Source organism: Mixophyes fleayi, chromosome 6, assembly GCF_038048845.1.
Source record: "Mixophyes fleayi isolate aMixFle1 chromosome 6, aMixFle1.hap1, whole genome shotgun sequence".
NCBI lineage: Eukaryota > Metazoa > Chordata > Amphibia > Anura > Limnodynastidae > Mixophyes > Mixophyes fleayi.
The window spans coordinates 184244225-184316313 of record NC_134407.1 but is presented as its reverse complement, the minus strand read 5'-3'; the positions used below and the strand labels follow the sequence as shown (position 1 = coordinate 184316313).

Here is a 72089-nt window from a genome sequence, read left to right as displayed (position 1 = left end):
ATACGGATGTGTGTATCCCCGATCAAAGTGCGCTTTTAAAAAAAAATGCCCATTATGTTCATTTCACATTCCTTGATATATGAGGCCTATTATGTCATTTTTCTTTTGCACATATGTGTTAAAAATGGAAAATGGCAGGCATTTCAATTTGTGTCTTGGCAAAATGATGCGAATTGCCCCATCCCACCCCTTCCGCTCTCCCACCGCACCCCCTGCCCAGGATCAAAAGAAAGTTGCTAAGTAAAGCCAAAAAAAGGAATATACAACATTAACTTGTAGACACAAGTGTGCATTACAGCTGTGTAGTGCTTGATGAAATGAACCCCAAGCTATTTTGCATGTCTGTTTCACAGGGCAGTGACACAGAAAGCAGACAGCTCAGACTTGAGGAGTGAGGTGCCAGATGAGGGGGAAAGCGTAAGTGGTGCCAGAAGAGGAAGCTTTGAAGGATGAAGAAAAGGAGGAGGTCCAAGAAAAGGCAGGCCTAGTAGAGGGCCAGAAGAGGAGGTAATGGCCGTGGCGATATCTAGATTGCAAGGGTGGCACTTTTTCACATCCACAGATGCTGCTGATGAGGATATCCCTTCTTCAACATAAAGACAGAGGACCTAGGCATACCTGGATGGCCTGCAGAACCAAATACAGGATTGCCTGAGCCATATGATAGATTATAAAGATTTATTTAAAAATAAGAAAAAAACTTTAAGAGCTTATAAAAATATAAACATTTAATAATATATATATATTGTGACAAGGGTCCAGGAATCAAGCCGAGGGTCATAACAGAAGATCAAGCAATGGAGCAAACACAGGAACAGGGCAGCAGCAGCCAGTAATAAACAGATGAACTGCACAGAGCACAGCTTGAGGCAGGTATTTGAAGCAGTGCGACAGGTGCAGTTCTAATTAGGCATCAGACAAGGAGATTAAATCCTTCAGGCATGTTGCAGAGTTCAGGAGCAGAACAGCAGCACCTCTGGTGGATTATAGGTACTGCTGCCAGATACAAAGCATAGGCAGTCATAACACTTATGTGTTTTAGTACCCCAGGGAGATTGGTTGTGTGTGGGATGGAGCTTCCCAAAGAGTGTGTTCATCTACAGGAAAAGCCGGTATAAGGGTCCCTGGGGTATGACTAGAGACAGGAGGGTGGCCAATTCTGGGTTTTCCAAGCTATGAAGACACTCTGCTGGTAATCAGGTGTTGCACCTGCATGGTGCTGATAAAAGACTGCAAAGCAGCGCAATCAGTCTCTCAGCCTGGGGAGCAGGTCATATGTCTGCGGAGAGAGACCCTGCAATTTGGGACAAGTAAGTGTTGATGTTTTGTGTGTGGGACACAAGGTCCTTCACTTGAGAGAGGAGCTCCTGTGTATTAGTTAGAAGCTGGGTAGGCTAGGAATTTTGACACTGGACTGGTGTGATATATCTGGCTGAAGGTTATGAAGTGCAGCCGTCTAACCCAGAAGACAGTAACCCCAATACGATCGTACAACAATATATTTAACTAGATGAATATTTTATTTTTGTCCAAATCTTGCTGCTTCATTGAAGGTAATTTGGATGTTGTTATTCAAATGAAGTAAATGTATTTTTATTAACTAGTGTGATAAATGTGAGCTATTAGTTTTATAGTGACAGTACATTATACATATACCTAAGGAGATGTTAATATTGTAGGTGCAAATGTGTTTATTAGTTACAAAATGTCTACAAGCAATACATAGGCAATCAATACATTCATAATACAACAGTAATAACAATGATCCAAATAAACTCAAAGTATTCCTAATGGTGATGTGGCAGTACACCAGAAATACACAATGTTAAGGTCACATTACTGTATTCATGTACAATATGATGTAAGGGGTCCTTTATCAATTGTGAGTAGTGTTAATTCATAAATGCAGCATACGCTGCACTCTACATTAGCACACAAGCATGCTTTACGCTAGATACCTGTACATTCAGGTTTGATTGAGGTGTAAGTGTATCTAACATAAGCCTAACATTACCCTGGCGCATAAAATACTGATGCAAAGCTGGATGCATCTTGAGATGCATGAGTCTCAGCATATGCGTGCAAATACAACATTTTTACCTCAAATGTGCATCACCATCAGGTTCTTAAAGACTAAAGATTCTGCCTTGAAGACAAGTATTTATATCACAGCAACCGGGCCTCATTTACATACTAAAGCCACTAGAGAACATTGCAAGACAGTATCAGACCGGAATTTCACTTATTTAACTTATAGCTCAATTTCCTTTGTCATATAAGTGATCAGTAATGGACTTTCTGAGCCCTATGTATAGCTAAGTGCATATTACCACCCTGGGGCGGAACAGTGCATCACCTGACCCATAGCAAAATTTGGATAGTGGCCTGGTGATGTTGTTCTCACCACCCGGGACCCCCTCTCATGCCTTTTTTGAGCATGCATGGTTCAGCGCATGTGCCCAGTGCATATGTGCTGGACTGTTGCATTATCAGAAGGGTTTCCGCTCTACTCCACTGAGAGTGAGGGCATTATGGGAGGGTGGCTGAGTAGCCTCAGAGGTAAAATTGGCCTGCTAATGCTGGGCCCCCCACACCTCTTGGCCTTGTAGTCGACACACCCCTGCACCCAGGATAGTTACCAGGGCCGCCAAGAGGAATTTGAAGCACCTGTACAGTAACTTCTTGGGGCCCCCTCCATAGATTCATAGGACAGTTTGTGCGCCGCCGTAATACAACAAAGCCCACTGTACATACTCCCCTCCCCCCACCCTCACTGGATAAAAAACAAAGACAGCGCAAAACAATAAAGTACATCAGGTGACCTCCAGAGCATATCTGACCTCCCCCTTGCCTAGTCTACGGTACCTTATAAACCCCCTACTAATTCTGCAGCGCTGTACAGAGAACTCACATCAGTCCCTGCCCCATTGGAGATTACAGTTTAAATTTCCTAACACACTCACACAGACAGACTAATGTCAATTTTGAAAGCAGCCAATTAACCTACCAGTATGTTTTTGGAATGTGGGAGGAAACCGGAGCACCTGAAGGAAATCCACGAAAACACGGGGAGAACGTACAAACTCCACAAAGATTAGGCCACGGTCGGGAATCATGACCCCAGTGCTGTGAGGCAGAAGTGCTGACCACTAAGCCACATATGTTTTATTAATATATATATATATATATATATATATATATATATATATATATATATATATATATATATATATATATATATATTGCTGGGCATGCACAGCAACTCTGTTTCTCATATGAGAAACGTCTATCTTGAGAGAAGCGACCATGGTGTGGATGTTGTAAATGGACCGCTCCACCTTAATTTGGCTGTGCATTAGGGTGTGCCTGGCCATGTGTGTGCATCCTCCTGTTCATGTGAAAAGCTGCCAAACAGGCACATTCTTGCATAATAAAAAGCGTTGCAATGATCTGAATTCAGATTGGACATTAAGTAGACTAAACTAAATATTATTTGTCCCTGAAATTTGTCTAGTGATCAATTGTAGCCCACAAATCGGTGGTTTCTTAGCTTGGAGGGTCCAAAACAGACATACGAGATTAAAGGGACACATTGATCAATCTAGGCCTACTTACAACTTCTTTTTAACTTGTTTTTACTTTTCCCACCACGTCAAGAGCATCAGGTATATGAAAATTGTCAACCCACACAGTTCTCGCATTGTTATCATCACTTACCACTGAGTTCCATTCTGCTTTGAGACATGCACGACCTTAGAGCAGAATTACATATAGGAGCCACACAGAGAGAAAATTCAGATGCCTGTTGGTCTATAACAGCTACAAACAGAACAAAGGAAATAGAAAAAGACTGAAGAAATTATAGTGTTTTAATGAATTATAATACGTATAAGGGTATAAGTCTATAGTTGTCGCCCTAAGTTTGCACCAGCTAATGCAAAATATCCACTAAACCATAGCAAAAATCAGACACTTGCTATCATGTGTAGCTTTTGCTAAACATATAAAAGCTGATTGGTTGCTGTGGTTTTGTTAGTAGTGAAAGCTAAGTAGCATTAACACTAGAGTAGAAATATTGCTAAATAATATTTAAAAATGTTGAAGAAGGAATGGAACTGCCGTTTTTCCCTTCCTTACATGGCAGGTGACTCGGATTATATTGAGAATTAATCAGATGTTACTGATTGCATGCTGCAGAATGCTGTCATATTTCTGCAAAAATCTATTACAGACCCGTAGTCAGTGATTTTAATTAACAAATAAAGATCCTGATTAGTAACAGTTTATTTGGGGGGGGGGGTAAATTTCTTTTATCTGTATATGTGTCACACTTAAAAAAAACTGCTTAGGCTCACCCGAACTTAGAGGATCTGAGTAGGATCGCGAGCCGGCTCGTTACTTTTGCGCATCCTCAGATTTGAATCAAGGCAAAACATCATTGTTGCATTTTCGGATCTAGCAGGTTTTGGATTCCATAAGTACCTCCGTCCCCAGGAGATCCAGCACCATTGTTCACACAGAACCAGGGGTACCAATGTTCTTGTCACTCTCCAGTAACATTGCTCAGTGCCATTGCTTACACAGAAACAGGGGTAGCAGTGTTCTTGTCACTTGACAAAAATGATTGTAAATTATTTTTTATTGAGGTTAATAATAATGTAGGGATAAAAAAAAGAGCCAAATTATGTGACTTTAGCAAAAATAAATTGAGATTTTAGAAAAAAATTGGGAACCAAAACCAAAACACGAAGTTAATCCAGATCCAAAACCAAAACCAAAACACAGGGATCAGTGAACATCTCTAAATAAAACCTAATAATTGCATTTACATATATATATATCATTGCCATACTGCCACTTCTCCTACTGCCTTCATTATAAAACTATCAAATTTCATTCACTTATATTTTCCATCCACTTCTAATTTTCCATTCTCACTGACACTTCTAAATGTTAACTTCGACCACTGATTATTCTACAATTTTCTTTGCTCTCAGTGTCACTTTAAGATATATCATTATTAACGCTAACAAGGGTGAATTGGGAAGCTAAAGTGGCCTTGGAAAATATTGTAGAAGTGGCTTCATGTTGTATGCATGGCAAGATTTTTGGTAGGTTGCATGCACCTCCCAAATTTCCGGTGTGGGTCCAGCATGCAAGGGATGTGGCCATTTCTTTAGACAATGCTTGACCTCCTTCCAGATCCCCTCCCTTTCAAACATACCAGCAGTGCTGCGCACACTATTGTTAGGTGCACACAGGTCCCATTTCATCAGTAGGGCAGCGTGAAGAGGGATATACCTTCTAACTATCCCTGCAGTTGGGACAAAATCAGCGCTGCCCTATCAGAATCTAGATAGTTGACTGTGCTGCTCTCCCACCTGACTACCTGTTGCTATTGATATAAGCTCAGTTGCTGCTTACCTAGATACTGGCATGTTAGAGCCCTATTCACCTCCTGGAAAGCCGAGCAATAAGTGAACACTCTGGAAAACCCACCCCCTAAGCTTTTACATGAAATAAGTAGCACTCATGTTTAATAATTAGGCCTTCTTCCCCCCAACAAATCCAGCATTAATTTAATGGCATTTATGTTTAGTAAATAAGCCTCCTTCCCCCAATCAGACCCGATATTAAATTGATAGCATTCACATTCAATAAATAATCTTATTTCCCTCTAATCTGCTATAATATAAAATTAATAGCATTGAAATTTCCCCCAATGAGCAAGCAAAGTAATTAAACAAGGCTGCGAATTAACAAGCAGACAAATAGGTAACAGGGTCCGGGGACTTGGTCACAATCTTATAATCTATATATGTAGTTTTCTTTACAATTGGATTATTTGTCAGATCTTGTTATAAAACAATTAAAATAATTGATGGTACTGACAGAAAAAACAGTGATTGGACAGTCAGGTGTCAGCTTTAAGCTTCAGCATCAGGTCTCATTTGAAATTAAAAATTGAGTAAACGCTGACAAATAACAACAGAAGCATCATCATCCGTCATTAGTCTAAAAATGTGACGTGACTAATGTTATAAATAATATGTGATTATGTCCTAAAATAGAAACTTTATTGTATATAGAAACAATGCACTTTCACATGTAAAAGTAGACACCTCATATGCTGGATATTAATATAAATTATAGTCCACATGAACATTTGTTGGCAAATAAAATAATTTCCCTACAAATACAAAGTGGGATAAATTTTCTTTATATTAATTACTCAGGGTCCTGAGAGCAACACAGAAAAACCTTTTAGATGAGATAAGTGTAACTGTACAATAAACAGCCAATTATTATTAGAATCTATGTATACAAAGGATATATAAATGAACTCCTTATATTGGTTTGAGGTGAATTGACACCATATAAAATAGGTGTAGCTTGAGATAAACATTGTGCACGGCATAGAAGCAGAAGAATATACCCAAAAATTTCATTAGCAATTTATGAACCATATAATCACATAAGCAAGGTTTAGCAGTTTAAAATGGCAAATTTTAACTGCACAAATCACGCTATTTCACGCATATTGTTTTTAAATATTTTGTCACCAAAGATGACTCACTTCTTTCTAATGAATAATAATATAGTTGGGATCATATAGTGCCCCAAATTAGACATATTGTTCTTCACTTTTTTCTGTTTCTAAATTGTATCAAAACCTAAAATGTGTGGGTGCACTTCTCTGAAATGAACATGATATTGGGATAATCGTTACTATATATATTAAATAATAAGGGGGCAGTGATTTACTTGGGCTGGATAAGTTTACCAGACGGTATTTACACCGACAACGACAATACCTACAAAAAAAATGATAACTGTAAAAACACCAAGAATATAATACAGATTTACCAGTAAAACGACAAAGCAGATTTGCAAAGAGAGCGGCGTGCTGACAGCTACAAGTTCCGATGACAGAGCTGGCCGGCACTTCATGTTGACGTCAGTTAAAAGAGCGACATAGAGGAATGTGAATTTAAAGTGACAATGTGAACACCCCCCCCAACTACACACTTTAGTGTGTGTCACATTAAAGTGTGTAGTTGTGGGGTCCTCACATTCCTCTATGTCGCTCTTTTAACTGACGTCAACATGAAGCGCCAGCCAGCTCTGTCATTGGAACTTGTAGTTGTCAGCACGCAACTCTCTTCGCAAATCTGCTTTGTTGTTTTACTGGTAAATCTGTATTATATTCTTGTCATTTTTACAGTTATCATTTTTTTTTGTAGGTTTCGCCGTTGTCGGTATAAATACAAATCTGCTTTATTGTTGAGTAGTTTTTAGGTTCAAATTGTAAGTCAGTCAGTTAGATCTATTTATGTAGATGAAAAACATCTACAGTGACGTACAGACACAGGAAATCCAAGACAGCGCGTGCGTTCTACTGTGGAATGCATGCGATTCTCCTCATCCCTGCACGAGCGATACAGTGGACATATAATATACTGGGTACCCAGTCTCTAACTAGTACCAGGAGAAAACAGCAAGTATTATACATTTATTGAATCTTACTTTTATACTTCATTATTGGAACACAAATGGGGGAACCTGAATTGTGGAAGATCTAAGTTGGTTCAGGGGTTGACTAACCCAGGGGGGTCTATATGGCCACGATTACAGAATCATCATTTAATATTGAATAACCTGTGATTGCTGCTATTCCCCCTAAAGACTGGATTTCTAGGTCATTCTATCTGTGGACATTGTTGTTGCTTTTACTAAGTTTGGATACTTAGACCATTAATTTTTTTTTACATTTTTGCTGATAAACTTTTGGTATTTCTATTTATTTATTTATTTACCCTATTTATTAATGAATCTGTCTATGATCAATTGTTGATTTTAATAAAAGTTTTTTGAGATTTTGGAGTGTTTTTAGCCTATAAATATGGACCTGGGAAAGTGGTGACAATTATCAGGAACCTGTACAACTTTTGAGTTGATTTGTTTGGATTTATCTATATTCTAATTGAGCTTGTTTATTGATTTATTGTTTTTTAATGGATGGGTGATTAATAAAAAAATGTATTCTTAAGACATTGACATTAGTTAAACTACTGAAGGTGACCAGCTGCACGCATTAGATTGCTATCACAATATTACAGTGGATCATCAATACCTATACAGGTATTAGAATAACACAATCAGTTGCCTAGCTACAAAAAAACACCCACATATCTAATAAAAAAAAAGCGTTATATTCAATTATTTCAGCTGTCAAACCATTAACCATAAATTAAATAGATTACTATAGACTCATTGAGCACTGAGTCCATTACCATATTTTAATCTACATAAATAGATCCAACAGTGTGACTTGCAATTGGAACCTAAGAGTACTCTACAATAAGTCAATTGAGTGCACAAACTACTGCTACTTTTGGTATTTAATTTCTGGCTGCCTGGCCATAGTTACTGTAGACATTGGGTTCCAAATTTCTCCCAAATTGCAGCCCCTTTGTATGATCTAACAAAAGCAACAGTCCGTGAACCTCTTGTTCATACTGCTGAGACAAGGTCTGCATTTGAAACTTTGAAAAATCCATTGCTTAGTGCCCTAGCACTGGGAATACCAAACTATGAAATGCCTTTTGCATTGTTTTGTCATGAGTACAATGGCCATGCCACGGGTGTACTTAATCATAGACATGGAAATTATTCCGGACCTATAGTGTACAATAGTGCTCAGTTAGACCCAGATGAAAGGATTTCCCAATATGTTTGAGAGCAATCGCAGCCGCTGTCCAAATGGTTGAAATATCTGCAAACATTGTATAGCGGTGCCTCCTAAAAGTGCATGTACCTCATGCAGTAGCTGCACTCCTAAACTGTGAGAAAACGAGACGTGTCACCACTGTGTCACAAGGTGATGGTCAGAATCTTCCTGAGATCTGGCTTTTTGACCATATTTGATCTTGCTGACAACGCCTACTGTATGGATTCATACCTCTCATTGCAAGAAGGCAAATTCTCCAGTCACGGCTGCTGCAGAACATCTTTCAGTAGAACATTTATGAGAAGAAACTCATTTCATTTAAAAGAAGAAAGTGGAACTCAAAATTGAGGAAGCCTTCTCAGATAAATTCTGGGCATCTTACCAGTAAAGTCTGGGCATTCAGCCAGCATACTCGAAACAGGAACAATAAGTGAGTGGTATTTAACTACTTTTATCACTTGTCATAATAACGCAGCTCAACGACACGACACTCAACAACGTGCAAAGTTTCTTACTTGTGGTCTAAAGCTTAAAGAAAGGCTCTGTGAAGAAAAGGACATCAAGATGGGAAGGCAGCCACCGATGATGTGGGAGAGATCGGTTAGACCAGATCCAAAAGAAAGACTGTGGGCATGTATCGAGCTGGCACCGCTGGTAGCAGCCTTGATATTTCTCTGTATTGATATGTACATTGTGCATGCTATACTAGATGCAAATGATCATGAAAAGGTTTCTGACTTTACTGTAAAGACAGACAGAATTCCAGTTAGATTTCAAAGGGAACTGCAACAAGATATCAAGGAAATAGACATGTCAAACACACGGTTAGACATGCACAGTAAAGTTGCACAAAGACTGAATGCGAGTGATTGTTGGGTGTGTACTCATTTGACAACTAGTGCTGAATCAGGTATACCTTTAGTAGCACACTATGTAACAGAGAAGGATGCAGATGATATGGATTGGATATGTGCTGTGTATGGTGATAAGCCCAATAAGACAGTCAATGAATATGCGTATAAGATGTGCAGGAACAATCTAAGTGTCACACTCTAGGGTCTTGAGGAATCCGTATGGCCTGCTTGAGTTGATGCTACCCTCCAAGAGGCACGGAGTCTAATGGAGAGGGAGGTAGTCACCCGAGGCCCCCGCAAGGGAGTTTGGACTATGCGGCTTCCTAACTGCAGGTCGAGGTTCTCAAAGAAGGAGGAAAACCAAGTCACAGGAGTAAGATGGTTGCTGATAGGAGTAATAATAAGGAGTATATTCTGCAGGTAGATGAGGCACAGAGGTCCTGTGAAACTAGGAGACCCCTAGGGTCAGGATCATGAGGAAGTGCGATGGTCTGCAGGTAGTCTGTGAACAGAAGCACCAATGTGCAGGAGATGGAGACTGGTAGAAACAGCCTGCAGCAGGATGATGCTGTAACACTGGAGAGCTGAGAACAGGTATTGGTAGTAACGCTCTGTAGCAGGATGACACTGTAACACTGGAGAGCTGGAAGCAGGTATTGGTGATAGTACTCAGCAGTAGCAGGAGAACAGGAGTCAGACTGGAACACGTCTAGAAAGGAGAGGAGACTTGAAGATCTGGCACTCAGGTAAGGAGACAGGTGCTTTAAATAGACAGGGCTGACAGACAGTCAATCAATCAGGTGAATGGAAGGAGTTTTGAAAAGAGCTGATTTTGCACATGTGCAGTCCAGACAGACAAGATGATGCCCACCATTGCAAGCCATGGGAACCTGCTGAGAGAGGAGAGTGGCGATCAGAGGTAGGTGGGAGTGCCGGACCCCAACCAGGTGGTCAGCGGGTCCGGTGCCTGACACCAAGGATGCCAAAGGTAGAGGTAAAAATCCCATGGCCTGAAATAACAAAAGAAGGCTGGACAAAGTCCCAGTTCTTGTGGTAATGGCTACAAGTGGTACCCCTGATTTTTGTATAAGATTGAATGATACAAAAAGCATTGGGAGAGACATAAAGAAAAGAAATGGACAAGTGATAGCAGAATTACAGGCCCGCATATGGGAAATACATATTGTGTGGGATCAAAATTTGTGATTAAATACCCTTCACTGCCAGAACGTGCTGGGTAGAAATGGTTTAATGGGGCAGAGAATGGAGCTGTGATTAAAAATGAAACCTAAACTCTAAAATATACAGAAAGTTGCGGATATAGGGGCGAGGGATGTGAAAGCATGATAGAAGAGAACTCATTTCTTTATGACATATTTTGGACACTTATATGATTCGTTCAAAAGGTTACTTCTTATTGGGTTTGTGAAAAGAAGGCATATGAATTCCTATGGAGGCCACAGGACAGTGTGCATTGTCTTATGTGTTTCCTTTTGTCAGAATAACAAAGGAATTGAAACAAAATCCTAGGAATATTCCTAGAGATCGTGAGCTAGTCCTAAAAGGTATGACTTATTTGACTTTTGCAGAGATAAGAGAAATTTGGCCAAAGACGATAATAAGGTGTTTAGTGTTCAGTGGTGGAGAAAAAACTGTTGGTACTCTGTTCCATTTATCTACCATTTACTTAACGGAAACTGCATTGACGATAATAATAAATGGTTTGGATGAAATGATAGGAGAAATAATTGTGACCATAGATCAGACCATAAAAGAAGTTTCTCAGATCAGAAGCTTTGCAAAATAGAATTTGGATGAGACGTTGGCATCTGAAGGAGGGACATGTGCTTTATTGGGACAGGAATGTTGTACATACATAAAGGACAGTGAAAGTAATGTGCATGAGCATTTGACTAAAGTTTGAGAGTTATAGACTAAACTATTGGAGTTTGGAAATGAAGGTTGAGATCCTTTTGGATGGCATGGAAAAGGGTTTTAACAGATGGTAAATGGAATTCTTCAATATGCTGTTGTAGGACTAATGTTTTTGGTTGCGGCTTATATTAGCTTTAAATTTTTTTTCTCTATACTGTGTAGGTTTAATAAAATTTATGAAAAAGGAGATCAAATTTTGTGAAGAGGAAAATGTAGACTATACAGGGCTTCAGTTTCTAAGGGATGGGAATGCCCAAAGTTATAAGAGGATGGAAAGAATCTGTGAGGGTGAACTTACTTATGATGACGCAATTTGTCATGGTGTTACAGTCAGGCAGGAAGAGTAGGAGAGTGAATAAGGAGTTGAATATCCGTATGTTATAGTCCAAAATTTAAAGTGCACCAATGATCCATGTTAGGGCTTCCTAATATCTAGTACAGTGTGTATTGTTCATGATTCTAATCACAACTGCATCTACTTTTCCTCTGTTGCCTGTCTTCTGTTGTCTTCTTATGATTGAGAAAGGATCATATGATTTGTGCTAATTGACGTAGTATGTTGCTAGTAAGCAACAAAGAGAGGAATAATATGGATAAACAATGGATACAATGGAAGTTGAATAATACAAGTTATGTTATGTTTAAATGCTTAGGATGTAATTAGTTAACAATATATTAGCTGAAAATAAATATAATCTTTAGCAGAAGTAAAACACATGCTTATGAAGTAATGCATTAACCTGTGTCTAAAAACTAATCTAAGGAAACGTGCCCCCAGGATGTGAAAAATTGAAGTTGTGGCGAGGTCTACCCGGCAAAGAGCCCGTCTCTAAGGAAGGCTGAGTAGATCTAATAATGGGTGATATTATTGGTCTAGAATCTGCAACGATGCATTTTCTTACGTATTATCTTTTGGTTTCAATCTTTAAAAGAGAGGTGAAATTAATAAAAAAAATTGCCATTGCTCATTTTGATTCTAATGGTCTATACTGTACGTACATAATAAATCAGCATATAATGAAATGACTTCATTCTTGTATAAGTTTTATTTTTTTCATAACATTACCAACTGGCCCTTACCCCAAGGGCTGAAGGCTATCCAATGGTTTGTGGGATTCACTAACTATTATCAGCAGTTCATCAAGGGATTTTCCTCTATCATAGCTCCTATCAGTTCTCTTCCAGCCTAACCAGCAGGAACCCTTCTTCTTAGAGGTTGACACCTTCTCCATCGGAGTTGGAGCTGTGTTGTTCTAGAAATCCACTATGGGGATTCATCTTCCATGTGAGTTCTTCTCTAGAGGATTCTCTCACAGCGAAAGAAACAATGGAATTGCAATAAGGAGTTAAGACCCGGGTTCCAAGAATCTTCGGACTGATGCCTTGTCACGCTCCTTTGACAACACTGACTTACTTCTTATTCTCGAACCATGACCCATCATTGATCCTATTAGGATTCTGGCCTTGACCAAAACTTCCTTCAAGACACCTTCCCGGTTCCTGACTTGGCTATTCCTGACGCTGCTCCAGATCGTCCCTTGGGCTCTGTAACTCCTTCCTTGTATTTGATTGACCTGACCATTCTTTTGGATACTGCTTGTGTAACCTCACTGTCCATTCAGCTTGAGCTCGGCTTCCCTGACTATCCGTTTGCCTACTGTTATTTCGCTGGTAGCCCTCCTGGAGAACCGCGACCTGCGTGTCTCTTGCAGCTAAATCCAAACTCTAAATCGGGGGTTCCTTGCAAAGACCAGAGGCATGTTAGACTCAGCTCCTCCAGATTGGACTGTGACCGGCAAGTAGTCCTATGTTCCTGACAAAAGAAAGTGCAAACACACAAAAATGGTATGCTGTGGTGCAGTATTTTTGGTCACTTCTCAAAAGAGAAAGGGCACCTTTGTTCCCGATCCCCAAAACCATAAGGTCCCTTAGGGGCTAAATGTCTTCAGACCCCCCATCGCCACAAGTTTACGAGAAGTCCCTTTTGTCCTGGGTCCCACCAAAGCTTCCCCCAGGCCACTGAATCTTATGCCCCTAAGAGGTTTTCCCCCTAGATTATTGAGTATAAGGAGCAGAATGGATTGCAGCTCCCCATCAGTCCATGATAAAAAAAAGTGCAAGTTAAATACAGGTGAGAAAATAAATAAAATAAATTGTGGCCATGCAAGACAGCCTCAGCATTTCAGATGGAAGTATAAAAATGTTCCTGCCCATGCATAAAAGTGGGATTTGTGCACAGTGCCGTACTTTGAAGTGAGTGTCATCACTCCCCAAATGATTTCAGACACCTCTGGGAACTACATCCCAGTCATTCAAGCTACGGGCCTTCTAGCCAAAGATCTAAGTAGCTGTCCATTATTGGAGAGCCCAGCTATATACTATTAGGACTGTACTATGCTTGATCTTAGCCATCTTGGCTGGAATGCGATCATTTCAAACCTGATAGTGTTGGACATGTATCATGGTGGTGGACTGCATATGCCTGGATCCAAAGACTGAATCACTACAGGAGGGGTGTTAGATGCACTATGCTAGAGAGTATATTTAATGAATTGTTATGTAGCTATCTCTCGCTCAGGGTTTCTCCAGGCTAGCTCAGTCTCTTTTTCATATTCCTGGGCTCTATGGGTTACAGGATGAAAGGAGCATTTACACATGCACATTTGAACTAGGTTACATACTAGGTACACAGATGCCAGATGCAGTTCACATCACTTAGCAACTGCAGCCTGCACACAATATCGCAGGTTATTTTGCAATTCATCAACATTCCAATCAGGCACTGCAGAGTAATTGAGCCCCCACTGAGTGTGGACTAGATTTGGAACCACTAGTTTGGCTGTTATCTTATTACTCCTATTCCCCTTTTGCCTCTTGCTCCTCAGCACCTTCTCAACTGGTACCTGGATAACTTCCCTTGGCTGCTCCTCCCCTGGCTCCTCTCTATCGGCAGTCAGCAAGTTATCACTTCCCATGATCTTCTCCAATATCAAGTCCGCAAACTCGGTCACTGCTGTGGGTCCAGTTTTCTCCATTTTTGGGCTAGGACTGCTTGAGTTGTCCCTCTCCCTATTGGGTCTGGGTTGAGGTACAGAGTTCATTCACTCATTCAATGAACTCACCCCGTACCCTCCATTAACAAGGTTTTTAAGTGTAGCCATTACTGGACACTCAGGCTTTCAATCCTTGGAAGACGATGGCAGGTGGTAAGTAAAATGTTCCATAATAAGGGCACTTGACACAAAGGGCATTTCACATCAGCTACAAGGGTAACTTGTGACAGCCCCTGCAATGGATCCGCATTTATCTAAACCCATTGTGTAACACCTGCATAAGTCTTGTAGGTGGCTGGCTACATATCTAGCTCCAAAGCCATAGGTTTGCATGCAAGGTTTATTGGCAGTCGTGCACACACTCTGCTTCCTGGAGGCACAAGCATAGCAGCAGACTCTCTTTCAAACTCCTGCCCCTTGTCTTTCCTCATAAGGGGGAGGATCTTCGTGGATAAATTCTCTGTGTGTGCTTTTTCTCCTGGCTCTGCCCTGTTATTTAACAGGTTTTTGATTGTGTTCTCTCTGCTCCTTTTCCCTCAGCAGTAGGTATTTGTCAGGACATAGCTATTTCCCCATCCTGCTTCTATCAATTTGGCTGCCTCCACTGTGTAGAGCTGAGTGGTACTATTTAAATTACCAGTTTGCTCTATCATTCGAGTTACAATTACATTCAAACAACCCTGTGAGAACCTTCTTACAAAGGAGGAGGAATCCTGGAAATCTGGTTTGAGAAAATAAAGTTATTATGGAATATTCAGAGGATGATATTGAACACAAGAAACACTAACTACAAGCTGTGTAAGACTAAACACAGTTTGATAACTCTAGAAGGGAAATCAAGTATTGTCAGAAACACTGAGTGTAAAAGAGGAAGTGCTTAGATGAAAAGTTGAAGTGTTTTATTGGAGTTGAACCCTCTGTATAAACAGCCATGTTTTCATGCAAAGTGGCCTCTAATTATGTACAAACCATTATTTTTGAAGTGATCTGAGTGATCAACTGGAATATATATATTTCATCCAGTTTCTTAAGCTGGGTATAATATGTTCTAGGAAGATGTCTAGATCTAGTGAACATGCCCTTACTGGGGAGTTGGTAAATTTGAAGTTCTGTAACTACAAGTATATTACTCTGCCAATTATATCTTTTTGTTTGTGCCAGGAAAGTCCCAGGGACGCCTGTATATAGGTGAGAGACACCTATTCTTAGTTAGTTCCTATTCTAAGTTTCTGTTTACTTTACACCTACAAGAATAAAAACCGAAAACCGAACCCACCCAAACTTCGGGGTTTCGAGTACCAAGCCGAGTCAACTCGGTACTTTTGCGCTAATTCGGATTCCAAAATGAGGCAAAACGTCATCATGACGTCGTCGGATCTTGCAATTTTTTTAATCTATAAATACCGCCCTCCACGGCGATCTAGTTCCATTTGAGAGAGGGATGCAGAAGGGGTAGGATAGAGTGGCAAAGAGAAGAGCTCCATTGCTGAAATACTAATCTACAAGTCCTTGCAGGCTTTTTTTCTTAATTTGCACTAATAAATGTAAGGTCTAATATACACCCAAAGAGAAGAGCTGTGTTGGTCATTTTGTTTCATTGCTCTGTCGCTTAACATCCAGCCAGCTCGCTGCAGAATTTGGCTGAAAGTGTATAAAAAGCATATTGTGACCTGTGAGTTGGTAAAAACTGAAATTTAGTGTTAGTGAGGTTAATAATAATGTAGGTACAAAATAATACCTAAATTATGTGATTTTAGCTAAAAAAAAAATGGAATTTTGGAAAAAGTAGCTTAACAAAACCAAAACCAAAATCAAAACACACAAGGGTGGTTTTGGCAAAACCAAAACATGAAGGTAATCCAGATCCAAAACCAAAATAAAAACCGAAACACGGGGGTCAGTGAGCATCTCTAATTTATTAAGACCCCTCCGATGACTAGACTTTGACACGCAGCAATCGAAAATCTTTCTAAACTGTCACTCAGTTTACACTCCATGTAAACTGAGTGGGTGTGTAACAGATGTGTTTGCTAGTCTTGATCAACATGCACTTAGACATAATTCTGCATGACTTCTATCCTTCTGAGTCACTTAAATGTTATCTCTTTACTAAGCCTCCTGATTCTCTTACAGTGTAAAAGGTGTGAGTAATAACCAGCGTTTCTGTTGACAATATATGGGGAAATTGTTGTGATCACTTTACGCTTGAACTCTGGTTGCTAGGCTCTTGTCTTGCCTGTTCAGCCACAAAATCTTTAAAGGGAATGCATTCCCTCTTTTAATTGGAGCTGATGGCTTTTGATAGTAATCTGCTGGGAGAAGTGTAAAAGGGGGAAGAGGTGTTCACAGGGTCAGACTTGGGTAATGCCTATTGGGCCCCAATACCTGAGGGTCCTGCTTTCTAGATCCAGTCCATGCACTGATCCCTGCACCCTTAAGCATTGTGGATTTGACCTAATGACATTGCAAGCCTGCCAGTGCAGAGAAGACAAGACAAGCAGAAGCTGAGAGGTGAGAAGAACATAAGCTGACAGGAGCACTAAAGTAAAGTAATGTAGGAGTTGTAGAGAACGGGGATTTAGCTCTGCTCTTGCGATACCTAGAGCAGAGCTAAACAACCGCTGACTAGTACCCTGATACTGTTTCAGTCGCAACTCAAGGCATGTTTTGCCCACTATTCTGGCACTGCAGGAGTTATTTTACTGCTAGGACCAGGGAATGCTTAGCGTTCACAATCCATGTACAGTATTTTCTTATGTGAAATTTATATACTCTTTTGTATTAATTGTACTAATTAGTTTTTCGTTTTTCTGCTTATAGACTAATGTCCACAGCTCCATATTCATCTGGTTAGACACATTTACCTTATAAGATGGATAATATGATCTGTGGCTGATGAGATACATTTCTAGTTACTGCAGTATTAACCAAGCAGAATGTCCTGGATAATTATAATGATCGAATTAGCATTTCAGAAAAGGCTTGTATCTCCCACTGTTCTGCTTGTTGGACTGAGGGTGAATCAATTGATGGTACTTCAGTTTTGAAGTGATACATTCAATAGACAAACACAAAAATATCAGTATATTTATGTGTCAGGAATTAGAGGAGGAGGAAGACTTTTATTGGAAATTGAACCTGTTGTAACTTATTATCAAATGAAAATGTTCAATCTCTATTCTAGAACATTATCATCAACATTTATTAATATAACGCCAGCAAATTCTATAACGCTTTACAATTGGGAACAAACACAGTAATACAACAATACTGGGTAATACAAACAGACAGAGAGGTAAGAGGGCCCTGGTCCCAAGCTATATACATATTGGTCCAGCCAGATGGCAAAGGTAAAATGTGAGCCTTGTGGTTTTCCAACCAATAAAGGAAGAGGAGCGGAGTTGGATCCAGAGAAACTAACACTGAAGGAGCAATTACAAAGGTAGGATGAGAACCAGGATAGGGCAGTGTGTGAGAAGAGGGTGGTTAACTGTGTCAAATGCAGAAAGATCCAGGAGAAATAAAAGCAAGTAATGGCCTTAAGGTTTAGCAGTGATCAAATCATAGACAACCTTAGTCAACACAGTCTCTGTGGAGTGTTGAGAACTAAAGCCTGACTGAGGATCCAATAGGATGTGTGAGGAAAGAAAGCATGTGAGGTGAGTGTTTGTAGACAATCTCTTGAGAAGCATGGAAGGACATGGGAACTAAGAGATGGGATGATGATTTCAGATTTTGCCTGAGCGACCATACGAATCCTAGAAGGTGCTGGGTAGACTTCCCTGGCATAGGGAGGCACCCGTGGGTGGCCAGCCAGCGTGAAGTGGGTAGCATTGGGCCAGATACACCCGGTATCTTTGCGCAGGCAAAATGCAGTTATAAACATACAACAGTATATTTATTGTCATACAAACAACACTAGAATCTTATGTACACACAATAAATAAATGCCAGGCAGGTTTACCACATTATCTGTCCCTTACTCCAAAAACTTAAGGAGATATAGTCATCTGCTGTCCAGACTACACGACCCATGGATCCCTCTCCACTGCATATATAGAGACTAGTTAGAAAACGATAATTCAAAACTAGATGCACCTTCATGAATGAAATCCCAGCATGAGCCCCCTTCCCCCCTGGAGTTGTTCCTTATATCACAGGTCTAATTTCCACAGTCTTTCCCCTCCCTGGGCAAACCCCTGGGTCTATTCTACTTAACCATTGGTCAGTGCTGGACTAGGGGGGTTGGACAGGGGAGTGAAGATGAGCTGTCCCTCCAGAGAACCTCCCCTGTTAGATGGCCTGTCTGGACTAGCCTGGTGAGAACAATGGACACTAATTAGTTTTCCTACTCCAGCACATGGCAACCTGATCCCTACCCACAATCCCCTTGGCTTCACTTTAAAGACAATGAATAGCAACCTTACTGCTAGTCATCAATATACAATACACAATATACATATGTACACTGAACTACAATGTCCCCTTAGCCACATGTTATTGGACAATGCTTTTGTAGTCTGGTGAGCTAGGGAACAAAGCATGGGCTATAAAAAGTACTATAATCCACATTATGTGAGAAATGAGACACCAAATGCTCACAGGGTTATCCCACTCATTTCGTCACAGAGTCAAAGATTTTTAGTAGTTAGCCAAGCTCTGTCTCCCACCTTAAACTGTATATCCGTATGATGACGGTCTGCTGCTGTCTTTGTTTTGGTTTGGGCTTTATATAAAGCTTCTTGAATTTCTAACTTTCTTCAACCTGGAGACAATATCACTATGTCATCTGCCTCAGATGTTGATGCAGGAGAAAATGAGAAGACTTGAGGATGAAGGCCAGTATGTAATCAAAGGGAGACATCTTAGATGCTGAATGGGGGAAATTATTGTAGACAAACTCTGCCCATGAGATGTAGTCAGCCCTTTTGTTATGAAATTGGGAGATATAACAATGGAGGCACTGTTCCAATACTTGATTTATTCATTCAGTCTGGCCATTCGACTGTGGATGGTATGCTGACGGAAATGAAAGCTTGGTTCCTAAGGCTTTACAGAAGGCTTTGCCAAAGGTTGCTATGGACTGTGTAACCCTATCCGACACTATTTTGAGCATAGCTCCATGAAATCTGAAGACATGAGAGATAAATAACTCAGACAATTTTTTGGCTGAAGGAGATCCTTCTAGCGGAATAAAATGGGCCAATTTACTGAACATATCTAGCATAACACAGGTGGTATTGAAACTCTTGGACAATGGGAGATCAACTATGAAATCCATGGTGATATGAGTCCATGGAATTTTAGGGCCAGATAGAAGTTATAGCAGATCCAGGGATGCATTTCGTGGAGACTTCAATTGTGCACAGACTGGACTTGACTGGTCATAACTTTGAACATCTATGCGGAGTTCTGGCCACCAAAGAGGTTGGGGCAGCAACTAAAGTGTTTTGCTAATTCCAGGGTGGTCTGATTTTTTTGTGGTCATAGGCTTCTTGATGAACTCTGGCTCTTGGCTCCCTTGTTACAAAAGATTTTGAACAGGGAGTCTGGGTTAGAGCCAATTTCGTGCTTGTTGTAAGCGAGTGGATAGATCTCAAGACAAGACTCCAATAAATTTGGCAGCAGTTACAATAGGATCCAGAGATAACGGACTAGTTTGATAAGGCATAAAACTTCTAGATAAGGCATCTTCCTTCACATTTTTGGTTCCAGGCCGCTATGTCCTAATAAATGAAAATCTGGAGAAAAACAATGATCAACGAGCCTGTATGGAGCCTCTTAACGGATTCTATGTAAACAAGGCTTTTATGATCGGTGAAAATCATGACCACTGGCTTGGCTCCTTCCAACCAATGGCACAACGTCTCTAAAGCCCATTTAATTGCCAGCAATTTTCAATTTGCTACATCGTAATGGCTCTCTGCCACCATAAATGTTCGGGAAAAGGCAGCACATGGGTATATCTTGTGATCTATAACATTCTTTTGAGAAGGCACTGCACCAGCACTGATATCTAATGCATCAACTTCAACAAAGAAAGGTTCTTTTAAATCCGGATGGATGAGACCAGAAAGTCTGGGAGATTCCTGATTTTTGTGGCGCTCTCCCGGACTCCCAGGATAGAGGGCCACCCACACTCATTATGGCCTGACTGGATATCAGCCTATAGTTTTAGCATCACCATGTATGATTATTACACATGTGACTTGATTGTAATAGTAGACTTTGAGTTGCAGTGAATTTGAGTTACCAGCTTCAGGTAGTGTGAGCATTTTTTCCAGATTAAAACTAAATGTTCTGCATGCTTGCATTTTATTTGCTTAGTAGATTAGCCCTGAGTTTATTTTTTTTACTGTTAGCCATGATTATTACTTTACTGAGTGAGACATTACTTATGCAAATTAAAAATGTATTTATTTTTTAAAAAAACAAACAAAACATTACTGAGGACAAAGGGGTTCACAATAAAAACAAGAATAAAGGGGAAAACAAACCGATGTAAAAACCATTGGTGTAGGAAATGTATTTAGTCTAAAGCGGTCAGTATAATTTTATATTTTTATTGATTCCTTTCTTACACACAAATATTTTAGCTTTTTTTGTTGCATTAATTTTCCATACAGTATACATGCATTCCTGTCATAGTTGATGAGCTTTTTATACTTTTGGACCACAGTGCTGCTGTATCACAAGCAGTTAATTTGTTTGCTACAGTAGTGGTAACACAATCTATGGCTATCTCCCATGGAATAATAAGACTTTGCATATTTGAGAAATATATCTATGCTAAAAAAATAATACAGCAGGGGCGTTGGGATGCTGAAGGTCTTACTCTAAAGCAAATGTGTTATATATACAATACTATTAACAAAAACTCAGACTTACATATGCAAATAATGTATTTCCATATTAGCAGGGGCCAGATCCCAAGTGCTTACTGTATTTGTATATTATTATAAGAGTATATGTAGCTGAGGAAGACATGAGCTCCATCTTGTGGCGGAAAATGCTAAGTGTTTGGTAGATTGAGTTATGTATTTTGTTTTTAAAAAAAAGAAAAAAATGGCATGAAGACCATGACAGAAGGAACGTGAACACACAGGAGGTCTTAATATTCTGACCTGTATGCATGCAATGCAGTACATTGCCACTTTAATCATACTCGCACAATGTAATCAAATTTAAATATACAATTTAAAATAGTCGCCTTAACATAATTACCATAATCCCTGGATTATTACATTTGAAAGCTCCACCTCACAAGAAAAAATGTGGATACTTTTTTAAAAAAATGTTTGTATTTGGAACCCCAAATGGATTTTATTTCTAAACTGAGAAACTTTGCAACACATGGCTTATTTGGTTTTCAGCTCATATAAATAGGAGCCCAATGCATGGTAATTCATGATAGTTCATTCTGATGTATGTTTGCAACTCAAAAAGGCACACACCTCTTGTATATATCACATGATAATATTTTATTACACATCCAATTCCTAAAATAAATGAGAATGCTTCAGAGCTTTTAACTAAATAAACCTCAAAAAATCATTGATTAAAATCTATATGCACCAGGGGAGAATTATTTAATAATAAAAATAAAAACGGTTAACAACAAACATTAATGTAATGCATATATAAGAAACTGTGTCTAAACGGAGTAGTCCAGAAACATACACATTATAATCTGGTTGTGTCAGTCTGTAAACCAATATGAACTTCTTTATTCCATAAAGTGCTGGAACTTACTGGTGCACCAATATTGTCTTTATAGCCATACAACAGCCATTTCCAACTCCATATCAGTGTCTATTTGTTATTCACAATAGTTGAGATCACGTCCCTTTCCAATGACAGCATCAATGCCGATGCTGCTTGCGTGCATTCTACCTTGTTTCTATAAGACGCACACGTAATTCCGGTTGTGCGCACAACTTCTGGTCACATTCGTCAGTCATCCAAGAACCAATCCTCTCATTCGAACGTGTTTCATCCCTCAGGACTTGCTCAGGGGGCAGATACAGCTGTGTTCCATTGTCTCGTAAAATAGTGGACTCCACATCTCTCTCCTCCCATTTTAGATTGCTGACTCGACATATTGCATCTTATTTCAAACTGTAGTTTTTTAACCATTATATATATATTTTCATGATACTAACTACATAAAAACCATCTCAAACAACAATATTCTAAAAGATTAAGAAATAGTAGATACATAAAAAATGTATATAAAAGGCTCTTTATATACATATGTGTATTCTACATCCCTACACATATGAGATCACCTTATTATCAATAAAAATATTGGAACAGTACATAAAATTAAAAATAAACTATATATAACAAAATATAAATAACATTTGCAATTATGGTCTAGTGTGCGATATACAATCATGTAATCAAAAGAATAAAATTTTACTGGCAGTTTATACAAATCTAATAATATTTTTATAAAAAGGAATGAAGATCAAATTCTATGTTAAGCCCTTCTGGGGTCAAGGTAACTAAATTAAAAATCCATTTGCTATCTTCTTGCAAGATTAATCTCTCACTCCTCAACTGTGGTTTAACATTAAAGATGCTCATAAATCTCAAACTACCATAGTCTGTCTCTATTCCATCAATGGGGCAATCACAATGAGGGATATTAAGATAAAATGCAGATTTGGTAGCTGCAATACTTGTCCAATGGTCTAGATGAGTAGTAAGATACAGTGCACTTCATAAAGGTGTACTGACATACTATGCTTTTGAATTCCTAGGCATATATTACACATATGCTCATTTATTCTTATTTTCACTCTTCTTTATATATTGTAATCCACATGGACAATTTACATAAATAAACTGCATTATTTGCATCACATGTAATTTTCTGTTTTATTTTAAACTCATGCTTATTTGCAAATGAGCTGAAATTGTTCTCCCCTTTAAGGAATGGGTTTTTCATATGTTTACACCTATAACAGCTCTGACAGTGAAAGAATCCTCCTATTTGTTCATTTAGCCAAATACTCATACCTATCTCTTGCTCTTTCATGTAGCTAGAAACCAATTTCTGTTTTAAATTTGAGCTCTCTTGTAAATAATCGTCGGTTTAGCATAAGAACTCTTTAAAAACGTCATCTTTCAGTAGAATATGCCAATGTTTCGACAAAATACGTTTTAATTTTCCTGCTGAACTACTATATTTTGTGATAAATTTAATTAATAATTTGTAATCCTTCCCAATTCCTTCCTCACAGTCCATGTTTTTACCAAAGGCATCAATCCTGTCTGTTTTATAAACTAATAATTTAAATCTATTCATGTCGTTTACCTCCTCAAAATCCTTTTTAAATTTTATCAATATCATATCCCTTCAAACCTTTTTTAATCAAATTAGAGCCTTGTTTCATTCAGTTTGTTAGTTCTGAAAAATTCCTCCGGATCCTTTTAAATTGACCCTTAGGTATATTGTTCAACCAACTTTTATAGTGGTTGCTCAATGCTGGAATAAACTCATTACAGTCTATCAGTTTGCTAAAAGCTATTGTACTTATTGAACTATCATTAACAAAAATCTCCAAGTCTAAAACGTAAACTCTCTCTACACTCACTTATGCCTCAAATTCAAGTCATTCTTATTAATATGTTCTAAAATCTTCTAGACAAGATCGATCAACTTGCCAGATAACTAAAATATCATCGATATATCTATACCACTGTACGAGATGTTCCTTATATGGATAATTGTTACAAATTTTATCTTCTTTTTATTATTATTAATTTTTATTTTTAGGGTGCCACTAGGTGTCTGTAGCGCCGTACAGGGACAAACAAAATTACAATACGAGGTGAGACAGCACAGTACAGTAAACAATAATCACAGTAACTCAGTGAGCTCAAAGCACAGCTAGGGTGGGGGGAGGGGAGAGGGGAAGGTCCGCATATGATGGAGCCCAAGAGGGAGGGCATGGATGACAGGGAAACCCCCAGAGTGGAGAGGAGGCAGCGAGAGGGGATGGGGGGGAAGAGGGTCCTCGAGGAGGAGGGCTAGGTAGCTGGAGAGCAGAGTTAAAAGTGGTGAAGACAGGAGGAGAGATGACCCTGCTCAAAGGAGCGTACAATCCCACTTAGACATATATAAATTGGCAAACCTTTTGACAAAAGTTGCCCTATAGCTGTACCATTTACCTGTCTATAATGGGACCATCCAAACCATAAATAATTATGTGTTAATATGAAGTAAATACCTCTAAAAATAAACTCTGTTTGTGCTGGTTCCAGGTTGCCTACTGATGACAGGAATGTTCGACCAGGTCACAGCCTTCTTCATGTGGGATACATGTATATAGGGACTTCACATCACAAGTGGCTAATAACAAGTCAGATCTCCATTTCATAGATTCATGGATGTTCAAAACTTGTGTTGCATCTATTAAGAAGCATGTTTGTCTATAACTAGCAGTTTCAATTTTAAGCAGCTGAAGCCCTACATTTCACTATCTGCTTACAAAAATATAACTGTATAATTTGCAGGAAAAGTCCATTTTTAATTTCATATATACATATATTCATAATATACATACAGCTGCAAAAAAAAATAAAAAAATAATAGAAGTAAACACAAGGGTTAAATACTGCCTCACCTGCAGCCCTTTTACATGATGGCCTCCATTTCTCCCACATCTCGAAACCTGGAGGCAGACAAGGAGGGGGGGTTGGACTGCTTCTCTCCCCGCAGTAAACATTCATAGTTCTACTAAATGTCCCATCACTTACATTCACATCTTTTGAAGTACATGCTATCCGGATTTTTAATCCATTCTCTATTCGAGTTACTGTGATCGATCACCCCCTGAAGTGCACCACAATTTCTTGAGGATTTCTCTGCATGGCTCCCTCACTTCTCATCTTCTGACATCCCAACCATCATCATGGGTGATTTCAACATCCCTATTGCTAATCTACCTTCCAATGCTGCTTCCAAACTACTCTCTTTAACCTCCTCACTTGACCTCTCCCTGTAGGTTGAATCCTCTTCTCACTGGGATGGCCATTGCCTTGATGTTGTTTTCTGTAGACTATGCTCAGTTTCTGATTTCCTTAACACTCCTTTACCCCTCTCGGATCATCATCTTATCAGCTATACACTCAGTCCCAGTACTTTAACTTCTCTGCTGTCAAACTCTACCAAGCCTTTTCATACCCACAGAAATCTTTCTATTAATCTTCAACAGTTTTCCACCTCTCTCCAACATCTTCTCTCCCCAATCTCTACATTTTCCTCTGCCGATAGGGCAGTACCTCACTTTCACCAAACCCTAGCAACAGCCCTTGATCAAGGGCCTTCAGCGAATATTCACACTTCACGTCGTCTTTGATGTCAACCGTGGCACACTTAAGTAACATGAAACCTTCAAAAACTTTCCCGTAAAGCAGAACGTCTCTGGCGTAAATCTCGAACCTCTGATGATTTCCTCACACATACTTCTATCTACCACTCCTGTTGAACTGCTCTGAACACTGAAAAACAAATATATTACCAATCTCTCATCTATGCTCAGGCTTCAAACTCCAAACGCCTGTTTAACACATTTAAATCTCATCTCAACCATCCCACTCCAAACCCTCAGACTACTATCAGTGCCCAGGATCTTGCTTCCTACTTCAAGGACAAGATTGATAAGATCTGGCTAGAAATTATATCATTTTTATTGACAAGCAATCAGCTCAATTCCTTCCCAGCACCCTCTGACATCCTCTCATTTAATCTCACAAATGAAGATGCAGTATCTACTCTCTTATCTTCCTACTCTACCTCCTGCCCTTTAGGGCCTAAAAAGACTCAAACCCCTACAATCTAGTTTGCATGCAGCAGCCAGACTTATTTTCCTTGAAAATCGTTCTTACTCTATTGAGCCACTCTGCCAGACTCTACATTGGCTGCCTGCTTTTTTTTTACCAAATCCAATATAAAATTATTCTACTAACATACAAGGTCATCAACAAAATTGCACCAACATACATTTCGTCACGTGTCTCAAAATATCTGCCCAACTTGACAACTCTGTTCTGCACAAGATCTGAGTCTCTCATCCACTCTCATCACATCCTCCCATTCTCGGTTACAGACTTTTTTGAGCTGCACCCACTCTGTGGAATTCCCTCCCTCGCACAATAAGACTTTCCTCTGGTCTACAAACTTTCAAGTGTTGTCTGAAAACCCGCCTGCTCAGGTAAGCTTATAATATTCCTCAACCACCCTCTTAACCTCACTAGGCTACTCTATTACCCACCCTCATACAAGACAACAACCCTCTGACCCCAGACCAACATTGCTTTGTGACTGGATCACATAGCATACTGCAATCTGGCTGCACCAATGTGCAGTATGTAGATTTAACCTCATGTATCTGACTCCCATTGACCTATAGATTGTAAGCTTGCGATCAGGTCCCTCTTACCCCCTTTGTCTGTTTATTACGGTTTGTCCCCAATTGGAAAGCACTCCGGAATTTGCTGGCACTATTTAAATAAATGTTGATGATGATGATGATGATGATGACGAATATGGACACCAAGTATTTTGAATGTAAGGATTTTCACTCTTATACGCATTAAGCAAATAACATCTTAGCATGGTGAGGGTCATTTATAAAATTGCTGGGCTGGACTGCCCTGGTTGGCTATAATTACAGCTAGCATGATACAAGTGAAGTGACCTTGAAAGAGGGGCTATTGTTGTGAAGTGTTTTGGAGGAGCTTCAGTGACAAAGACAGCTCATCTTGCTAATGTTTCATGGACAACAGTGCCTAAGGTGCTGAGAGTATGGAATTCCTAGGGTAAAACTTCATCAGCAACATGCAACAGAGGGCGGAAACACATACTCCAGGATAATGATATTTGTGCAATTCAGTTGAAATGCAAACAGGAGAGCAACTGCTGTTAAATTGACTATAGATTTAAACCTGTGGAGTGGGCAGCAAGTTTCATCAAAAACAGTCTGACAAGTGCTTATCATTGTTGGGTTACAGTGCATAAACCACTCAAGGCATCCGACAATGCACATTTGCAAGCTCAGTGGTGCAAAAAGCACAGCAATGGACTAGAGAAGTGGAAGAAAGTGAATCAGACAGATGAATCGTCCTTCACCATCTTCAACAAATGCACGTGTGGTACCAACCTAAAGAGCTCTACCGGCCTGAATGCTTCTTTCCAGTAGTGAAGAGTTCTGGGAGTTCTTTAATATGCTCCAGAACACTGTAAATATAACAAAATTTAGAGACTTCATATCACAACTGTGAATTTGTCTAGAACAGGAAGTCTTTCAAAATTTAGCATCTATGCATGAAAGCCATGTGTTGAGGAGGCCACCAAAAGAAATACCACCCTGGATTTTGGACAATGCTTTTTTTTTTTCCATTTAATTTCAGCAGGAGAATGACCCAAAGCATACAACAGAAATCACATTGGAATGATTAAAGTATAAAAAATAATAATGCCCTGGAAGTCAAAACTCAAACCTCAATCCCATTGAGAATCTGTGGAATAATTTGAAATTTACTCCCTCACAGTGCTGTGGGCCATGGGTTCAACTCCGATCAGGGCCCTATCTATGTTTCTATGTTCTCCCTGTGTTTGCATGGGTTTTTACAGGTGCTCCCATTTCCCCCCATTATCTAAAAACACACGGTTATGTTAATACACTGCTGACAAAATGATGTGTGTTTGTGTCCGATTTGAATGATTACATGTTCACTGTACAGTGCTGCATAATGATTGGTGTTCACCAATGTCCCCATGTCCCCATCCAATCAGATAATACTTTATTGCAAAGAAGAACGGGCAAAGATTGCAATATCCAGACCAAGCTGGTAGAGACTTACTCAAATAGACAATGCTGTCATTGCAGCTAAAGGTTTTTCTACCAAGTATTAAAACAATTGGGTGTAGTAAATATGTATGTAATCAATTGCATTTTTCTTTTTGTAATTAAATGAGAAAAAGTCAAACATCAATTTTGATTCCATGATGTAAGACATCAAGCGCAGTACTGCCGGTAATATGGTACCGCAATAACGCGGATTTTCGTGGGCTGCGAACGAAAATCCACGTTATTGCGGTACCGCGGATTAGGTTCGCGGCCGTTTTGGCGTGATCCCGCGATCGGAATTGAATATGCCCCTAAAATGGGAAAAATGGCAAAGTGAGTGAACACTTTTACAGCCCCTCCTATCTGTGCCATAAATATTTAATTTCCAGAAGGACAAAAAGTAAATTGTTACCACTACCAAGTAAAGCGGTCATATACGCAGACATGATCACAGAGTATCTTCTTCTGTAGTCGCTTTGAGGATCACTGACAAACCATTTAACGTAAGATGCAGTGTGGAGAAAGACAAAACACCTTGGATGACAGATACAGATATGTTGTTAAAGCAGATTTTATTGAATAGACTTGGTAGTAAATTCCTAGCTTATCCATACAGGTTACACATATTTTACGTAGCTTATTCGTGAAATATCTGATAATATATAAAATTTAAGATTTCATCAGGATGCGGCTGTGAAGATGAAAATCCAACTTAAGAAAAGGTCGACTTCTTTTTACAAAAAAATAGTAACTACACAGAGACAGACAGAATGAGGTTTGTATTTGGTGATGTTGTCTTTGGATGCGAGAGGGGAGCTTTTCTATTACAAGTTACTGGCAGAGAACAAGGATGATGCACTACTTGTAGCGGCTACTGGACGCTCCATTCCAAGCCAAGGGTGGAGCAAGTGAGAACAAACCACAGACAGGCGGCACAAAAGCCGACTGGTTTGGATTTTTTTTTGTCTGTTATGACACATTATAAAATGTTTTAAAAACGTCCAAGTTAGAATAAAATCTATATGCTTCTACATAATTATTTTGAAGATGTAAAAAAAACAGAAATGGTTCTTAAAATACAATTTATAGAACTTTTACATTTTTTGTTTTTAAAACAAAAAAACAAAAAATAAACAAAAAAAGGTAAAGATGAGACATGTTTCGTACACAAACGAAGCTGCTATTGTGATCTAACAATCGTATAAGAGGGGGGAGAAGCTGTACTTCTAAACAAAATAGTGGACATTAATGAAAACTGGTTCAAAAGAAAAATTAGATGTCGGCCTTGGTAAAAAGATTGTGACTTATTTTCGACTTCAGTTTGGAAAATAAAACACATTTGATTCGTGGCTATGGGCAACTCCATCTATTTCAAATCATTTTTTATACATGTGGTTGTCTGGTAACCAGAGTCCCGTTATCCACAAGATACCTGTTCTCACCAGCTTCACCTTGGAACCATTCATTGTAACATTTTCTCCTGAGGTTTCTTTCCTTTTTTTCAGATAAACTATTTATGTTTAACTATTACTAACTAATGGATCATAGCAGCCTTTTACATTTAAAAATACATAGTGAAAAAGACAACTACAAAAAGGTGAAGACCTATATACAACAAAGGGGAAGACATTTATATAAAAGAGAAAAAAAAACAAAAAACATGCAGGACAAATTCATGACAACTTATACAGCCAATTTGGTTTAGAGGTGCCTCTCAGTTTAGAGTCCTAATCATCGCAAATATTTGTTCTTTTGATATTCAAAGCTCTTCTCCAAGACAAAGTTGGGATGGCTCACAGGTCTGTACCGTCCGGTAAATGGTTTGCAGTAATAGTTATCCTGTTTTGTAGTCAATTAATACCACTGGAGAGAGAGAACAAAATGGAGTTTGTCTGGTTGTGAAGGTAGTGCTTCAGAAGTTCTTAGTACACGTCACATGCCAGAGTGCTGCGTATGGTAGGCTAACTGGCCGAAACAGAATATTTTGGTCCACCAAGTCTCCTTTATTTTCAAAAGGATATATAAACTCAATCTCTCTTAGGGATTCAGTGAGGGGTCTCAATAGGTTATTCTTCTTGTAATCATAAATCCTTAAACGGCTGTCCAACATAAAAGACAAAAGGACGTAGTAGACAAAGGTCCGCATTCACAGGCTTTCGACAGCAGTGACCGATGCAGGAGTAGAGGAACGGGAAGTGGCACTGGATGACCTTTCAACAGGAGGACTAAGCAACATGGGGTCAGAGGTTTTGGGTAGAAGAGAGCGAACAGGATTTAGTGCCTTAGCAGGACCATGTACGGTTTGGCCACAGATACGATGATGCTTTTCCCAATCTTTGTGCTGGCAAAATGATCCGCAGTATCGGGCAATGTTACACCCGCTGCATGTCTCACTGGCTTTACGACCGCAGTTCCAACAGCTCTGCAAAGAAAAATATATATTCAGAATTTACATTAAAGCTCATGATACTATATACTTTAAACATCATGCACAGTAACAAGAGTGCAGAACTTAGGACATGTGTCTATTGTATTTTCGTGCTCTTCTAAATGTATATTTAACAAGAAGTAGGGGGTTAGGATAGATGGATTGCAGGATGTGCATTATAACAGTGTTCTATGATAGACGGAATGTTTAACTGCACAGTCCAAGAGCAGGTTCTCCATTGGTGGAGATCAGTGCATCTGGAAGCAGGTAGCCATCTAGTCATGTAAATACAGATATACATTTTAGAAGTCCATTCCATACCTCAGTTGATTCCTCCTGCTCATTTACTACAAGGAATGCATCCTCAGTTGCTCTCCGCTTGGCATCTGCAATAGTTTGTTCCATCCTGGCTCTCTCAGATGCAATCATCTCAAATGCTTTCTGCTCAGCCTCAGACACAGCCTTTTGTACCTCAGACATGGCCTGTCGCTTCACCTCGTTAACAGCCTCTTCTGCGAAAGACAAGAAGGAAGTTACAGTATGTACAGATATAACAGAACAATGATCCTAGAACAAATAAACATGTGCCAATTCTCAGTATTTACAGGGTAATTCCCAAACGGTTTCTAGCCTTCACATCACACTATCACTCCTATGGGTTCTCAAACTTGTTTCTTTTTTTTTTTTTTAATATGTATCCCCCATTTGACGGTTAATGCTTACCAAGTATGTTTCTTTAAATGAACATATTTATTCAAAAGTACCCCCTAGTCCAATGGTGTTCTTTCCAAGCCATACTTTATGCATTTAAATGTTTTAAAAATATATTTCCTGACTGTCCCGTTTTGAATTATGGTCTTATTCTTCATCAACACATTTAGAGCCTGAGTCATTAAGGAGAGCAAGGCAAAAAAAAAGGAGTAAGTTTGCTCCTAGACAAACCATATTACAATGCAAGGGGTGTAAATTAGTTTATTATTTTTGCATGTAAGGAAAATACTGGCTGCTTTTTCAGGTAGCACACAAATACTTAATTGCTTTATTTTGACATTGAAATTTAAAAGTTGGTCTAGGACAATGTTGGCTAACCTGTGACACTCCAGGTGTCGTAAAACTACAAGTCCCAGCATGCTTTGCCAATATATAGCAGCTTATTGCTGGAAGGGTATGCTGGGACTTGTAGTTTCACAACACCTGGAGTGTCACAGGTTAGCCAACACTGATCTAGGACATGCCCTACGCCAACTATAAATATGTCCCCACATTTTAAAATTTACCTCCCCCTCCAAATGCAACATGGTTTTGTCAAGGTGAAAAGTTGCTACTTTTATTTTTTTGCTTTGCTCTCCTTAATGTTATTTTGAGTTCTGACTAACAGGTTGGAGTACCCCTTTAATCTACCAGAGCTATCCCTTGGGGGTACATGTACTGCAAATTGAGAATCTAACATCTACTTAATCTCACAGATGCTGTTTCTCCATTATGTGTGGCTACAATTGAAAACATGGATGTCTATGGAGCACACCTTCACACACGCTTTACATATAGTATCCCCAGTCTCTTAGCTATTACCACTAAGTTATCAATAGACCTCTATGACCCTGCCTGTACAGCGCTCAGCCATGTCACACCTCGAGGTGTTCTGTCCCCAGATGGTAGTAGGTGGCATCCAGTACCTGCTTTCCTCCAGATCTCATCAGTAACATAGCCTCCTCCTGTTCGGCTCCCAAAATCCCTCTGAGAATCTGCAAGATGAAGTAAAGTACATAGTTATGAACTTCAAGATGCAAAACTTTAAGAGTCAACCCAAAAAAAAGGAAGTATTGTTATTGAATATTTAAATTGGGACTTTTAATGTATTCTAGTTTACACAAAACGTAGATATTTTAGTTTCAATAAAGTTATAGCATTAATGTATTGAAAAACTGAGGGAGGATTTTTTTTTTTTTTAAAAAAACACAAGTACTCCCAGTCCTACTTAGGTCTGAGGAATCATTCACTTTACCACATCTTTATATTGAGAGGTTGTTTTTGCTTTTTAAAAATATAAATTTTTTTCCTATCAGACAAGGAAAAAACGTGTCCTTAAAATGTATCCATTAAATGCACATTGAATGAATATTAAGGAAAATGCAGTCATCAATTATGGTGGCAAAAGGTAAGTTTGTCAACAGTTCATAGTAAATTGATAGGCTGCATTCTGATGAATATCAGATCAGTCAACAAAGTGATCATCTATCTCCATTGTGTGTAGCGGACAGGTACAATTCTCATATAAATAGCCCGACTAAAATACACTAAATACATAAATACTAATCATCTGCAACTACATAATTAGGATGCATTTTCTTACCATTGGTGCCAGAGTCAGTACTCGTTGGACTGTGCTGTCTGCTCAAATGCTCACTGCCTTTCCTGATCTCCGAGGACTCGCTGTAACGTCTTTTCCAGTAATTCAGCTCATCCCTGTCCACTTCTTGACACCTGCGCAGCACTGCCATCGACCTCTTTGTCTTTTCCACCATCTCCATGATACAGTTCAAGGCCTGCGAGAAACAAGCAACTCTAGGTAATGTGCATTATGAACAGTAGAGGGCGCCAATAGTCAATATTTTACTACTTAACAAAAGCAGCCCATCTTCATTGCATACAAATAAAATAATGGGAAAAACAGTAATTTAAAAGGTAAATTCTTTATATATGCACATCAATATTAGGCTCCATATATTAATAGGTCATCCATTTTTCAGATGGCGAACGCCAATATCAAGACAAATCTCAATTACCACAAGCAAAGTTTAGTTAATGCCTGCCCCAAACCTATAGCAATAATACACCAAGCAAAGCAATGCTAATTTTAATGATCACAGGTCATGTAGTAGACAGTAATCAATGCTTGTACTTATAATTAAAAGGTTACCAAATTTTAACCAATGAAAATCCATTTAGCTTCATCAGGCTATGAAAACAACATTTATCACTACAATCATGTTGAAGCATCTTATACTCCAGGGAGTAGATGTATTAATCTGCGATTTTAGCAAATCGCTGATATTCGGCTACTACAATGTGTTTAAAGGCAAAACTTGCCCCCGCCAGGTGTTATTTTCCTTTAAGACCTTGCTGAAATAGCAGACATTCTGATCATAGCTGCTATCCACAGGCAACTTTCATACGAAGTGGTCTTACATGATCCAGATGCTTCCATTCTTCTGCCCATTCTCTGTCGGTCAGCCTATGGTCCACAAGTTCTTCTTGGTAGCCATTGTTTAAGTTGCCATTGCCATTTATACCTGTGGTCAGACAAATGGGATTAGGACATCCCAGATTGCAGTAGTCAGGATCATACTGCCCCACCATTCACATAACACATTTTGAAGAGATGCTACTTACCTCCCAAAGTCTGGTGGCGCTCTCTCCCATCCCTGCATTCCCCGACCTTGCCCAGCGGATCCCTGTACATCTGTGATCCTGGAATATCATCCAATGAATAATGTTGCAGAGGAGGAGGGGTAGGGTGAAACTGGTTGGCAGGGTTCAGGAGGGGCATGGACAGTGCTGGGCTGTGACGGGGGGCTGGACTAATGGTGCAGACCCGCTTGACAGGTGGCTCGGTGGGCATAGGTTCTCTTTCAAAGCCACTCTCTTCTCTCCTGCAAACAGAAGTACTCAATTTGAGCTGCAGTAACAAATATACACTAGCAGTACATTTCTGTACTAGATGTAAGAACTAATGTATGCCCATACAGTGGATTATTAGGACTTTAGAAATCGCTGTGGAGTTCTGTGTACATGGTGTTCTACAGTAAAACTGGAGTATATTATACTCTTATTTCCAATAGAGGACACTTTATTTCATAAAAAAGTTTCAACACTATTCAACTGCGTATTTAATTGGGTACTTCAACACTTAATTTAGCGGATTACCTCACTACTGTCCAAATATAACAATATAATTCACAGATGACTAGTGCAGACCACTTGTGTGTATAGTCTTTACTCTTTACCTGTCTGGGCTGTGCCGCTTTCCATTCCCATTGACCTCTATAAGCAACTCGGAGGAGTCAGATGGGGATGAAGTGCTGGTGTTGAGGAGGAGGTGTTCATGCTGCGCCAGGTACTGTGAGGGAGTTTGCTTGGCAGCGCGGGCGCAGTGCAACAACTCCCTCTGCAGAAGTGGCAAGTTGGCCTAGAAACAAAAACCAGAATCCAGATTAATTTAACCCATAAACTGCAATGTCATCAGCTCCTAATTCAACAATAGGCTTAATACACAGCTGAAATTTTCACCTTGAGGAATGGGATGACAAAAGGTCGAAGAGGGAAGTTGGTGGCTTCCTGGAGCTTGCAGTGAAATTCCTCTATGGTTATAGTAGAGTTCTGTAGCACAAGAGGGAAAAAAGAAGAAGAAAAACACACAATTCAGCTCAGGTCTAACTTTGGGCTCTTAATGTATGTTATTGGCTTCCCATTATCTGTTAATACTGTGGTTTTGTCGTTTATCCATTTTTCCCCCATTTCAGTTCTCTTAAGTCTATATATTAATACCGCCCCTTACCCTTCATCTGGTTTTATTGATTTTGCAAAATTTTCTCTCTGACAGAAGCATTGTACAAAATACTGTTTAGAACGGATACTCAAAAAAAAAAAGCATACGTTCACAAATTATCTAATTGAATTCACTCTAAAAGTGATCTTGTCATCCACACACAGTGGGGGACGGTATTTTGTTGGCTGTACCAATTAGAGATGTTCACTGACCCCCGTGTTTTGGTTTTGGATCTGGATTAACTTTGTGTGTTGCTTTTGGCAAAACCGCCCTTGCGTGTTTTGGATCACAATTTTTTTTTCTAAAATCCTGATTTTATTTTTGCTAGAATTACATAATTTGCCTCTTTTTTTATCCCTACATTATTAATCTCAATAACATTAATTTCCAATTATTTCCAGTCAATTTTTGTCAAGTGACAAGAACACTGCTACCCCTCCTCTTTCTGTATGAGCACTGGCACTGAGCAATGTCACTGGAGACTGGAGAGTGACAAGAACACTGCTACCCCTGTTTCTGTGTGAGCAATGGCGCTGGATCTTCTGTGGAGGGAGGTACTTATGGAATCCAAAACCCACAAGATCCGACAACGCAACAATGACATTTTGTCTCGATTCGGATCAAAGGACGCCCAAAAGTAATGAGTCGGCTCGCGAGCCTTCTCGGATTCTCTCATTTCGGGTGGGCTCAGTTTTTAGAAAACCGAGCCTGAGCATCTCTAGTACCAAAATTGCTAATGTAGCCTATCAATTCACTAGGCAATGTCTCAATAATGTTACTAGCTCCTAGTCAATTGATAACTAATAAACTATGGTCTGTAGGGGACAGGTTTATTATGACGTTATCTTCAATCTGAGACAAGCAAGCGTGCAGAACAACTCCGTGGATATATTTGTGTAGCATCTTCAAAAATATGCAGTACAATGTAAAATATACATGGAATAATATAACTATTACCGTATAAATCTTTACTTAAGCTATAGGTCTTTTCATAGTTAGGGTAAGGAAATCTGAGGCAACTAAAACCATCTAGAGCAGGTAGTATTTTATTATATGCAGTGTTCCTAACGAATACAGGAGTAACAGTGATATCTCTATGCACCCTTTATATAAATTGTATTTACAAATTGCAAATACTGTCATTGTTTATAGATATAGATGTCATAACAGAAAAAAAAAACTATTGAAAACTAACTTACTTAGCCAACCTAGTTTATACAAGGTCCCTGTTGGAATGAAGGTATGGTGAAAGGTAGGGGGCTTTGCAAATAAACATGAAATATTGTGACCTTAGACGAACATTAAGGGGTATATTGACTAAACTGCGGGTTTGAAAAAGTGGAGATGTTGCCTATAACAACCAATCAGGTTCTAGTTATCATTTTGTAGAATGACAGCTAGAATCTGATTGGTTGCTATAAGCAACATCTCCACTTTTTCAAACCCGCAGTTTAGTAAATCTAGCCCTAAGGCTCAGTGGAGCAAAGACCACACGGAATCCTGAGGAACTGGGGGAAATGAAGAGTTTCTATATACCATAAAAGAGCCACCCCTCCGGAAACAGGTCAGTTAATAGTATAGGTTATAGAGAAACAGAGCCCCTTACTCAGAGCCATAGCGTGTGAATCCCAAGAGGTATAAGAACCCTAAACTTGGGTGGAGGAAGTAAATGCTATTTGCTGCTGGCTGGGGATTAGAGAACCCATTGGATCAACAAGTGATTTGAGGGACTTTCTAGTTAATGGTCATGCGGGAACACAAATAGTGTCTTGTCAAGTTCTCACTTGCACATATGTGCTGGCCAAAAGCAGGAGGCATCTGCGCTCGACCACTAGCGAGTCAATAGTAGCCTTATGTGGAGTGGTTACATATGTGACATGGGGGGGGACAAGTCAATTAGTGGGCCGAGGTCCCCAGTAAAGCCATTTCTTTGCGTGTGTGTATACAGGTTGCTGTCTAAATAAACATTTGTGGCTGTCTAAGTAGTTGTTCCTATACATATCTACTCCATAGTCCCTCGTTAGGGGTCCACATTGGTTTGCTGGTCAATAAGCAAAAGCTAAAGGGATAGCTTGTAAATACAGTCCCAGAACAGCCCTTTAAGCCCTTGGGTGTGGTCACAGAAGGTCACAACTACAATTAAAATGGTTCAAACCAGTGCTCATAAACAAAACATTGATGCACCCAGAACGCACTGGAACAATAAAAAGGTCATTTTATTTATCAGTTCTTGAAAAATGACTGAATTTAGCTTTAATTCCTATTAGATGTCTGCAGTCCTTCCCTTTCACCTCTACTCAATGCCCCCCACCACCACTATCTTGAGGTCTTCAACTTACCACCAGAGCAAGGACCAGTGTACGGACCTTCTCCCCAATCTCTGGGGAGATATCATTGCCAAATTGCTGCAATGTAGTGAGAAACCTCTTCAGCTTGCTGAGCTGCCTGACTCCGCAAGTGGCTGGAAGCTGCTGATTGGCCAGAGATGAGGATGAGGAAGATGAAGGACCATTGCTGGAACGCTGGGGTGGTGAAGGAGCTCCGTTTAGTGAGGGAGGAGAATGGTTCATGCCATTTAAAACTAAGGAAAAATGAAAGTGGCATTAATTCAGTGTTCAACAAAAGAAGTATTCATTAATCAGGATAACAAGTTTTATTGGGCGGAGCATGTGCGACATTGAGAACCAAATTAAAAGTAAGAGCTCTGGCTTGGAAGAGAATATTGTGTGTCTAACACAGTACATGCCACGTAGACACACATAGCAATGAATTTGCAAAACTACCAGAGAGAGAAATAAAAATAAGAAAGCTGCAAACAAAGAGTTGCCAGTGATCTAATCAAATAAAGGAATAGAAGGACCATAAATATATCAGACAGGTAAATGACTGTTACAAATGCATTCTTTGTGATAAAAGGGGTCATATGTATTTTGAAATGGTTATTCATTTTACATTAATGAGGATGTCCAGCTAACAAAATAGTAAAATGCCATGGCTCGTGTTGGTCCAGTCAAGTACCAGACCTAGGTTCTATATCAGTGTTGGCTAACCTGTGACACTCCAGGTGTTGTGAAACTACAAGTCCCAGCATACCCTTCCAGTAATAAGCTGCTATATATTGGGAAAGCATGCTGGGACTTGTAGTTTCACAACACCTGGAGTGTCACAGGTTAGCCAACACTGTTCTATATGCACCTTGACAAGTGGAAGCTAGAACAGCGATTTGACATTGAACTACAAATACTACTACATCTGTCTAAAGACAAGTCCTAAACACCCTACCGGCTTTTACACACTGCTTTCGAGGTTCCCTTGGATGCCAGTGAATACAAAACATGGCAACACACCAGGAACAGATGAACAACCATCCGTGAGCACATACCATTAAAGCGATACCTGCTACGTCCTAAACAACTAGGCAGACATTGCTAATTAAACGTCCTATTACCGATAAAGTATTAGTTTTCCCTTGTCATTACTACCAGTCTGATTTGGATGGGGATTTTCACATTCATAAAGGAACATCCAGAGTTTCCTGTACAATCTCCTTAATGATATGGCACAGCGGCAATTCACCATAGATTCTAACCAGCTGGTGATAGAGATGCTGTAAGCTGCACACTGTGCTGTACATTACCCCACACTGCTGCCCTGCACGAGCACTGAATGCAAAGTTCTTACTGGGTAGTATTATGTGTAAATGTGCAAATTGGAGGTTTCACATCAATAACTCCCAGCGGTTACGTGAATGCCTCCATCCATCTACTGTGGCTGTCAACCAGAGCCAGAAACAAGATTGTTTAGCTCCTGGCTTCTCAATTACTGTACACAACACTGAAACCAATGCAGTATACAGCTAGTATAGAAGCATCAGGTACTTCCACAACAGACAGGGAAACCGCAGTCACGTCTTCATGTGTTATAACGAAGGATTATTGGGACGGCAGACCAGAAAGGTGCGGATGAAATGTGAATCAGGTATAATATAGTTCAATTCCCGACAATTGCCTTATCTGTGAGGAGTTTGTATGTTCTCTTTGTGTTTGCGTGGGTTTCCTCAGGGTGCTCCGGTTTCCTCACGTCTGCTTTGTTTGGTGGTCTGGTGATTGTAATTGTGTTTGGTATAGACATTAGAGCAGGCCTGTCCAACCTGCGGCCCTCCAGATGTTTGTGAAACTACAAGTCCCAGCATGCCCTTCCAGCCATCAACAGGTTGTCTACTGGCAAAGCATGCTGGGGCTTGTAGTTTCACAACGCCTGGAGTTCCGCAGGTTGGACAGGCCTGCATTAGAGTGTCTATATAAGTGATTGTACTACAGATATACTGCGGGTCGTTTAGTCAGTTTACCAAGGTTTGTGTGTTACTAAAGGTATAGGCCCAACTGAATAGGAAAGTCAGATGAGTAACTTCAAAGGCTTCCAGCAGGACACAGTTTGCATACCAAAGGTAACTCTGCCTTGTGGTTAGCGTGGTACAATACATAACGCAGGAATCCTTTCACATAATGTTTGAGTGAGGTTTTTAAATTTACAACTGCAGTGACCGTCTTCAGATGCTTAACATTTGCCTCCGGCTTCCCTGGCCCTGGAGCTTGCCATGCAAGTGGGTGAATGGAAACATGGCACAGGCTCTAGGCAGAGTCCCAGGAAACTCTGCTGTCTGCTTAATGACGTCAAGGCGTCCTGTACTGTGGTGCACGTGCCACGCAAGCCGTCTTCACCCACACATTATATTAAAAAGCAATATATGTAGGCGGCGATAACAGTTAAGGATTAGCACGAAAAGGTTTTTAAAAGATAAACCACAATAGTAAATATTGCATAAACACAACAAGGTAAAAGTAAAAAATATTAACAAACAATTTGAACTTTCACTATTTTGGCAGGATTTCGTTGACATTATACATACGTGATGAGGGTGGGAAAGATACCGGCCGTGGACCACTGGGGTTCACAGGTGGCAAAGGTGCCATGGTAGGAGGGGAGGATCTAGAATGAATTTTCATTTCCATGGGTGACCCGGGCATTGCTGGCACCCTCCTGTCACTGGCAACTATAAAGTAAAAGAACATTGCAGAGTTAGAAAACAGAGATTTCTCAAACACAAAATAAATACAGTATATGATCACGTCAATATCAGACTTTACAATTTACAGTTATAAATTACACCAGTCATACAGAATATCATCATACAATATTGGCTTACAAAGGTTCAGAACAATTTATCTGGTAAAGTTGTGGTTCGTCAGAGACTCGTTTGGGGGGTGGAATACATGACTTATGTGTACCAGGTGTAAATATCCCAGAGGAACGTGTACCATGGTTCCACCACATCCATTCCTGGTGACTCAATCAATTATTATTATACTTTATTTATAAAGGGTCAACATAATATGCAGCACTCCACATTACAGGGATCATACTAAGGATGGCCCTACTAATCCAAGGTGGATGCGCACAATTGTACATCTACTGTGCAGGGTATATACGCCAACTTGACTCATCAGTAATTTTAACTATGTATTGGTTTATTGTCCAATTTGCATTTGGACACAGTTTACTACATGCGTGAACACCTATTTTATTTTATTTTATTCCTCAAGCGTCTGCATGTAGGTTAGTTTGAAGCAGCCGCAGCTAGACTAACCCATATTTGCCCACTCTCCCAGAACGTCCGCGAGACTCCTGAATTCGGTGTAGGTCTCCCGGACTCCCGGGAGAGCAGGCAAGTCTCCTCCATCCTTCCCATCGGGTGGCAAAAAAATACGCCGGGAATAGAGTCATTTTGGCCCAGCCCCTGCGACAAAATGACGATTCCATCACGGTGGTGGAGCCAAAATGACAAATTCTCCCCGCTCCAGCCCATCCCACCACACCCCCCTGCCCAGGATCTTCCAGATGCCAGCTACATAAAAGTTGGCAAGTATGGACTAACCTGGGTACAGTATGTTCACGACACAAACATGTAGTCAGAGTATTAGATCATACAGTATAAGATTTCTAAAAAAAGTATAGTATAGTATCTCTGTAAAAAGCTACATGTACTCCGCCACCTTGAGTGGTCCCTTTACAAACATCCTCCTCTGACTAAAGGAAAATATCACTAGTGTTCCATCAAATAAGTATCCTTGAATCTGAAAGTTACCATCCTATGTTTACACAACGTATGTCTCTATCCAACACAGATTGTTAAAACCCTCAATAAAAAAAATAAATAAATAAAATAAGTGTATGAAATCATGTATTCATATAACAAACAGTAGTTTCATTATTTTATGGGTGTTTTTTTTGTATCTAAATGGGATGCGGGGGCATTGCAAACGGGCCGAGGCTATGCCTGCAACGTGGGCTGTATGGGCAGATTGGGGACGTGACCTAATTTATCCTGATTTTCCGTCTAATCAGGAATGATGGCAGTTATACATCCAAGGCGTTTATTAAATCACACTGTGCACTTAGGACTATACATATGAAAATAGCTACACACATACATACATATAGAAGTACATGCACACGAATAACACTCCATCAAAAAGGTTTGAAATAAAATTCTCTGGCTCTGAGTTTCCCAGAATCCTCACGGTGTTTTTCCCTGAGCGCTGTGGTAAAACCACTTTCCATCTGTTTCCCATTTCTGCCAAGCTGAGGTTTTCCTCTATGACATTAACGTTTAAAGTGCCAGAGAGGAATACAATGCTTTATCCACTGGTAGTGTATGAAAAGCAATCCCCCACTGCAAAAAGCTGCGGCTTATCCATGGATGTAATGGATACAGAAATAACCACATATACAGATCTACACCACTATATTTCTAGCACCTATGTAAGCCATTTCTATAGCTCTCATTTTCATGGAATCTAAGTATATAAGAAAAACTGTCTGTATGACTTGTAAATGACAATGGTATCGCTATGGTAACCTCCTTGGTCCGTTATGAAAACTTCTCTAGTGGGTCTAATAATTTTACATTTGCTTATATTAAAAGTGTACTGTCAGTGTATACTGATGATGCAGTCTGTAAGGGGTAGAGAGTCTAGATAATATTGTATGTTATGTGTAAGAAGTAAATGAGGACCATTTCCTCTGTGTGGAGTTTGTATGTTCTCCCCGTGTTTGCGTGGGTTTCCTCCGGGTGCTCCGGTTTCCTCCCATACTCCAAAAACATACTGGTAGGTTAATTGGCTGCTATCAAAATTGACCCTAGTCTCTCTTCTCTGTCTGTCTGTCTGTCTGTTAGGGAATTTAGACTGTAAGCTCCAATGGTGCAGGGACTGATGTGAGTGTGTTCTCTGTACAGCGCTGCGGAATCAGCGGCGCTATAAAAATAAATGGTGATGATGATGATGATTTCACTCAAACGTTGCTGACGGCACTGCAACATTTCATAATGTGTCAGCGGTATGCCCGACCGGTCTACTGCCGGAGGCGGCAAATGAAACGGAGCCTTTTTCACCCTTTATACCGTCTACCACAAACATTTGTACACGAGTTGCGCTACTTCACAAGACAAGTATTTTAATTTTAAGCATTATTATATCTACCAACAATGTAGACAACTTATTTAGAGGTTTATATTTTTGTTATTTTATCGTTCAGGTTGCCTCATTATTCGGTCATCCCTGACTGTATGATGTGACCGATAGATGGAGGGAAGTTTAAGCAGAGTTAATGGACAATGAACTGTACATTCCACTCTCCCCACAAAATAGTCTCAGGGAAATTACTCAGAATTGTTTAGAATAGGCCGATATGTATTGGAAGTTTATAAAACGGAAGATACAATAAGGACACCAAATCGGCAGGGGTTATTTACCTTCACTATCTGCATACAGAGCTACCCTGTACCACCACAAGCCTCTATATCCAGACCGGACTTGCCAGCAGAGTCTCTATGCTCCGGCATTATTACGCACTACTCATGTGTCCAAACCCACACTCTGGCACAGCACTCAAAGAACTACAGGTAATAGGTGTAAGCAGACTCTCTTTGCTCTTGGACAGATCACCATAACAACCCAATCACAGGAGAGCACCGGCATCAGAACGCCCACTTCTTAAGTGAACTGGACATATTTAACACCAACAGCAAAACAAATCCCATGAAGATCTCTGCTGCCCACAAATACGCTAACCAGGACAACAACAGACTCCAGAGACGAACAGACAAACAATACAAGATCAACTCCAGGAAAGTTTGTTATCTAGGATGATAACGTATACAAAAAACAGGTCCAGGATCAACCCTGTAAAAGATAAAAAGAGAAGCTACATTTCTCTCTCCCCAACCAGTCTCCCAACTATTTTTCATATAAACAAGAGAAGCAACTTCACACACCAAGACTAAACACAGACCCACATCCCATGAGGAACAACCGGGACCGAAAGTAGCAGAACATCCTCCACACAAAGAGACTGCTTGTGAAAACCATCCTTCCTCCAGTCAGCAATAATCATATTTGACCCAACCAGTTCTATAGCACTGACTAAAGTCCCAAACCACAAGAACACAATATAGGACAACTAACCACCCCCTAAACTGGAAAGAGGACCCAACACACGGTCAAGGTAGCATTGGAACCCTTACTAAAACCTGAAGGCAGTATACAAAAAAAAAAGACAACTTTATAAATTCAGACCAGCCCAGTCTATACCCCTCCACCTGTTCACCAGTTTTACCTAGGGATCACTATCTCCAGTTCACGGTCAGTCACCGCCATAGTACTGAAAAGGAGCGCTGGAGAGCGATTGTCTTTAGAATGCAAGTTAGTGAGCTCTCCATGTCCGCTGCTCTCAGTGCTCCTTACTACAGCCAGGAGGGGTGACACAAGCTGTAAACATTTTAGTGGAACGGGTGTGTGTACAAATATAAAGTTTGGTTTGAATTATTTTAAAAAGGTAACTGCACACAAAAATCATTTTACACAACTGCCCAGTCATTAAGCTGAGTACTACAATCTACTGGAATAACATCTGAAGCTTTAAAATAGAACATCTGCCTGAAATAGTTGAAAGCTTAGAAACAGACAAATGCTATCAATTGATACACAGGTTGTGAATAATTCACCTTCCACGTGCACTGTAGTTTGTTTCCATGGTTACAGATGTTCTTAAGGAAGGTCAGTTATTCACAACCTGTCAAAGGGCAACAACAGTGTGTTTCTAAGTTTTCAACATGCAAGTCTTATTTTAATTATCGAGAGTTATTCCAGTAGTAGTACCCCAGCTTAGTCATTATAATTAGGGGAAATATTTTTTGAGTGGCGTTATCCTTTAAAGCTGTACCCTGGAAGTCTTAAATATAAACAGTGGTGGGTGCAGATATAATGGTCTATACTGCAATGGTGTTGACACCTGCTGATTAAAAACGACACAATATCAAGATATTAAACCTAAGACCAAAGGATTATGCTATCACAACAAATAAAAAATGTACACTTGTTACAAAATAGCCAATAATAGAGTTCAGATAAAAGTATACATAATAGATGTTAACACTAGAATTTCCAACGCCATAATAAGAGATGATAAATGAAGTCATTTTTTTTAAGCTTAAGAAATAATAAGTCTTACTATGAAAGTATTGTCTGACCTTTATGTTACTGAAAAAAAGGACCACAGGGACAAATTAGCTCTTCTTACAGACTACCAATGTGGAGAATGGAGACACCCATAACCTGCACTGTTTTGCATGAGAAGGACTAATTGAAAGACAGAAAAGAAAAAAAAAAAAAAAAAAAAGAACTCTCCCTTCCCCCAAATGTCATACATAGGAGTCAAGGACAACAGCTGATGATATGACAGTCACCTGCAGCCAAAGGGGAGGCCAGAATGCAATGCTAATTCCCTTAAGAGACAATAGAAACAGATGAGCATTGGTGACTGGGATTATGGGTAATACAGGCTGCACCTGGTGTCAGTAACAGAAGGAGGGGGGGGGGGGAATTTGCTGGGAGACACGGTGTGCACATCTGTCAATGTACAATAGCAAAGTGCTTTGTTGCCCTCCCTCCTCCATGTAGTCAACATTGGGCTTTTATAAGAGTCTCAGTTGGTCTAGAGATGCAACTGGTTGGATTTTCATTTCTTTCAAACTGGATAATGTACTTAATACTACACCAAGCAGCCACTGGGGAAAGGATCATCTATTGTACAATGTACTAAATAATTAACCTCTGACATTTCAAATCTTGTATCAGTGCTGTCCAAGCATTACCATAAAGAGGGTCACATTTCTGTGACCCTCTTATTTAATTTATTTTTTAACCAGATAAGGTAAAAAAAGAAATAAAATGCACTGAGATTACTGCTTAATTTTCTATTACTTTACTCTCTCTTTTTAGAGCGATAATGCTTTCAAGAGTGAAACAAGATCATACTATATATTATTATAAAGGTTGAAAACTTTGCAATATCTTTGGTTATTGCAGAACAAGCAGTGTTTTATATTGACTTATGCCTGGAATTATGACAAGACACATAAGCATGCATCCATAGTGACTGGGAGGACAGTGTGACACTTCACATGTATTTATCCTAAATGTCTCTTGAGTTGTCTGAAGCAGAGGAAAGGATGCTTGAGAAGGTATCACAGACTTCAAATGCACTGAAAATATTTAAAGAGAACGTCACATGACTGCTAATCGGGATCATAACGCATTCTTCAAATCATAACTCACGTAGCAAATAGAACTACTATATGTTCACTATTGAAAAACTGGGACAATATATCAAGAGACATCAGGAACAACTTATAACATTGTGTTTGTGTGGTATTTATACTTTGTTGCACCCTTATTTAACTAATATGTATTTAATATAAATGTTCTTAGAAAATATGCCTTGTTTCGCCAACACAAATTCACAACATGGGCAGAGGTATAGCAATGTCTACAAGGAGCAAGTCAAAATCATAGACACAAACAAAGGTACATTACGACTTCCCCCTCCTCAGCACAAAATAAAGATTAATGAATGCCATCTATGTTGTGCGTGACCTTCTAAAATGCTAATCTTTCTAGACCACTTTAAAACTGAACTTACCAATATATATATGTGACCCATTTCGAATTTAAGTTGCGTCATTCACAGATACCAGCTGTAGCCATGTGTTATCCTTATAAACAGTCAATAAATATAAAAAAAATAGTGATTTTTCACAAATTCCAGATCATCACATTTCTCCCAGAATCCTCTGGGTTAAGGAAAATTATAAATACAAAAAGCAGATACTTGTGTGGCTCCCAAGATTTTAAATGTGTATTTTGTCATTTTTGCATAACTACACTGAAGCGAAAGTTTTCATATTAAAACCCAAAAATTACGCAGCACATACAAGTAAAATTTGCAAAATGTAAACAGTTGGAAAAACTGAACCAAAGCCGCTCAAAATCCCTAATACTCCTTTAAGATTAAATAGAAACGACATGCCACAGAAGAATTGCCTGGCTAGTCTAGTGCGACAATATTTTACCTAGGTGTATGTGTGCAAGTATTTTTAATTTTCTTTGTCCTTGCATATGGGGGGAGGACTTAATATATCTCCACACACACCAGTCAAATACCAACTAGTTACATACTGCAAGTAGAAAAATATATAGAATGAGTTAATGGCTCTTTACAGATAGGAAAGCAACAGAAATACTATATGGTGTGTGATATATATATATATATATATATATATATATATATATACACATATATACACATATATACATGTATGTGAATATACACCAAAAATTGCTGTTAAAAGGCTAAGGTAGCTGCATTGTCTGCATTACTGCAATAGAGTAAAGGATTATTGATACATATGCAAGGACGCAGGAAGATAGCAGAGGACAGTGTGCTGAAAGGCAAGCAACTTACCGTTTAGGATCTGCAGGCGTGGAATTTTAAATAGGATTTTTTTCCTTGGGTGTAGTTGAGTGGGATACCCCTCCGCCCCTGCGTGTGTTTAACACATCTGTGATTCCTCAGTGTGTTGGAAGATGCAGGACTGTGCTGGCGCAGATGGACTGCAGATGTGTTGTCAAACTGAATTATCCCCCCCACCCTCGTTTCTTCTGCCAAAGAGAGACACCCCCTCCTGCCTGTATCTGCCTGGCGCGTTCACTCTGTAGCTCTGTTACTAGGGCTTCTTGCATTTTCATGTCACTAGATATACACCTACCGCTGGCTCAGAGCCAATAAGACTGTAAGTCCTTAATAAACGCAGGGCTCTTCATGGATGGATGCACCAGCGGGGACGTCTCCTAGCCAAGAGCATCACACCGAGGGGTGGGAGAGAGAAGGCCACATTACTGTCTGCTGTCACTAAGCCCAGCAGTACATTGCAGAGCAAAGGGAAAAATTGATCTGTCTATATTTATCTGCGGCTCATGATTCTTTCCAAATTAAAGTCCTTTTAACTAGTTAAATATCCCATTTTGCTATAAAAAGAGACAGTGCTTGCCAAATTTTTCAGTACAGCGCAACTATATAACATTTAGGCCTCCTACACAAGGGTGTTGTTATTTTAAAGCATTTACAGACAACATTTAATCATTGACATCTGTCCCTGCCAAAGTGGAGCTCACAATCTATGTTCCCTGTCACACAGACATACGCATACACAAGGGGTTAATTTTGTCAGAAGCCAAATAACTTACCAGTCTGTGTTTGGAGTGTGGGAGGAAACAGGAGCACCTGGAGGAGACCCACACAAACTCCAACACACATAGGGACATGGTCTGAGTCTAACCCATGACCCCATATAAGTGGGGCAACCATGCTAACCACTGTGCCACCATGCAACCCAATAATTAAATGCGATTTGACGCTCATAGTCTAAAAACAACATAAGCGCAAGGACCTGTACACACACACACACGCGCATTCGCTTTGCATAAATTTTGACACTACCTGCAGTGCTCAGTAACATTCAATGGAGGGCAAATGGAGTATTCATTTCAGTACGTAATACACTATCCTGGAGGCTTGGAGACAATGTACCTCTAATCGTCTGTGTAAAGTAAGGAAAAAGTATTAGGTTTTATCTAATTTTTAGCTAGCAATGTTATTCAGTTATTAAATATGACAATTCCGCTTCCAGACTCTCATGAACCTTTTTCCAAAGTGAAACAACATAAGTGCACCATTATATTTTGTCACACCATGGGTACTATTTATCAAGAGTCCCCCAATGACTAGATTTTCTTTTAATGTGCTATTCATTATAAAAATATCACTGAGACAGCTGAGCAATGCTTATGGCTCCAGGCCTCGTTGCTCAATTTTTAAAATGAGAAATTAGTTTAAAAAAATATAAATAAATATTCTCCTTCCCTAATATATAAAGAAATCATTGTGTTCATCGTTGACTACTTATATACAAATCTACAGTAAGGGATACATGACCCCACAGATAACAACACTAGTGGGTGCATTACGACAATAAAGGTTTGTACGAATACTTCATCTTACTCCATTAAATATCACTAACCTTAATGTTGCTCTAATATTGACTTATAAAAGAGATATATACGACATCATCTATACCGATTATCAGCAGCAGGAGTTATTATATATTTTGAGGTAAAGGGAGACAATAGGGCGCTAGTTAAGTAAAAGTGTGAAATATAGTGCTTATTTAATTAGCATAAAGTCTCCAATGCAATATAAAAGTACAAGGATAATTACCACAAACTTCTAAGATATGGACATACAAAAACTACCTTATATATTCAGGGTGGCAGCTAACTCGTTATGCACCTGTTTGTAGGAGCTACTTCTGCAAATAATATAGTAGGCGCCAGAACAGTGAAGTATATTAGCATGTAAATGTACTACAGCTAACAAATAACAGGTGGCTGCATATTAAACAGAAGTAATAAAGAACATCTGTAGTGTTCCTGTGGTCACTGGATCTCCTTATCCGCGTGGATGCCAATGTTGTTGACATTTGTGGCATCCAAATAGCTAAAGAGCATACTTACCAAATCTTCACTCTTCGTCGCCGCGAGATCCCGATGATGTGTGAAGACGGAATGACTCAAAAACGTCATCTTGTGATGGCGGCGTGGCCAAAATGACGAAATTCACAATGAATTGCATCATAGAAGCTCCTATCCTGCCCACTTCCTAGGGAGACGCAGGGGAACGGCCTGCCCTGGCGGGAGGCGCAGGGGAACGGCCTGCCCTGGCGGGAGGCGCAGGGGAACGGCCTGCCCTGGCGGGAGGCGCAGGGGAACGGCCTGCCCTCGCGGGAGGCGCAGGGGAACGGCCTGCCCTACCGGGAGGCGCAGGAGAACGGCCTGCCCTACCGGGAGGCGCAGGAGAACGGCCTGCCCTACCGGGAGGCGCAGGAGAACGGCCTGCCCTACCGGGAGGCGCAGGAGAACGGCCTGCCCTCGCGGGAGGTGCAGGGGAACGGCCTGCCCTACCGGGAGACCTACCCAGAATTCCAAAGTTTAAAAAAAAACAAGCAGACATGAAGAAGCCATGTGAAAGGAAAATCAGTACATTCCCATGATTCAGTAGCTTGCAGAACCACCTTTAGCAACAATAACTCGAAGTAACAAATTCACGTACACGTTTATCAGTCTTTTCCCACATGATTAAGGAATTTAGGGTCACTCATCCTTCAATGCTACTAATGTTTTATGGGCATTATGTGCAGCTCTTTTAAGGTCTCTCCACAACATCAGATCTGGACTTTGACTTGGCCTTTTCTTTATCATCCATTCAGTTGTAGATTTTCTGGTGCAGTTACGACCATTATTCCATTGCATGATCCAATTTCAGCTAGATTTGGGCGTGATACAGATGGCCTCACACATTCCTCTTAAATACTATCTTATAAAAAGGAGCTCATGATGGACTCAATCTTTACGAATTGTCCAGGTTCTTGGGCTGCAACAAGAACACCAAAGCGTCACACTTCCACCTGATAGGAGGTTATAGTAATACACAGTGTTTAGTTTCTACCAAAGATGGTACAGCGCTCAAAGACACAACTCCACTCTGGAGTCATCTGCCCACAGCACTCTGTTACAGGAGTCTTGTGCTGCATTCAGACACTAGGACACACTAAAATATTATATTTACTTTACCCTTGCATGCTTAGTACAGTCATTTGTTGTGTAGGTATCTGAATGTAGCATTCGGGGGGGTACAATGTTCTCCGTTTGTAAATCGTTCTCCTTATAGAATGAGGAACGTCAAATTGTTTGGAAGGGGCCTTATTATAATTTCCAGACTGGTTGCTACTCTGTTCAAATCATGAAGTGCACTTGACTCAAATTAACATCTTTATAAATAATTATGGGGGTAGTAGGGGTCTACTACTCTTTCAGTAAAGTAATTCTTCAGATTTCCCTTAAACTTGTTACAATCCACTTTTAGTGTATGTTTTCTTATTTTAATAGTTATCTTCGTGATATTTATCATTTTTCTTCAGGCTATTAATAATTTATAATTCTGCACTGCGTCATGGACTACCATGGCAACCACAGTCATGTGACACATGATGTAGTTAACAGAGAGGCTTTGGAACATCCCTTTGAGCTCTGTGTACTGGAAAATTCTCCCTCTGCCTTCACATATGCAACTAGCAGCCATATATTGTAACCTCCAGAGACATTATGAAAAGGTGAAAATGGTCTGTAGAATTAAAAATAAAAAGAAGGACCATTGGATGCATGCATTAAAAAAAAAAAAAAAAAAAAAAAGGTACTTAACATGCCATTGAGTAATAAAAAGTCTTCTAAGTGGGACTGTTGCATTAAATCATTAGTACGATTATATTTTCCATGGTAAACAATGTATCACACAAGATATGATATTGTTAAAGTGTACCTGTTACTTACAGGCAGCATTAGCATTTTGTGTGAATTCACAGAACAGGTTTGTGAGTTGATAAATAATCATACTATGACAAGACCTGTATCTGTTGTGAACAGCTTAGGAGAGTCCTGACCAACCTATGGATCTCCAGGTGTTGTGAAACTACAAGCCCCAGCATGCTTTGCCAGTAGACAGACAGGCATGCTGGGACTTACAGTTTTACCACAACTGGAGAGCCAAAGGTTGGCCAGGCCTGGCTTAGGGGATGTTTAACTCAGTACTGTACAGCACTACGGAATTAGTGGCGCTGTATAAATAAATGATGAGGATGATGGAGTGCCACAATTGGCCGATTAGATATTTACTGTAACGAGCAGGAGTGACCAACAATGTGGCACTGACTGTAGAGCCTTGTAGAACATCTTTCCCCTTCATAGTGACTTGTCTACACACAGTTAACATAGCAACTGTTCATAGAACATCCAGATGGCGAGTGGCAATTATTAATGTCAGTAGAAGCAAGCTGCAGCACTCGCCTGAATGAGTCTGTGTGTCCTGTGTTAGGAAAGGGCAAGCTGTGGCAACCATACTTTTGCCTATAAATGTGACTTGACAGGTACTCCAGAGTTAACCAATGATTACCCTTACTGTACTATCATGCAGAGCTGCTGTGCAACATTGATGGAAAACAAAACAAAAATGGAGGACATTTATAGTGTTTTGAACTGACAATGTTGGTTTTAAATAGGTAAAAATTAGATTAGAATATAAAGAACTGTGCCCCTAAGCAACCAACACTGACAAGGAGAGAGGCTATCAGTCTATTTACCATTCTGTATAGATTGGGGAATTCAGTTTCCCCACTGAAGCACTATGAATTACTACAAAGTATATAATTGCTATGTTCATCTTTGGTTCAGGTCGGAGTTTATTAAATGCTATAATATACTTATGATCCAGAAGGTCGTTAAACTAGAGTCTTTTAATAAAAATATGTAATCCCATTTAAAGATTAAATTTGCACAGTGTGCATCATTCGGTTTAAGTACAGCATTCCATGATAGCTTTGTGTCAATTTCAACATAGCCTACAGTGTTCGGAAGCCTACAGGCTGTGTAACATACAATAGAGTGTTATAGGAATGCTCATTTTAGTACAGAGTACACCAGGCTACAGGGAAAATCTGAGATGCATTAATGAACATGCTTCCAGGCTGTTATAGTAAGGCAATGTGCAAGGTTTTGTCAACACCATCCAGCATTTTTCTATGCTCGTGCCCAGGAGCACCCCTCCAAAAAAAAAAACCATAAAAATATATAAATAAAAATTAAACAAAAAACAGATATGCCTCAAACTGGTTATAGGAAACAAAAAAAAATGTATCTACCAAATTGTGGCCATTATAATTGCCAGCTAACAAAGGGGCGGTCTGTATCACAAAAGGTGGAGGCCTAACGAATGGAAAATGTAACAATTTTCTCAGGAGTGATATGGAAAAAAAATAAATGAATAAATCATCTAATGGTGAAGTATAGGATTTTACTCATGTAACTATGCAGACAATGATGTTTCAATAGAGGGTAAAGGTATCATACATTTCAGTTTAAATTATAGAATCTAAGCACGGTGGCTAAGTGGGATAGAACTTCAACCTTACAGCATTGGGGTCATGAGTTCGATTCCCAACCATTGCCTTATCTGTGAGGAGTTTGTATGTTCTCCCCATGTTTGCGTGGGTTTCCTCCGGGTGCTCCAGTTTCCTCCCACACTCCAAAAACATACTAGTAGGTTAATTGGCTGCTAACAAATTGTGTGAGTGTGTATTAGGGAATTTAGACTGTAAGCCCCAATGGCAGGGACTGATGCGAGTTCTCTGTACAGCGCTGCGGAATTAGTAACGCTATATAAATAAATGGCGATGATGATCTTAGCATCTTTTTTGCTAAAAATCAGGACAGGCTGTAAATGTTTTGTTCACTCATTTATTAGAAACCTATCATTACTCCTGTGTTCTTCTCAGCGCTTGATCAGAGGACACAACACTAATGTATCCATGCCATTGATAGGAGAGAGATGGTATAAAACACACAGAATTTTAAGCCTCCATATGATAACATGACATTAAGTAACTGGATATAAATTACCGTACAAGGATGAAACTATGCAGTGCTGGGATAAGCGATACGTCAGAAGTGCTCAAGAGCTACCAACAGTTCATGTGTTCAGGATTTTTTTAATCATGCACAGGCGAGTTCATCTATTAGGCTGGGTCGTAATTATCCCACCTGTTCTACAGACAGAAATCCTGAAATCATGAACTGTTGGTAGATCTTGAGCACTGGGTTTGAGCACCTCTGCAATACGTGGTCCACATGCGCACTTCAGATCTACTGCCTAATGATTCAGAGATCAAAACTCTACAACACTAGATATTTCCACATCACACATATGGGCATCATGATGCCTTAGTGGTTAGCATTTCTGCCTCACAGTACTGTGTTCAATTGCATGTGTTTACGTGGGTTTCCTCTTGCTAAGCCCCAACAGATGGGAGATCAGTATGCACCATGCCCTTCAGTCCCACCATAAGTAAACCACCACCTAGGCTGGTTAATAAAATAAATAAGTGTAAAATGTAAATTTGTTTGGTGCACTCCTGTAAAAGTAAATCAACACATAAATCATTGCTACAATTAAGGCCGGTGACTTTCTGGTCTCATCCAGACCCATTAATGGTAACATTTGTTCAAATATATATCTAGAAAGTAAATTAATAGAGTTAAAGTGAATGTAATATATATATTTCTATGGAATGTGAAAATGCTGCTCATATGTCCACAAGACAAAACAAGAAGCAAATTATCTCTGGGACGTGACAACATTCCTGTAACAAACGTGTCATACTACTATTAGGAACAAATGTTCTCAAAGTCAGTTAACTTTCCTTAATCACAAACAAATGTTCTTTTGTTTCTAATGAAAACTAAATAAATAAGATATCATTTATTTACTACTTTAAGTTATTGACAAAACACAGAAGGAGACAACGTATACAGCATATGATATGTACAATATCCTGCTGAGATTTCCCATGACCAGAGTACCTAGGACCCTTAATTGTCCCCCCTTCAGAAAGGAGCAGAGTGAGGTTTAGCTGGCATTCCACAGAGCCAGCCTGAGGCTCCAGGATGTCTGATGGAGATTGTGCTGCTTGGAGCTATTCATTTCACAAGGAAGTCAGCCACCCACCTAAATTACACATCTTTTCATTACTGCACAGCCAGAAGGGCTGGGGGTGGACTCAGTATGTGTGTACATGGGTGTCAACGTGGACATACACCTTTTATATATACTTTTATATGAAACACAAGTGCCATCACGCTACGAGTAACTGGTTATTAGTGGTGGCATTGCAAATACGGCTGTCAGCTGCATTCTTATCATTGCACAGACTGCAAGCACACACAAACTCTACTTGTAACCACTGCAGTGTACACAAGATGCATATTTTCAACATACATGGAAAGGTGCACAAGCACTTTGTCAGATATTTGGTTAGAAATGGTGTTGAAATACATATGATTATACAACAGAAGCCAGGTATTGAAAGCACCAGTTATTTGAAGAAACTTAAGGTAAAATAAAAGTAATTTGTAGAACAGAATTATTTGCTATTGAACTGGGAGTATAGAGAATTTTCTTTGTGTTCTGCAACCGCATAAGCAAGTCAGATAATAGGCAGCTTGCTGCAAAGGACTCTGGGAGGGGTTATTAGATACACAAAAGCTTCTAATTCCAAGAAGGAAATGTTTTGTCACCCAGCTGGGCTGTTAACATATAAATACAGGGCTGGTTTCCCCATAGAAAACTCTGCATCAGGCTAAAATAAAATAGTGTTTTCTCTCTCAAACCATAAACACACCTCTTGCTCGAAATCTCCACATTTGAAAGGACTTTAAAACTACAAATCAGGGAAGCAAAGAGAAATGAGAGAGAAACCAATAGGCACAGGGAAATTAGAGGGATAAAATAATGGGAAGTGATAAGTAGAGATACAGGGCTAGATTTACTAAACTGCGGGTTTGGAAAAGTGGAGATGTTGCCTATAGCAACCAATCAGATTCTAGTTTTCTTTTATTTAGTGCATTCTACAAAATGATATCTAGAATCTGATTGGTTGCTATAGGCAACATCTCCACTTTTTCAAACCCGTAGTTTAGTAAATATACCCCACAGTGCTATTTGCAGAAACATGGTAATAGCCAAATAGATAAAGTTATCAGAATATCTTCTAGATCAGGGTCTCTTAAACTTTGGTACAGAGATTCAACAGGCACCTCTGCCTGTTAAATTCAACTAAAATGTACATTGTGATGTATTATGCATAAATAAAATATATTCAAAATTAAAGACATGGGATTTTACAGTAGTCATTTATACACGTTAATGGATACTTGGAATTTTTTATAGACTTTACTTTCACAAATTAAGGGGTACATGGCAAACAATTACCATCATAGGGGGGAGCTTGATACAAAAAGGGTTGAGAATCTCTGTCCTAGATTACAGTGTGTGATATCAAGTGGTTAACAGCTACAGATCCTCCCCCCTCCACCCTGCCCATGGTAATAGGGAGACCTCCTGTGCACCTGGTGGGAAGAAGTGCAGAGAATCCCAGGTGCGGTTCATCTAGTACACATCTGCTAGGTCGCACTACACACCTGGTAGCTCCCACACCCACGGGCTCTGCATACTTAGACCTGTGCTTCACGGAATGACAGCCTGTTAGCAGCCTGCTCACATGTCAAACAAATAACACATTAGATACATCCTTTATTTAATAAGCATTAAAAATAACTGCACAAACGCCCAAATCGTTACTAATAGCTTCCTAGTTTAGTCCCCCCCCCTCCTTAATTTTTACACCACTATTTCAAACATTCCTGCTAATCCAGATCAATCGGCTGAACAATTATGTAAATTTTCAAGCATCACAAACATAATTCAAAACTGTAGGGTGCAGGCGATTAGAAACAGCTAAAATTATTTCAATATAGTCACACTTGTTTTAGAAGCCATCAATACCATTTTAGTATGCTTTATGCACACCTTCGAAATTTCCCATAATAATAATAATAATAATAATAATAATAATAATAATAGTGTCTAATGCTGGGTAGACACTACAGGTTTTTCAGCCAATTATCATTCCAGAGCACATCATATCATTTCATTTGATTTTTAAACTGGTCTAAAAGTCTCGTTCACCGATGGAACAATGTCGTTCCAATTCTGCAGTGTGTATGCACTCATGACCGGCAGTGACCATAGATCTCTATGGAGTGTGCAGAGTCACTATCTTTTCAGCCTATGGTTATGAGAGATGGGGGCACATTTATCAATCATTGGCAAAAGTGAGAAATAGTTATCAATCCTTATCGCATGGATAAGGATTGAACTATTTCTCAAATTTATGAACAACAGATCACAGAAACAGTAGTTCCGAAAAATGCTGTTTCTGTGATAAAAAAAATCATACTTAACCCCCTCTTCGGAAGCGCTGTCTCCGGATCTCCTCCTTGTTCTCTTCATCCTTCAACTGCGCATGTGCATTTCGAAGAACTGCGCAGGCGCACAAAGATCCCTGCTCTGTCTCTGCAACTGTCGTTGCAGAGAGAGAGCTGTGAGTGACAGGGAGGGATCATGTGATCCCTCCACACATGCGCTGTCCAGCTCTGCTCTTCGGAGGCTGGCGTACATTATCAAGACAAGTTTCCGAAAAAAATGTTTAGATTGTTAGATTTGAGCTGGAATCAGTCACCATACTGTTGAATGGTGACTGCTCCCAAAAACGAAGAGGAGTGCAAAGCGATGCACCTTTCATAAATTTGCGGAGAACACCCAGGGAGCTTAATTTGCCGGTAAGAGCACTATCGTGGTTTCTTAAATATGCCCCATGAAGAGCACAGATCAGAAGATAAATCTTGTAAAACTGGTATAGTGTGTACACATGAATCGTCATGCTGATCGGGGCTTTTTTTTTTTCTGTCGTTGGTTAAATCGTTAAAGACGTCGCATTGGGAAAAAATTTCTTTAGTATGTACCCAGCTTATCTGTGCAGCCACCTCCGAAAGGTCTATGCACCTGAAACACAACAAATGAAAGTGTATGTCCTGGTGCGTACTGTGTACAGATACCACTGCATGTGTCGAAGAGAGCAGAAATGCACCAAAAACGTATTTATAAGAGACATGTAGTCATTGAAAAACAGTTCTTTATAAAGATGGAATCTGTACACAAAGAAATTAATTCTTAGAAAAAAAACAAATAACGCAGAACACTAGGCTAGGTTTTTATGCCTGTGTATAAATTATATGGAACAGAAGAACAGGACAGTAACTTCAGGAGTCGAGAAACTGAGGAGTGTAGATGTTTTTTGCAGTTACTTGAAACTTTTGGTGCCGGAATTAAAATTTGGAAGCTAGACTGTCTGGCTCCAAAGATGCATTGCGAATATGTATCTACTCTACCATATATTTTTACCTGCATACATATGCATTACACATGTGTATAGCATTAACTACATCCATATGTACAGATGCTCTCAAACTCAAAACAGTTGGATTTGCCTGTAAGAAACGAAAAAAAATATGCTGCTCCGAGAAGAATCTATTTATAAGCATGTCTGTTTTGTCTGTTTTAAACGTAGCATCTAATCAATGGAGTCTCAGACTTTAATCTATAGCAGCTGCTCTCGGAGACTGGCTGGCTCTGTGAAACCTCACACACCATAACTTAGAATTTTTTCCTGCAAGGCCTTAACCATGATAATGTCCACAGAGAAACAGGAATTCACTTCAGCTCCACACAATATTACATTCTCTGGGGCTACATATAATATTTATTCAACGTCGCCGAGTGTTGTAGAGAAACTTTAAAAAGTCTTATTCAAAAAAACTTGTGTTCTCTGTTCACAGGTCCTGTAAAACCTTTAGTAGCCAGAGTCTTGTCCTTTAGAGCAAGTTAGAAAATAAAAACAAATGCCGAAATGGTTGCTATGCAGTACTTTGCGTACATTTGGGTACATAGAACCGTTTTATTAAAGTTTACCTGTTACCTACATAAAGTTAGGTAGATCTTTACTGTACTTAACCAATTCATTAGCTCCTGGTAAACTGAAAGGCTGAATTCTTATGACTATTGTTCCATTCCACAAAATGATTACCTCCACTCAGGGGAGGGCTGACAAATTTTAGCCCGGGGGTCAAGACTCAACTGAGCAGCCTATTTTAAAGGAAAGAAATGCAGGTGGCTCAGTGACCCAGCCCAAAGTAGCCCACTATGGGACCAGCCCGGGGGGCTAATGCCCCCCAGACCAGCCAGCCCCTACCTCCACTGTAAGTAATTGACAGACACTTTGAATAACAAGCCCCTCAGTCTTCTTATGCCGAGGTATTGGAAAGTCAAGGGTATTAGAACAGTGGTGCAGAGTTTAATGTCACTAGAGGACGACTGTCTTTTTAATGATAAATTCTCAATATGAGCCAGTGCTTTAAGTGTCGCAATAGCATTTTAATGGATTTCACTCAATTTCTAGAACGTGTAATAGTGGCCTTAGGTAAATGCTCCTAAATAGACAACCCAGCATAGGTGGTCTTGTGGGTACTCTGACCCTGCACAGCAAAACGCAATAAACCATGAGTATAATACACAAATCCTTGTAATTGTCCATTAGTATTTTACTAACTGTAAGGGTACTGGAGCCTGGTAAGTGTAGCCATTTTTCCTTGAGGTCCATCTGTTCTTTAATGGAGAGCCAGAAAATGAAATCCATTCACCACTTTAAAATGGGTCTGGGGAGAGTGGCGAGATGACCAATCACAAGCACAATCTCTTGTTCACGGCTTGCGATTTGTCCTCTCGATCACACATATGGTTTGGAACGGAGGGTTACTTGGCACGGCCTTTTTAACCCATTCATTGTTTACTAGGTGGCAGTGCACCTGTAAAATAAGTACGGCCTCATTTACCATGCCCCTGAACTTGGCGTGAGTCACAAATAAGTGGATATGGCATTTTCAAAAAAGCTAAAACATAATGGGGGTAATTCGATTCACCCTGAAGTACCGCTGCGTGAAACATATTACCATTATTAGGGTAATTTTAATTCGGCAAAAAGCCGGCATTGAAACTACCGCAATAACAGTATTTAAGCGCACTACTATCGTAATAACTGAATAATTGTGTGCAGGCCGCGTTATTTTTTATTTACAGTAACGCGGCCAATTGAATTCCCCCCAATGGGTAAGAGTGGGTTATACTGAAACTCCCCCCCCACCCCGACTCCCCAAAAGAAAGAAAAAAAAGAAATAACCAAATAACCATGGGCCCGATTCATCAAGGAACACTAATGCCTATACATGCTGTATTTTGAGTTAAACTGCTCTTGCACATGCCCAGAAAAAGACTATATGCCAGAGGACGCAAATGTATCTATCCAATTCATCTTCGAGCACAAAGAATCCTTACAGCAGCCAACGATTTCAGGGGCAGAACAGGGAGGGGCTGGGCATATGCATGTAATCAATATACAGTAAGGGCGTGGCAGGCTCGAGCGCATGCAGCAGCGTCCAATTCAAGCTTTGGGCATCTTTAAGGTTTTTCTGTGATATCGCTTGCACTAGCTACAGGACAGGTCTAAGTACCAAGTGATAGTGATGATGGCTGTGTATCCAAGATAGAACATATGTTTGCAATCAGGAGCAACTGTAAGAATGTATTTTATGTACAGTAGACATTCATAACACCCTAATAAATGTATTTTATATAAGGGGGGGGGGGTACATCCGTTTTGCGTGCCCTAATGAATCAGGCCCTATTTGTCTTTACTCCACCAACAGAGGCACAGAGATTGAGATAGTCTTCCGCGCCTGTACCTGGTGTTTTCTAAGTAAGAGCACTCATAGGTCTTTGTTTGGGTTGTTTACGATTCCATTTAAGTGGAGGCATAAGAGAACTAAAATGTCTGTCTGCAGCCTTAAAGCCTAATTGCAGACAACTGCAAACATCTATTAAGTTCTCTCTGGATACAAAGTTGTCTAGATATTTAAAAGTAATTCTCATAAAAGAAAACAGGATGTCATAAAAACACAGACAAAAAATTACATAAAATGCTCTGCTACACCACAGTGGCCATTAGCACCAATGCTCTGCTACTCCACGGTGGCCACCAACACTAGCGCTCTGCTACACCACGGTGGCCACCAACACTGGTGCTCTGCTACACCACAGTGGCCATTAGCACCAACGCTCTGCTACTCCACGGTGACCACCAACACTAGCGCATTACTACACCACGGTGGCCACCAACACTGGCGCTCTGCTACACCACGGTGGCCACCAACACTGGCGCTCTGCTACACCACGGTGGCCACCAACACTGGTGCTCTGCTACACCACAGTGGCCATTAGCACCAATGCTCTGCTACTCCACGGTGACCACCAACACTAGCGCTTTGCTACACCACGGTGGCCACCAACACTGGCGCTCTGCTACACCACAGTGGCCATTAGCACCAACGCTCTGCTACTCCACGGTGACCACCAACACTAGCGCACTACTACACCACGGTGGCCACCAACACTGGCGCTCTGCTACACCACGGTGGCCACCAACACTGGCGCTCTGCTACACCACGTTGGCCACCAACACTGGCGCTCTGCTACACCACGGTGGCCACCAACACTGGCGCTCTGCTACACCACGGTGGCCACCAACACTGGCGCTCTGCTACACCACGGTGGCCACCAACACTAGCGCTCTGCTACACCACGGTGGCCACCAACACTGGCGCTCTGCTACACCACGGTGGCCACCAACACTGGCGCTCTCGTACACCACGGTGGCCACCAACACTGGCGCTCTGCTACACCACGGTGGCCACCAACACTGGCGCTCTGCTACACCACGGTGGCCACCAACACTGGCGCTCTCGTACACCACGGTGGCCACCAACACTAGCGCTCACTACACCATGGTGGCCATTAACAATAGTGCATTAGTTTAGTAAACTGTACTCGAAATATTATGAAAACTGATTTGCTATCGCTTTCAGCATTTTTTTTTGTCATGAAGAGCATTATTAACAGTATAATGATTCAACTACTCACACAAAAGAAGAAAGTCCACCTAAAAAGCACAAAAGTTTCAGCCATTTCATACAAAACCAGTGAGAAATGTATACACCTCCTTAATCCAAACACATAATGGCAATTAAAGACAATAAACTGTACAGTGCCCAATTTTATGCATAAAATGTATCTATATGCAAATTTGAATTAATACAGATGTGTATTGATGTAAAATGGCATTTTAGAAACAATTGAAGCCAAACACAGACAGCAAAACCAACAGTGTCCAACTAAGTTGGCAAATTGATTGACAGTGCTGCCTCACAGCATTGGAGACATGGGATCGATTCTGACCCGGGTACTATCTATGTGGATTTTGTATGTTCTCCCTCTGTTTGCGCAAATTGCTTCATGTAGTCCACAAACATTCTGGAAGGTCAACTGGCTTCTGAGTAAATGCACCCTAGTGTGTGTTAAAGAATTTAGAATGTGAGCTCCAGATAGCTCAAGGGCTGAATTGAATGAATAAAATGTTCTCTGCAAAGTGCTGGTGGCGCTATGTAAATAAAGGATTATGATAATAATAATAATAATGTAATAAATTTATACTTTGTTGCATAAACAGTTCTAATTACAGCAAGAAGAAAAACAAACAAGACACTTTTAACCACTAAAATACTGTAGCATGCTATAAAGTTTTTAGGTTAGTGCAGACATAATTATATGTAGACACATATTGTATTCCAAAATGTATTACTTTTTTGTTGAGCTAAATGTATACCCTTAAGCACTTATAGGTGGATTTTATTATTATTTTTCATTACCATTTTCTAAGCTCAAAAGTATTACTGTTCAAGAAACAAAAATCCATTTATAAAATATAAGTTTTTTAATCTTCCCAAAAACAGTAGCTAAATTTGTTTTATCTGATGACCTTGGTGTAATTTGGAAAAAATATGTATGCAGGTACTTACTATCTATAGGATGCAGCAAAAGTTACTCTACCTACTGCCCTTATCTAATTTGGCTTCTGCAAGAAAACCACATACATCAATACACATGCTACGTATAGTGAAATATGTATAAAGATGGGAGATTATGATAAAGTGTTGTAATAATTCCTGTCCAACAAGGAACTGTGCATTGGGACAGTGTTTAACCAGTTTCTGCTGAAAAGTAACTACAGAACAACATGGAAGCCACAGCCTGACACATACACGTACTGAACAACCAAAAAAGGACAGTTTGTGCTGCATTGTATACACTGTGCTAGACACATAATATATGGAAATAAACAGAGCACCATGTGGAGTCATAATATTTACAGAGCAGTCAATGGACTTGTAACGTGTTATGTTACTGCCCAGGACGTTCTACACCTAACACACCTTTATTACTGCAAAAGGACTTATCACCCAGTAACTCAATAATCAGATGCCATCCAGGTGATCCCTGCAAGCATCGGTCCTCTCACTAACACTCTGGAACCAGCACAGAGAACTGATCTACAGAGTAGACAAGATGTATCACATTAACCACTTCACAACGGGATCAGCTCCTAACAGCACCCAACAATCATACATAAATACACATATACTTCAACACATGCATTTAGCCACTTAGCAGCCAAGGGACTGACAATGAACAGCCAGAAGCAACAAACTTTTACAACAGGTATTTATTGATATGGCGAGTACCAGTCACTTAACCCATTCAGCACCACAATAAAAGATCTCTCCAGCGGGTGATTGGTTTAACACTGTTGTCAGCAAACTCTCACAGCTCTAAAGGCCCATCTAATAGCATCAGGGTTTAAGACGATATCAACAGTGCAGGGGGTGACCTTTAACTACCCCTAACAAGTGAATAACAGGAGTGCAATCCATAAAATACTTACAGTGAAATGATCCCGGTATCCCAACCATCCTGTAGATCGTCTGTGGCTTCACAATATAACAAGTCCACAAGATGCCCCTCCTCGGATTGCTCTGTTTTACTTAAAAGGCCTTTGGTGAAGCTGGAGGAGACTGTGTAGGATAGGGGGCAGGGAATAGGACAAGGAAAGGGCCTCCTTCCCCCCCTCCCCTCTGGAGGAAACTCCCTCCCCCCTCTCACAGTACGTATCATTTTATTCTTTATAACTGTGTAGCAGTCCCAGTATCCCTACATTAACAATGTTATACAGTAGCAGTAGGAATATACAATGATATAGCAGAAATAGACGTATTGACATATAAACAGATTTGATAGCTTAGTCGTATCTGCTTTTCTGTTTTACAAATAATAGGCCTGATCTCAAATAGGAGGCTGAAGTTAGCTTCTCATTCAGCCAGCTTCTTATTCAGACACTTTATTTTTAAAGGATTAAATCAAGTTGGATCACTGATTTAACATTAGATTAACACAACCCTTGCAAAACTCCAGCTAATTTCTTACTCAAAATAATGAGAATGGTGTATGAGCCCACTTTGCCAGCTGCTTTCATGCCCATAACGCCATTGGGCCAGACAAAATACAAGTGGGTTATATGTAACTGCCCACCCTGTGTTGTTTCCCACTATCAAATTGGTGGCCCAACGGGATTTAACCCTTGCAAAACTACAGCTACTTATTCAAGATGATACAAATGGTATATGTGTCCACTGTACCATTTCATGCTCAAAGCCTTGTTGGGCCAGGCAAAATACAAGTGGGTTATATGTGACTGACCACCCTGTGTTGATTCCCACTATCAAATTTGTGGCCCAACGGGATTTAACCCTTGCAAAACTACAGCTACTTATTCAAGATGTTAAAAGATAGGGACTGTGCCTACTTTGCACCTGATTTCATGCCCTAACCTATGTTGGGCCAGGCTAAATACAATTGCAATTTGTGTAAGGGACACTCTTTAGTGTTAATCTAATGTTAAATCAGTGATCCAACTTGATTTAATCCTTTAAAAATAAAGTTTTCTGAATAAGAAGCTAACTTCAGCCTGATGTTTCAGCTTTGGTGTCTAGTCTACTTATATAGATGTGATAGGGATTATCATCATAATCACCATTTATTTATATAGCGCCACTAATTCTGCAGTGCTGTACAGAGAACTCACTCATGTCAGTCACTGCCCCATTGGGGCTTACAGTCTAAATTCCCTAACACACACACAGGCAGAGACATACAGACACACACAGACAGCCAGAGTAGGGTCAATTTGTTAGCAGCCAATTAACCTACCAGTATGTTTTTTGGAGTGTGGCAGGAAACCAGAGCACCCGGAGGAATCCCACGCAAATCTGGGAAGACCATACAAACTCCTCACAGATAAGGCCATGGTCGGGAATTGAACTCATGACCCCAGTGCTGTAAGGCAGAAGTGCTAACCACTTAGCCACCGTGCTGCCCCATTATTAGTTCATTTAATTTTTTGTGTGATTAGGAATTTAATAGGGTCATTAATCAAAAGTTATTCTTTTTTTCTTCCTTTGTCCTACTTAGTAGTATAGCTTTTTTGAAACAGATTTTTTTTTTCCTGTGTAAATCAATCAATTATCAATCAACATTTATTTATACAGCACCATAATATTCCCTAGTGCTTTACAATTAGGAAGAAATACAGTAATAAAACAAGATTGGGTGTTACAGACAGACAGGTAACATGGTCCTGCTTGCAATGGGAGTTTGATACATAAGGTTAAGTGCTACATTTTGCATATTGGTCCAGCCAGATTCCAAAGGTCAAAAGCACTTAGTAGGCTATATGATCCAATCACATAGCAATGTTGGTCAGGAGGTCAGAGTGCTGTTGTCTTGTGTGAACTGTGTAACGGGTGGTAATAGGGTACTCTAGGCAGGTTAAGAGGGAGGTTGAGGAATTTGCCCGAAAAGGTGGGTTTTCAGAGAAGGTTTGAAGACTTGAAAGTTTTGCTGTGCAAGGGGAGAAATTCCACAATGTAGCTGCAGCCTGAAAAAAGCCATGTAACAGGGAATGAGAGCAGGTAATGCGTGTTAATGGGAGATGTAGAACTTCTGCAGAACGGAGGTGTCAAGTTGGGAGATTATTTTGAGACAAATGAAGAGATATGTTGGTGCAGTTTTGTTGCTGGCCTTGTATTTTTGTAAAAATATTTTATATTAAAAAACTGGCAACCAATGTAGAGACTGACAGAGCAAAGCAGCAGTAGAAAAGCAATTTACAAGGAAAATCAATCTAGCCTCTGTGTGCAAAATAGATTGTAGGGGTTAGACTCTGGTTCAGGGAAAAACAGTAAGGAGGGAATTGAAACAGTCAACAGCGCTGTGCAGTTGGTGGCGATATATAAATAAATGATGATGTTGATACTCAATGAGGGTGATGATGAGTGAATGAATTAAGCCTGACTGAAGAGGATCCAATAGGTTGTATGTAGAAAGAAATTTAGTGCACAACTGCTGTGACCTTCAGCAACCAATCAGACTCAAACTTATGTTGGCGACACACTACAATAGTGCAACCGTTATGAGGAAAATGGCCCAAAAACGCCAATTGTGTGGTCCAAAAACAATTGTGGTGCCTGATAATCTGACCAACTTCTGGGCCCATAGCGGCCGCTCCCCCCTGCACCCACAATAGTTAAGTCGTTGAAGGCAGCCATTTTGTGGAACACATATACATGACAGTGCCGTCTATTGGTTCACAAGTAACTAGTGACATCACAGATGCATAATATAAAATTTAAGTGACAAGTGTCTGACCTAACAGTGCAATAATAATAGTAATAATAATAGCACTTGACTGTGAAGGAAATGTGTTAAATATTAAAATTTGTATAGTTAATATTACATGTTACACATTCTGGGCTTCATTTACAGTTGAAGCACTTTTCGCTCCGAATGTATGTGTAAAGATTTGTGTATCACAAGATACATCCAACTCAAAAACAGCAGTATTTACAGGGACAAACACAGGATTTGTAGAGGGGGGTTTCCACACCACGCCATCAGTGGGCGTGACCAGCATGCATGGGGGCGTGGCTATAATTTTAGACAGTGCTTGGCTGCTCTCCAACTCTCCCTATCCCCATAATATACATGGGCAATGCTGCATGCACTACTGTTAGGTGCACGCAGCTCTCCCTTTTAAAGTAGAGCCGTGTGAAGCAGGAGCAGGGTCCAGCCACCTCAATTATACAGTGCCCCAGGCTTGGAGCGGGGTTTCCAGTCACTAGGAACCCCCCCCCCCCCCTCGGTTTGCCTATGATTTGTGTCTCATGTCATGTAGTGTCATATACACAAAAGAAAATATTATCATTATTATTATTATTATTATTATTATTATTATCGTTTATATAGCTCCACAAATGACACAGTGCTGTACATGGAATAGTGTCATGTCAGTGTAATTAAGAAAAGCAAAAGTCACATTTTCAATTTAAGATATAAGAAAACACAAACACCTCCACATCCCTTGTTTACCCTTTTCAAGAGCCAATGGGAAGCTTCTAATGAGGCCCTTTGCATTCAGTATTCCCAACATTTATCCAAGTAAGATCATACTTGCCAATTCTCCCGGATTGTCCGGGAAACTCCCGAATTCCGTGTAGGTCTCTCGGGAGAGTAGGATATCCTCCCACATCTGCCCGATTCCTAGTGAAGTAGGCAAAATTAGAGCCGCAATGATGCGATTCACAGGGAATCACATAATTTTGACTGTGTCCCCAGCTCTAAAATGACGCATATGCGTCATTACATCATGGGGGTGAGGTCAAAAATGATGGGATTCGTCAAGCCCTGCCCTCTGCGGGAGCACCCGGAGGGGCACTTCAAAAAGTTGGCAAGTATGAGTGAAATACAATGTAATGGATTTACAGACACAGGGTTTGAAAATGAGAGAGTCAATTGCAGAAAAGGTTAATTAAAAATAAAATCTTCTAATTGATTAACCTCTTTATAATCAGATGTATTTTGTACCTAGATGACAAGACTCAATTTCTTATATTTGAAAGGTGTTGACTTCAGTGGCAATCATTTTTACAGTTCCCACTCTACATAAATAAATCGAATATAGTTTTGTTTTCTGGACAGATGAAGCTTTAGTTTGGTAGCAAATTGCAGTATATATAAAAATATATATAAGATGAGTGCATCTGATTTTAACAGCATGTTAATGATGTTTGGAGCATATGGGTCAGTGTAGGACCTGCATATAATGAGGTGCCCTTGACGCTGGGATGCAGGCTTAAATGTCTTGATCAAAATACGAACTAATACCTCATATTTTCAGCGCCATTGGCAAAAGTAGTGAAACAGAGACTTGTCAAGCATCCGCAAAACTTTACATTCACGAAAATAAGCAAACACCTGTAGGCAAAAGTTTACTTAAATATATATATTATATATATATATATATGTATATCTAATATATAAATGCTTAGTGGCGTCTGTGTGTGGAAAAAAAAAACAAGTTGCAGCGCCACCTGCTGGGCAGAGTTATACACTGACCTACTAAATTCTTAGTGTGTGTGGGAAAAAAAATTCAAAAAGGGCTGAAATTTGGTAGGGCTCAAACTCATTTTCGTGAGGTAATTTTACCTCATGAACACACATGTGTAGAGGCGTGCGTTAGTGTGTGTGTGTGTGTGGAAAAAACTATTTTCTCAGAAAGGGCTCATCCAATTGACCTGAAATTTGGTATACTGACATTATTTGACAAAAAAATTAGAATAGTCAAGTCAGTTAACTTCCATCATCCCCCCTTCCCCCCGTGGGAGGGGTAGTAAAGGCTAAATTTACGAGTTGAGGGGTCAAACTCATTTTCGTGAGGTAATTTTACCTCATGAACACACATTAAAAAGGCCGCTTGCATCGGGAACTAACACTCTTCCCCTGAGGAGACCTGGGCTAGGTCCAAATGCATGACAAGAACCTTTTTAAGACCTTAAGTAGCTTGATTTGACTAGAATGCATGAGTATCATGCACGGGTTAACTTGTATATATATATATATATATATATATATATATATATATATATATATATATACATATATTAGTTCTCCTGGACTCCCAAGAGAGTATAACATCGTCCTACTTCCTGCATCACTTATTTTGGAAGTAGGCGGGATCTTGATAACATGGCTGCACTGTGCATTGGCTCAAATGGCATCGTCATGCCCCCTGTTCTTGCCTCTTGCACCCTCTCTCCAAAATGTAGGTAAGTATATAAAAAAATATACGTAAGTAGGAATCTAAGCACCACGTTAGAAAATAGCCCTTATGACGGTCACAGACAAGTGCATTTCCAGGGCTGTTTAAAGACATTGTTGGACCTAGGGCAAAAATTACATGTGTGGGCCCCCATTTCTGTTTGAAAACCATGAGCATAACTTGCAACATTGCTCTCCTGGTTCATGAAAAATTTGGGAAATTGTCACTGTCTACTGAGATCCACTGCCCTATAGAGACCAATGATCTCTATTTTCACAGCCATTCCAGGAGCAGTAGTTTGAACTGAACATATGCAAAACAGGTGCCCATGTGTATGAGCTAATTTGAATCACATATAATATGTAAATATTCTTTATAAATAATATTCAAGCATATGTTTTATATACTCTTTTATGTATCGATGGTCAGTGTGAGGATAGGATTAAAGATAAACTCACCCAGGTTGAGGATTTTCTTTTTAGAATCAGGATAATAAACTCCTTTAGCCTCACAATCTGCAGCCGCTGCAGTTTCATAGGATGGTGACATTTCAGGGATTTCACTGAATGGAAGCTCTGTGATTTTATTGGCTGCTGAAATTGAAGCAGCCAAAGAATTGCCTTGAGGTTTCAGGAATGCAATCTCTGTGAGTGGTTTGAGAAGTTCAATTCATTGACAGGTTCAGGAAATCTCTGGGGTTCCAGCCAATGAAAGAGGCTGCAGACTAAGGCAGGAGAGGTTTCCCTTAGTAAAACTTTTTTGCTTTCTGGAATAAGTAGGATGGTTTTAGATTGAAACTATGTATTGATTTCTAAATGTGGCAGCCAGTCATGCCCCAGGTGCCAGGGAAAAGGAACACTTCTGATTTAATATGTTATAAAAACAGACTGGTCATTCCCCTCCATTGAATTACAAAGTGTAGATAGGTTGAGTTTTCAAAGCTTTGATTAGGCTGATTATGTCACTAGCGTACATCATAAATAGCTTTTGTGATGTCACTCAGCCAGGGTATAAACTAATTCTTGGCACAGAACAATTTATCAGCTGCCTGTGATCAAGTGTGCACTGCATATATTCAATGTGGATTTCTGTGACTATGGAATTCGTGATTTCATGGTTTAAGGTAAGAGCTTATTTTGTATTTGAAGAGATTGTATTGACACCCAAAAATCTTAATCGGTACAAAGTATATAAAAATAATGTTAACATTTGTTGAAGAAAGCACTACACATTAAAAAAAATGATCTATGTTTCCAGTTTTTATTTTTGACTTGTGAGGTCAGCTGATACTTCTATTAGGACTCACTTTTAAAGCTTGAGTTTTATGGTATATGGTTAGAATTTAGGAATTGTTATTATTATCCTTAATTTATAATGTGCCAAAATATTGCACATTCCTGTACAATAAAATACTATTATTCAGTCACACCTATTCACGTAGAGCTCACAATCTAATTTCCCTACCTTAGACACACACACGCCAAATTTATTACGTTTTGAATTCCTGCAATCAAGACATGTATGTATATTTACTAAGTGGCGGTTCTGATGATCTGCCGATTCTCGGCGCTTTGCTGTAATCGTTTTTAAAACAGCAATTTTATTAAAGACAAAACCCGGGGGTAAATGTATCAAGGTGAGAGTTTTCTGGCGGTTTTGAAAAACCAATCAGATTCTAGCTATCATTTATTTAGTGCATTCTACAAAATGATAGCTAGAATCTAATTGGTTGCTATAGGCAACATCTCCACTTTTCAAACCCGCCGACAAACTCTCAGCTTGATACATTTACACCCCGGTGTGCTTTGTCTTTAATAAAATTGCCATTTTAAAAATTACGGCAAAGCGCTGACAATCGACGGTTCAACGGAACTGTCGCTTAGTAAATATACCCCTTAGTGTTCACATATACAGAAGGCATGACCACATCCCAAGTCACAGCTGGGAGTGGCCTCATCCCGGGGGTTTGCCTAGCGCTTCTACAGCGTTAGGCCGACTCTAACCTACCTCCACTGTCCTAAAAACTCACTGAGCAGAGTGGCAGGAAAAATAGGTCATACCTTCCAACATTCTGACAGCGATACTGACCTTCAGCACAGTGGGAGAGAGCCAAAACCAATCTTGTGACACGCCACTTAACCTATCAGTATGTGTTTGGACTGGAGATCTTAGGATCATGTTGCAACAAACAGAAACTCATTTGAAAGAGATCCTCTTAAAAACAAGGGAATTTTTGTTTTACTATGACATCTGGGGGCAGAGAAGGAAATTCCGTTAGGGCTGCTCTTTACTTTGAACGATAATGGTGGACTCTCTATCATTGTGGGCCCGGGACAAATGCCCCCTTTGACCCTTTATTAAAGCAGTCATTAATCTCTTATTTTCCAATGTCAATTCCAAGTGCTAAGTAACATCTGCAAAGTAGAGCGTGACTGCTGAATGACACTGATGTTTGCTCTGCAGTGTAAATATCCATTCCATGTCAGTATTTGTACACGTGGGTTTTACTTCCTGGAGAAATATTCCTTTCTGGCTGTCACATTGCATGTTTATCAAGTATCTGGTGTCAGGAGGGCAGGTGGCAGGCTGAAGGCCACTTTACAGTTTGTAGAGGAGTGTGTGTGTGTCTTTTATTTGCAAGCAGCTGATTTACATGACAGTACACTGTGTTCAAATGAGGGTACGCCCTGTGGACTTTTTCATGCAGTCCCATTTGTTGTGTCTTAGCTCTTTTGCATTGAAATATAGCCAAAATAATGTTTACAACAATGGGCGGGGGTGTTTTTATTATTATTATTATTAATTTTTATTTATAGGGCGCCACAAAGTATCCGTAGCGCCGTACAAGGACAAACAATGGCACAGTACAAGGTGAAACAGCACAGTACAAGTAACAGTAAGCACTATAACTCTGGGGGCTCAGGCACAGCATGAAAGAGAGGGAGGGAGGGGAAAAGTGAGTACAGGCAGGTAACTATGGCCCAAGAGGGTGGGCACGGATGACAGGTTGAGAGTCACTGAGGGGAGCGGAGAGAAGCGAGAGGAGACAGAGGGCAGAGGGACTGAGAGGAGGTGAGCTGAGTAGCTGGAGAGCGCAGTTAAAAGTGATGGAAACAGAAGGTAGGAGAGCCCTGCTCAAAGGAGCGAACAATCTAAAGGGAGGGGAAGACAGACAGACACATGGATGAGACGGAGAGACGGGAGGAAGGGGGAGAAGGGAAGAAGGGATGAGAAAGAGAGGTAGCCGACCGGTGGGAGTTTAGGCATGAGACTGGAAGGCTTTAAGGAAAAGGTGGGTTTTTAATGTTCGTTTGAAAGAGGACAGATTAGGGGAAGTTCTGATGGAGCGGGGGAGCTTGTTCCAATGGAGGGGAGCGGCGCGGGAGAAGTCTTGGATACGTGCGTGAGAGGAGGTAATCAGAGGGGAAGAGAGGCGACGATCGTTGGACGATCGCAGTGAGCGGGAGGGAGTGTGAATAGAGATAAGGTTAGAGATGTAGAGAGCAGTGGAGTTGGCGAGGGCTTTGTAAGTCAGAGTGAGGAGCTTGAAAAGGATTCTGTA

General features: G+C 40.0%; 1 protein-coding gene across 4 annotated transcripts; it reads right to left on the bottom strand.

Annotated features, from left to right (window-relative positions):
- Window positions 1–28990: 28990 nt before the first annotated feature.
- Window positions 28991–63413, bottom strand: CBFA2T2 (CBFA2/RUNX1 partner transcriptional co-repressor 2). 4 transcript variants are annotated; one of them, XM_075177547.1, is made up of 11 exons: window positions 63260–63413; window positions 40322–40465; window positions 37752–37993; window positions 35154–35243; window positions 34871–35052; window positions 34257–34516; window positions 34053–34156; window positions 33217–33409; window positions 32495–32608; window positions 31185–31375; window positions 28991–30857 (listed from the first exon to the last, which is right to left on the bottom strand). In XM_075177547.1, exons 1-11 carry the CDS (start codon window positions 63285–63287, stop codon window positions 30582–30584), a joined length of 1824 nt encoding a protein of 607 aa, XP_075033648.1. In that variant the 5' UTR covers window positions 63288–63413; the 3' UTR covers window positions 28991–30581. The 4 variants fall into 4 exon arrangements, with proteins under 4 accessions (XP_075033648.1, XP_075033649.1, XP_075033650.1 ...); XM_075177548.1 differs by having other exon boundaries at window positions 32540–32608; XM_075177549.1 differs by lacking the exon at window positions 63260–63413 and adding an exon at window positions 47275–47456.
- Between the last annotated feature and the right edge of the window lie 8676 nt (window positions 63414–72089).

What these genes read in the sequence shown, in the direction of transcription:
- CBFA2T2 (XM_075177547.1), bottom strand. Translation starts at nt 63,287, where the DNA reads ATGGTTGGGATACCGGGATCATTTCACT. An exon ending in ATCTTTCCCACCCTCATCAC is followed by an intron (nt 37,994 to 40,321) that starts GTATGTATAATG and finishes ATTTTTCCTTAG; the next exon opens with TTTTAAATGGCATGAACCAT. An exon ending in GCGCCACCAGACTTTGGGAG is followed by an intron (nt 34,157 to 34,256) that starts GTAAGTAGCATC and finishes GTCTGACCACAG; the next exon opens with GTATAAATGGCAATGGCAAC.